This window comes from Sinocyclocheilus anshuiensis, unplaced genomic scaffold (genome assembly GCF_001515605.1).
Source record: "Sinocyclocheilus anshuiensis isolate Anshui unplaced genomic scaffold, SAMN03320099.WGS_v1.1 scaffold1008, whole genome shotgun sequence".
Taxonomy (NCBI): domain Eukaryota; kingdom Metazoa; phylum Chordata; class Actinopteri; order Cypriniformes; family Cyprinidae; genus Sinocyclocheilus; species Sinocyclocheilus anshuiensis.
In genome coordinates this window covers 379,777-443,525 of record NW_015548267.1, presented here as the reverse complement: position 1 = coordinate 443,525, position 63,749 = coordinate 379,777, and the positions used below count along the sequence as shown (strand labels likewise).

The following is a 63,749-nucleotide window of genomic DNA, read 5'->3' as shown; positions in this document are numbered from 1 at the left end:
TATATATATATATATATATATATATATATATATATATAATACAAAGCCAAAACCCGGACATTTTAGGCGATTTAGAAATCGATATATGTCTGGGAAAAAGGGTGTATGGTCACCCTAATGTATCATACTACTGTTTATTATTGCATACTGCATCCTGTTTTAAAATATTATTTCAACACATCAAATGCAGTATACAGTATATAGTTTGCAGTATGCAGCAAGCACTAGTATTCCCTTCTGAACATTGCCAGCATTTCATTACAACACACAAATTATGCTGTACAAGCCTCACTGATGTACCGGTCATGGTTCTTTCTGTTCGTAGGAAATCTGGGAATGTTACATTGGACCTCGTGAACTTAGTATTCAGTGACACCGTTGGACAGCCCTGTGATCTGGTTATGTAACCAGATCTGTGATTGGTTAAATATGACCCTGAGGGAAATTACGGATCTGTCATTGATATGAGTGGCCCCACCCACCTGTTAAGAATTTACTTTGCTCAATACGTGTGTGTGTGTGTGTGTGTGTGTGTGTGTCTGTCTGTCTGTTCCAACATGTCTATGCCGTTGTTGCGAGAATTTTATAATCTTGTCCTGGAATACATGCATGCATCTGACACCCTTTTTTCTCATTCCCCTCTTTGACAGCACTAATATGTTCAGTAGATCACATTACACTTTCTCCCTATACATTTCCTCGTGCCAAACTTCTCTTTCTGCAACCTTTCTTTTTCTTTCTCTGCCGCTTTTTTCCAGTGGGACTCTTTATATCCCTCTCTTTTTCTGTCTCTTATGTATACATATTCTCACAGACATACTTGCGTTTTCTCACGAACACACATGCGCTCCTCTCCAGGCCTCTCAGGTTGCTGCCATTTTCCATTTTTGAGTGCTCAGTAATAATAATAATTGTGTGTTGTGGGTAAGAGGTGTCGGGGCTGCCAGTCTCTTATAAATATGAGCCCTTTTCACTGGCAACCCGAGACCCCAGACCCGCCTTATGCCCGTTTACACAGCTGAATAACATGTGTAAGAAACTCTCTTCTTCTTTCTCTCTGTCTTTATTCTTCCATCTAACCCTCTCCCAGACAGAAACACCTCTCGTCTCACCACACCCAGCATTTCCATTTCCACTCTTTTCTTTGTCTGTTTGTCATTAATTCATTGACTCTTTCTCTTTCTCTCTCTCTCTCTGTCTTAACCTTGTCTTGCTGTCAAATTCTTACTCTCATAAAGAGTATTTCCCCCATTTTCCTCCCCATCCAGTCTTTGGTTCGGTTCCAAATCCCTGAGCTCTACCTACATAGGCAGTATTTTAAGACATCATAGGTGCACTGTAACAAATTTTGTCTTGTTTTCCAGTGCAACATTTCTAAAAATTCTTGATTAAAGATACATGTACATGATACATGTAGGAAGCAAAATGATGTGAAGTCTTGATTTTTGGCGGAAAGAAAAAAAAACATGAAGTGAAGGTTATGCTTAAAACTTAAACAATATGCTTATGCTTAACATATAACAATAGAGTACAAATAGAGTAAGAAAAAAATTTAAATGGAAAAATAGATTATTTTTCTGACCTCACTGAAAGTCATATTTTGCAGTGTGAAGAAGCATTCATACACTGCCTTTTAGAATACCTTATTTCAGTCTATTTCTAATTGATGTTTTATTAACAAGCACGTTCAGGTAATCAATCAATTCAGCACAGGTGGAGCTCGCCTAGATAATCAACTTAAAGGCACAATATGTACGATTTTTTTATTAAAATATCCAAAAACCACTAGAATTCAGCGGCCTCGTTTCGCTTCGACGGCTTTCAGCCTCACCCTGCTTCATATTACAACATTAATAAATCATTAGCTCTTCCATTAACATGATTTCTGTCCGAGTCCCGTCGGATTGCATCGGCTGTGTGGATGAAGACGACAACTCCCATGATTCCACACTCAGTCACTGCGTCATCAAACTACGCCTTTGTCTATTTGTTTATTTTGAATATGCGCCCTCTAGCGGTGAAAATTACATATTGTGCCTTTAACTAGCACAATATATATATATATATATATATATATATATACAGTCAACTCACCTCTGTCCCACAACAGTTTTCCGGCATCCTTCCTCCACCCCAACTCCTCACTCTTACATGTAAGTGCAAACTCGTGAATTTCAATGCATTGCAATGAGCTCAGTGGGAGAAAAAAAGTAGTTCAGTCTAAAAAAAAATGTATTTGTGTGTATGTATTTTTTTTTTTATACTTATTAGAATATCATTAATTTAGCAACATGCTAAAACTACCTGTGTAGCAGTAGAGCGCAAGACAACTAGGTTTTGGAACAGTCTTTCACTTTCCATCTTTGCAATATTTTATAGTCTGTCTCTCTCTCTCTCTCTCTGTCTCTCCCATTTTTCGTTCACATCTGGTGCAGTAATTACAGGTTATCACCCCACAGGGGGTGTTCGCGCACACACACACACACAGGCCGCTTTCTGGTTCATGTACCCGTAGGAAAGAAAAATCACAAATGAGATCTCTTTAATATCTCAGTTGTTTCTTCTAAGCAGAAATTAGATTTAATGGAGACTTTTTCTGCACTCTCCTGCTTATGTTTCTCTTCAGTAAAACTCAAACTGTGCTCAGATTTAACTAGATACTAAAGTCTGCAATCAAAAATCAGAGATCTCAATGGAAACTCAAATATAATCAAAATCTTACTGTATGCCTCTATACTGTTACTTTCAACTAATACGTGTCTGTTTCTCTTTAAGATAAATGTCTTTTTCGTTTAAGGAAAGAAAATTATGCTTAAAATGTACAATTTTCTTCTAGGTTGTGGGAGTTTCAGTAGCTCAAGTTGAAGAGCATAATGTTTGCAACACCAAGGTCAGGTTTGGCTCCCTGAGAATGCATGAACAATCTTGAATATGGTGCAAGTCATTTTGGATAAAAGCATTTATTAATGTTCTTTTACAGAGCTCGGGTCTGTGTGGAATCTGTTTCATTCTCAAAGACCTGCCAAAAAACTGAGAGTGTCAAACACATTAGCTGTCTGAAGACTGATGTGATGTATTTCATATAGGTGTGTGGAAAAACAACTGCAAACAGGAAACTCGGCATCTGTAATAGCAACCTCTATGTGTGCAGGTGATATTCTGTGGTCTTTGCTGCCCTCTTTTGGATAGTGATATATTAACAAGTTAATTATCAACTTTCCTGTCTAGCCTTACAAATACAGTATTAGGTGGTGATACTGTAGTACTATGACATAAAGTGGCCCCAGAAAGTATTTGCATATTTAAATCACACTTTAAAATGCATGAATGGCTTTGCATATGATAACATAATATAAAGTGTTAAATGCTGCACAAGCTTTTCTCTCTTCTCTAAAAGTCTTTAGTGACAAAGTGACAAAATGTAAATGTACCAACGCAAACATTGTAACAGTGTAAAAGACTGTTACAATGTTTACGTTGTTAGGTTTACATTTTACAAAAATATTTATTAAAAAACATTCTATTCATCAAAGAATCCTGAAAAAAGTTACCACAGTTTCCATACCAATATGAAGCAGCACACCTGTTTCAACATAATCAGAAATGTTTCTTGAGCAGCAAATCAGCATATTAGAATGATTTCTGAAGGATTGTGTGACACTGAAGACTGGAGTAATGATGCTGAAAATTCAGCGTTGTGTCACAGGAATAAAAAATGTATTCAAATTGAAAACAGTTATTTAGAATTCTAACAATATTTCAGAATATTTTTTCTACTGATATTTGTAGAATTTCTATACTACTTAGAACTGTCGTTTTGTAAAAAAAAAAAAAAAAACACTGTAAAAACCACATATGTCCATTAGATGGAGCACTAAGACCGTGTAAATCACCCTGTAAGCGTCCATCGTATTGAAACAGAAGTTTTATTAAAACCTTGCTAGGTTTATAATCATCTGAGTTATTACCGTGCGTTTTGATGGGTGTTGTTGTTTTATTGTAATAGGCCCATCGTCTTCAGTTTCGTAGTTTCGCAGTTTCACTTTCTGTTGTTTAAGCGTTGGACTTCCGTGTTTACAGTGATTCTAGTTAAAGGATCTGCTCAGTGCTGTGTATGTTGCGCTGGTGTAGCTCAGTGGTTACTTCTACTCACAAAAAGAAACTCATGGTCGACGGTTCACCGATGGCCGGAGATCTAACCACGGGCTCTGTCCAGCGTTTTGCATTTTTTGGTGCCGTTAAAATCTTAATCATCTGTTCACTGACTTCAAATGTTTTTGACCGCACGGAGAGGTCAATTAAATGCAGTAGGCTATGGACTATGAAACTGCTGGTCACATCTCACATGATTGTTGCTGATGTGCTACGTTATTTGACAGCTTCCCATTGCAGCTGTTACCCGGTATGACATTTTTTTCTGCTGTAAACTTTTCGTGCTGATTTTTGTCTTTTTTCTTTTAAAGGCCGTGTTATGATAATATCGTACTGTAGGTCAGATCGGGGTTGTCCCAATGTCTGTATCTCAGTAACTAGATTTTAAGTAAAAAATCCCGTTACACAAATGTATAGCCTATTTGTATATTTTTAAATGTCAGGGCAGGGCAAGCTAGCTGTCGTTTTTTAAATGTTAAAACTACAAAACTACAAAACTTATTAATTACGATATATGTTGGCTCGATATTTTATGTTTCTTTTAAAATAGCCTAATTCATGAAATAGCAAAGGTGTTACTGATTTAATTGTAGCCCCAGAACCAGAAGTATGTTACATGTAGGTTCCCATTGTGAGCTAACTGCGTTTCAGTCGTTTTGCTCTCGCGTTGGTTTGGCTCAGCGGTGACTTCTGATTGACCAGATCACCATCTCACGTCCGTCGGGAAACCGGAGATCGTACCTCGCGCGCTGTCCAACGTTTATATGTATAATGCCATGAGATCTTGCTCTATTGTCAGTCAATACTTTTTAATAACTCTGCAATAAGGGCACGGTATGATACTTAAATCTCAATAAGTCTTCACTTCTTGCGCAATTACAAAAAAAAAAGACAGGTCTACATTTTTACTTTTTGATTTATAAAATTGACACAGTCCAACGTTTTCATTTTTGATGCCATGAGATCTTGCTCTTTTGTCAGTCAATGATTTGTAATAAATTTGGTAGGCTGGTTCGGTATGAATCTAACGGCACTTCTCATTCATTCCTATGGTATCCGTAAACGGCGATTAAATCTCAGTAGGCTATGTATTCACTTTTTTAAAACGTATGCCTACATTTTTAGTTTTTAAGTTATAAAATCGAGTAAAATTAAGATGTAAGACATAAACGAATATGCCATTTTTATATTTATTTTAAGAAAGCAATACAAATTAGATTGAATTCCCTTTCATTAAAGGGGTCATATGATGCGATTTCATTTATTCCTTTCTCTTTGAAGTGTTACAATACACAAAATAATGCTCTTTTTAGCAGCATCATATGACCCCTTTAAAATGTTTCACTCCTCGTTGTTGTAAGAACCCCTATATGAACAGCAGATGGCGCTCAAAGATAATTTTTGAAACTAAACAACCGAATAGCACGAAGGATGATGATATATTTTTAAAATATCTTACTGGCAGTCTGTTATACCGCTTCGTTTATCCGTTATTTATTTATGATTACATTTGTTATATAAAGTAGACTGAATGGGTGAAATCTCACAACAACAGTATGGATGTGTCTAGATTTGACTTTCTGATGTTTTTGTGTATGTGATTTTCATCCTTTTCAGTCCCTGTGTTTTTTATTCTCTGTAGGCCTATGTAAGGCCATCTCTTACACTCTAGTCACTTATTTTCCTCCATCTCTCTTTCCTTTAAGGAAAAGTATTCAATAGAGACAGGCAGGGGTTTTGCAAGGTTACCGTGAGTGAGTTTAAATGGAGCTTGTGGTGAAAGTAATGGCACTCTCGCGCCCCGTGGACAATAAGCCGGCGGATGAAACGGGGCTTAAGGGCTCGTGTAATGCATGTTAATGTGACGGGCACCGTGAAATGCGCCGGGGATTATTTATCCAAAAACATTTGTATTCTTCTGTTGAAGAACGGCTGATCCCGGATAGCCGAGCACTAATCCGTCTCTCCGTTAATTAAAAAGAAGTCGAGAGCGGAGGAACTCCTGTTTTTTCAAATGTAATCATTTCTTCTGGAGCTTTACCATCTGCTGGAGGTTAAGTCTGACAGCAGATTGGATTCTGCGGTTATTTAAACCTGGGTGGAGGATTTCACCTCCCTGCAGATATAAGGGTCAGAGGGGGCCGAAATGTCAGAACATTTAAGAATGGCTGCTGAAAAAAAGATTTAAGTGGTTTGCTGGTGTCAACAAGTTTATGATGGCCTGGTCAAGGTGGTGTTCACCTGGTCTGACAAACCTGATGGCCATGTAAAACCAGCAAATCACCTTAGGCTGGTTTAAGTTGTTTTTTTCCCCCCTATTTCCCTCAGCAGGGTTCTTCCCTCTTCACTCAAAGGTGTGCCTATAGTAAACTGCAAACTCCAAGAATGTCTGTGTATGTGTGTTTGGGTGTAGGCCTGCTGAGAGAGAGAGAGAGAGAGAGAGACAGAGAGAGAGAGTCGAGAGTCAACTTAATCAACAAGGAAGCATTTATTTATTTGTTTGTTTGTTTGCGTTCAAAATCCACCTGTAAATAACTATAACCCCCTCTGCATGACTCCTCTGAAGAAGGTCGCTGGAGGTCGCTGGTGTATTAGAATTACAAACAAAGGACAGATGCTTTTCAGAAATGGAAAGTTACATTGCCTTATCAGAAATTAAGTATTAAGTCTCGCTTATTTCAGGGTGATTACGCGCGCCCGGTAGTTCGCGAGTTAAACGTATCGGTACAGTGATTATGCTCCGTGCTCTCAAGTCGCCGTCCGCCAATACGATTTCTCCCCAACCCGTTTGTTTCTTGCACTTGCAGGTGGTCATTGAGAACCCTTTGGAACTGTACCGGGTAGAAGTGGAGATCTTGGACGTGAATGATAACGCTCCCAGTTTCCCGTGGAGCGAGTTTAATCTGGAGATCACAGAGTCTGCTGCGCTGGGCTCCCGGTTCCCCCTGGAGAGCGCGCAGGATCTGGATGTGGGCTCGAACTCTCTCCGTTCGTACTTACTGAGCGCCAATCAACACTTCGTGCTGGACATTCAGACACGTAACGACGGCAGCAAGTTTGCAGAACTCGTTCTGCAGTCGCCGTTGGACCGAGAGCAGCAGAAGACGCACGAGATGGTGCTCACGGCCGTGGACGGTGGCTCCCCGTTGCGCTCGGGCACGGCACAGATCACGGTGACTGTGCTGGACGCGAATGACAACGTGCCGGTGTTCGACCGCTCCGTATACCGGGTCAGCTTGGTGGAGAACGCGCCTAGAGGCACGCTCGTGCTCAAACTAAACGTCACGGACCTGGATGAAGGCGCAAACAGCGAGATCACCTATTCGTTCAGCGGGCATGCGCCTCTGAAGGTGCGCGAGCTGTTCAGCGTGGATTCTCACTCGGGTGAGATCCGGGTGAAGGGAGTCGTGGACTACGAGAAGGCCAGCGTGTACGAGCTCTACGTGCAGGCGAAAGACAAGGGTCCCTCAGCCGTGGCCGTGCATTGTAAAGTGCTGGTCGATATTCTGGACGTGAACGACAATGCGCCCGAGGTCATATTAACCTCTGTGTCAACACCTGTTCAGGAGGACGCGCCTCCGGGCACGGTGATAGCCGTGATCAGTGTAATGGACCGCGACTCCGGAGAGAACGGAGCTGTGGCTTGCCAGATCCCCGGAAATGTGCCGTTCCAGTTGCACTCCTTTCCCGTGGAGCGAGTTTAATCTGGAGATCACAGAGTCTGCTGCGCTGGGCTCCCGGTTCCCCCTGGAGAGCGCGCAGGATCTGGATGTGGGCTCGAACTCTCTCCGTTCGTACTTACTGAGCGCCAATCAACACTTCGTGCTGGACATTCAGACACGTAACGACGGCAGCAAGTTTGCAGAACTCGTTCTGCAGTCGCCGTTGGACCGAGAGCAGCAGAAGACGCACGAGATGGTGCTCACGGCCGTGGACGGTGGCTCCCCGTTGCGCTCGGGCACGGCACAGATCACGGTAACTGTGCTGGACGCGAATGACAACGTACCGGTGTTCGACCGCTCCGTATACCGGGTCAGCTTGGTGGAGAACGCGCCTAGAGGCACGCTCGTGCTCAAACTGAACGCCACGGACCTGGATGAAGGCGCAAACGGCGAGATCACCTATTCGTTCAGCGGGCATGCGCCTCTGAAGGTGCGCGAGCTGTTCAGCGTGGATTCTCACTCGGGTGAGATCCGGGTGAAGGGAGTCGTGGACTACGAGAAGGCCAGCGTGTACGAGCTCTACGTGCAGGCGAAAGACAAGGGTCCCTCAGCCGTGGCCGTGCATTGTAAAGTGCTGGTCGATATTCTGGACGTGAACGACAATGCGCCCGAGGTCATATTAACCTCTGTGTCAACACCTGTTCAGGAGGACGCGCCTCCGGGCACGGTGATAGCCGTGATCAGTGTAATGGACCGCGACTCCGGAGAGAACGGAGCCGTGGATTGCCAGATCCCCGGAAATGTGCCGTTCCAGCTGCACTCCTCTTTTAAAAACTATTACACACTCGTGACCAGCGAGTTTCTCGACAGAGAGTCTGTCTCGGAGTATAACATCACCCTCACGGCGCGAGATCTTGGCTCGCCTCCGCTGTCCACCAGGAAAACGATTCTGGTTCAAGTGTCTGACATTAACGACAACCCGCCGCGGTTCATTCAGCCCTCGTACACTGTATATGTGACCGAGAATAACGCCCCGGGGGCTTCCATTTGCTCGCTGACCGCATTCGATCCGGACTCTAATCAGAACGCGTATTTGTCCTACTCCATCCTGGAGGGTCAGATCCAGGGCATGCCGGTGTCCACTTATGTCTCAATCAATTCTGATAACGGCAACATCTACGCGCTGCGCTCTTTCGATTACGAGCAGCTCCGGAACTTTCAGATCCGTGTCCAGGCGCAGGACGCAGGTTTCCCGCCGCTCAGCAGCAACGTGACCGTCAATGTGTTCGTTTTGGATCAGAATGACAACGCGCCGGTCATCCTGTCCCCACTGCCCAGAAACGGCACTGTTGCTACTGAAATGGTGCCCAGGTCGGTTGACGCTGGGTACCTTGTGGCTAAAATCACGGCGCTTGACGCGGACGCGGGGCAAAACTCTCGCCTGTCATATCAGATGCTGCAGGCGACGGATCCCGGGCTGTTCAGCGTGGCTTTATACACCGGGGAGATCAGGACGATCCGCCGCTTTTTCGACAAAGATGCCATCAGGCAAAGACTCGTCATACTTGTCAAGGACAACGGGCAGCCGCCGCTCTCGGCCACCGTGTCCATCATTATGTCAGTGGTGGACAGCGTGCCGGAGTCGCTGTCCGACTTCGGTGACCTCTCGCTCAGCCCCCAGCCCCCGTCTAACCTCGCGCTCTATTTAATCGTGTCACTGAGCACCATCTCGCTCATCTTCCTCGTGGCCATCATCGTCCTGGCGGCCGTGAAGTGTTACAAAGACCGTGACTCCCTCGGCGGTTACGCGCTCTCCTCGCTCGGTACCGCTTGCTGCAGCTTTGAACCGGAGCCGCCCGCCGAGGTATTCAAAAAGTCTAATCTCAACCTGCAGATCGCCACCGGCGCCAAAGTGCCCACGAACTGCGTGGAGGTAAACAGCAATCCTGGAAATCTCTCTCAAGCTTACTGCTACAAAGTGTGTTTGACGCCCGAATCTGCAAAGAGAGACTTTATGTTTCTCAAGCCTTGCAGTCCCGGCACACCGAGAAATAACGCGGCGAGAGGAGCGGATAACCTGGCGCTGAGCTCACAGAGCCGCTGCTCGTCCGTGAACAACGGAGCGACTACACCGAACGAGGTAAAACTGCATTCATCTTCAGTCTTAAACATTAACTTGCTCGTTGAGTTTGTCAGGTGATCTTTATTTTTGAGTCACTTCCGTGAAGGGCATCATTTGTGCACATATGTTGGTGAACGAGATGAATTGGCTATCGATTATAAATGCACAAAAGAAAAACTAGGCGCTAATTATTTGACAAATATTTAATACCTCTGAAGTCAATCAATGACCTTGATTGAGAGTGAACGAGCGTCTCTAGACAGCAGCATCTTCCAGAGAAACAGAGGTCAATGCGCGTCTTTTAGCACTCTATCCAGTTTTTCCTTTGTTTATGTGCTCTCTCTCTTTCTCTCTCTCTCTCTTTCTATATATTTTATAGAATGTTTAAAATGTTTTTTATGCTTCTTTGTTGTTAATGTGGTCAGCTTAAAAATGATCGTGGTCTGTCTCTAACCTTGAACAGGAGAAGCTTTTCAGTTCTCTTCTATTGCATTGAGGCACATTCTTTGTCAACTGTATATCAAGGGCATGCGCACGCACATACACAAGCTAATTATCCAATACACAATGGCACACGGGCGCGGACTGGTTTCTTCCATAATGGGGCTGGGGAAATGAAAGCATTAGGAAGCGAGCTGGAGCCGATGGAGACGTGTCGCGCCTGTAGATTCTGCCACTTTGCCCTCATAGAACGAGAACTGGAGAGCTAGGGATAAACTGTATGTATGTGTGTGTGTGTGTGTGTGTGTGTGTGTGTCCTGTTAATATCCACTAGGTGGAAACGTCAGGCTTTAAAATGTAAACGTGCTCGCTTCCGTTATTATTCATTTGTCAGGGTGAGTTGGAGAGCCAGGTGTGACCTTGCCTTAGGTCAGTGAACTTCTTATAGCTTGTGAAGAATAAACTCGTCCATTGAGGGAACTGCAACCTGCAATGTTAGACTCTGTGGCCTTTAGGTCTCCTATAGAATATTAATGAAAAATTCTGTCCTTAAGGGCATTAAAAAAAAACAAAAAAACTCAAACATGTGTAGAACTCCTGCGTGCAGTCAGAGCTACTTACAGGATTTCTTCTGGGAATATATTAAAGCTGGAAAATTCTGTATAAATTCACCAGAGCTGCAGCGGAGAATGCAAACGCACGGGAGTTTCTAAATTAAAACGAGAAATTAAACTCAATTGAATTCGTCGGACAGTTAAATGCGTTTTCGAAATTAATTTCCTGCCCGCTGCGGTTTCCTTTGAAGATTAAAATCGTATGTCGGTGTTCTAATTATCTACGGAAGGTATTTTGAAGAACGGTTTTAATAATAAGCGTACATGGCGCTCTCCTTATGAAAGTCTCTAAGCGAATTAATAGAGCGTGGAATTCATGCTTTCTCTCTCTCTTTGACATGAAATAAATAACACCCCCATTCTCCTCCTCCTCCTCCACCTCCTCCACCCCCGCTGCATCTCTGAGGATGAAAGAGAAGACCGTGGCACTACAGTCATTGCTCAAGGCACCACAGCTCGGAAAGTAATGACGTGCGATTCACACTTTTGGCCACAAGGAGGCATACAAGATTCCTTTAATGCCTGAGGAATATCTTTCAGAGTGTCTGTGGACATCTGTAGCAATTGTATACACTGAAGAGTTTCGAAAAAGATATATAAACATGTATTCTACATATGTTATAATCAGTTATTTATTTTAAGATCTAATTTTTTTTTTATTGTTCTGTGTGTCGCAGTTGAAACAAGCAAACACTGACTGGGCCCTCACCAAAAATCAAACCCCCTCTCTAAAAAGGTAAAACACAAGTTTACTCGTCTCTGAATGGGCATACACTATAAGCTTGTGTTTTTATTTAATAGTAACACAATAGATTACAAACTGTTGTACTACAGAGAAAATCTAAGTGTTTCTGTAGCTCAAAAAATTGCACATGGTGCTAACAGTGCCCTTGGTCATGTGTTCAATTTCATATGCATAAATGTAAACGCTAGAAGTCAAACTCTTAAAAAATAACTTTTACATTTTAGGGGGAAAAGAAGTATTAAAAACATATTAATTGTATTTTTAAAGAAGACTTCAGAAATGAAGTTTTGTCATTTAGAGCAGGCAGGCAATGATCTTTCATGCATGAAATCTGGAGTATCAAAATATCTCCTTACATCTCAGACTGGCCTAATTTCCCATCATCTGTTTGCAGTTGTAACTCTATAAACATGGATGGCACTCTGATGCGTAAGGCCATGCAGGCAGAACCAGAGAATTATATGGGTCAAATGGCTACCGGACAGTACTGGACCTGGGGGACCCGCTCAAGAGGTACAGCTATACTTGAAATTATCTGACATATTTCATATTTTAAGTGAAACATGATATTCAACAAGGAAAAAGTGATGGAGCGGGAATTACTAAAGACATTGCTGCCATGAAAAAGTAAAAACCAGCACATGGCCATATCTCTTTGCCTTATGTTGGAAGTGTGGTTGTTTTGTGATTGTCATGTTGAATTCATTTTGCAGCCCAAATGAGTAAAATTTCAGACGTTAAAAACCACAGGTGATATTAAGCCCTACTACAGAAAATTTGCAATTTTCAATATATTATTTATGTTCAGATTCAAGGTCCAAACTTTGAATGTATTTTATTTCTGTGCAATAGTGAGGAATCTATTACATTGCCCTCTGGTTAATGAGACATTACTTGAAGAGACTTTCATGATTTGTTTGGCAACATAAATTATTCACATTAGTACTTCCAATGTGATCCAGTTTAGAGTCAAACGTTAGAAATTATTAAGATTTTATATAAATGTTTTTCAAAGTAGACTTTTATGCTCACTAAAGCTACATGTATTTGATAAAAAATACAGTAAAAACAGTAATATTGTGAAATATTATTAAAATTTAAAATAACTATTTTCTATTGTAATATATTTAAAAATGTAATTTATTCCTGTGATGATAAAGCTGCATTTTCAGCATCATTACACCAGTCTTCAATGTCACATAATCCATCAGAAATCATTCTAATATGCTGATTTGCTGCTCAGGAAACATTTCTGATTATTATCAATGTTGAAAACAGTTGTTCTGGTTCACATTTTAGTGGAAACCGTGATACATACCATTCAAAAGTTTGGGGTGAGCATAATAACATTTTTTTTTTTTTTACTTTTATTTGGCAATGACACCTTAGATTAGGCACATCTGTTTTCAACAGTGATAATGAGAATTTTCTTGAGCAGCAAATCAGCATATTAGAATAATTTTTGAAGGATCATGTGACACTGATTACTGGAATAATGATGCTGAAAATTCAACTTTGCAGCACAGGAAAAAACAACATTTTAAAATATATTGCAATACAAAATAGTTATTATAAATTGTAATAACATTTCACAATATTACTGTTTTACTGTATTATGACCAAATAAATGCAGCTTTGGTGAGCAGAAAATACTTTTTTTTTTCAAAAACATTAAAGGATCTTATTTAATTTAAGTAATTTTTTTTAACCCTTTCAGAGTACCGGATGCATTCTCCAGCAGGTAGTGTTTCTCAGAGGGCCTGGACTCCTCACTACACACCCCAACACAACCCCACACACCACCTGCAGCAGCAGCAGCCCACGGCACAGGTCCGCCCGCACCCTCCGCCGGACTACCAGCACAACGTCTACATCCCCGGCACACCGTCCGGCTTCTGCACCCTGCGGCCCAGCTACCGCAGTGAGCTCGACGTTCACAACTCATTCTCCACCTTCGGCAAGAAACATAGGTTCATCTCTCCCAGCAGCTACGACCCGCATGACGACACGGGGGCAGAGGTCATCAACAATGACTTATATAATGAATAAAATAAGACAAAAGGACCTATGTTGTGATGATGAACGAAAAGAGTGACTTATTACCAAAGCATAGCACTCATTATGTAGTCTCAGCCTCAGATGGACAGACACAGTCCATTCTTTGACCATTTGATGCATATTGCACATGCAATGCAACTTCCGTTGATTTGGGGAAGAAAATTGTTTTAAAATAATACAAGGTTGATATTGTTTTTAATGGTTTTGCCATAGTTTGCCTGGATCGTGCTTGAAATCTTTGAAAGTTATTCAGGAGCGGAACTGTTTATCCCACTTTGTTTTCTGTCTGTGAACTTGTTTAGCAGGACAGAAACTCTTATCACAAAATCTAAAAATAAACCTCCCCCGTTTTGCAGAGATTTTTAGAGTGCAACAGTGCCTAAACATTTTCTCAGTGGACTTGATTCCAGAAGTGTTTTTCCCATTCACTTTTTTCCCATAAGGATTTAAAAAAAGAGTCTTCATTAAAAAGTTTTAAGCCATAAACCAACCAAGCAGTTATGAATTTAATCACAACATTACAGACTTTGGTTTGAAGCCAAAAAGTATTTGAAGATTGAACAAAAAGACAAAGTTACTAGATTGAATAAAAATCAAATTAAAAATGATGGAGAAACTATTGATTTAAATATGCTAAATTTATATTTAAAGATTTCTCTGTATAATTATGGGTTTTTCATAGTGCTGTCATATCAATTAATTGCGATTAAGTGCATCCAAAATAAGTTTGTTTACATAATATAGGTGTGTGTACTGTGTATATTTATATATATATATATATACTGTATATATATATAAATACACACACATACATGTATATATTTAAGAAATATTTACACACACACACACACACATAACGTATATTTCTTAAATACATACATGTATGTATTTATATATACATATCAATATACACCGTACACACACATATATTATGTAAACAATATATTTTTACATACAATAAACTTTTAATCGATTTGACAGCACTAGTTTAACATAAAGTTAAACACAAATACTTCAAGTAAAAGTTGAAATAATGCAAACTGACAGCTTCAAGAAAAGCATATACCATCAATTAACAAGCTTGTAACAATAACTGATAAACCTTTAAAAACAGACCTATTGTGAGTTACAAGTCACCTTCCCTGTGGAGATAATAAATGGAGCTTTTACTTCCGGAACCCGACTGTTGCACTCTATTTCAGATAACTCACACCTAAATGGCATGTAAAAAGTGTTTTGTTGCTTTACATGTCAGTCGGGTAGAATGAGCAGCAAACCAACTTTATGCTGCAAGTCTGAGGCTACTTGTCATGTGACCAAAACCTTAATGATGTCACAGTGCCGCTATGCTATGATGGTTCTGTCTGTCAACGCTCTGTGCTCACACTCACTCGAACATGCACTTTTCACGCACATTGTGTGTGTTTGTGGTACATCATTCAGACCTGCTCGTAAGACATTCTGTCTGTCCTGTCATTGGAGCCTATTGTACTTAACTACAGAGGCTCTGTTCCTCAGGATAGGAGAGTCTGTCTGTTTTAAAAGAACTTGAATTAGTTAAAGGGAGAGTCGAGATCTTATGATCCCAATGAAACTTGCTTGTCCTGTTATATGAGGGACTGAATAAAACTTAATCTGTATTATTATTATTATTTGTAATTGCATCTGCTTGGTTAGTTTGACCACACCAGGCCTAAAGGTCAAAGATCATTACCACTTGAGCAGCAGTGAGAAGCCTGAGATTTAATACAATACTGAATATCATTATTATTTTTATATTTTCCTACTGTTGTTACTTTGACAATCATTTCAGCCAAAATGTGATTATTACCCACCTTTTGCACACGGTGTGAGCATATAAATCAATACAGTGGTCATGATGTGGAAGAATTATGGGCCAGGAGAAGGTGGATGCTCACCAAATGAAACTGATTAATTCAATATGATAACTCGTGTAGGAATGACTTTAGACACGCATTACTGCCTCATACAAGTGAACAGGATGTGAAAGTCCATTCATTCCAAATATGTACATAAAAAATATGAGAATTAAATATTTTTTTCTGCAATAAAACTGCGGTGTTGTGATTAATATTTTTATAGGGGATAACTTGAGGGCATGAATCATACAAGATGATTGCTTACTGAATACTGTGCAATATACCCTGTACACTGTTTCAACTGGTGAGTATAGTTTTCCTGTGGCTCAGTGGTAGAGCATAGTGTTAGCAGTGCAAAAGGTCATGGGTTCAATTCCCAGGTAACACACATACTGTTAAAAATAAAAAAACCATGTAGCCTAAATGCACTGTAAGTTGCTTGTAAATGTAAGTATTCATTTTCTGCATTGTTATCACATGAACTTTCATGGGAGTGGCATCCAGATATTCTGGAAATATATTGTTTTTCTGTTTAATTCAGTTTTGCAGCCTGAGTAAAATTACAGATGTTAAAAATCGCAGGTTACTAAAATTTGCTATTTTCAATATATCATCTCTGTTCAGTTTCAAGGTCCAAACTTTGAATCTCTTTTATTTCTGTGCAATAGTAGGAATATATTACTTTTGTGTTCAGCCTTTTTGGTTTGTGGGTAAAAGTAGGTCTGTGGTTAACATTACTTGAAGAGACTTTACTGTTTTATTTTTTAAAGCAACATAAATTATGCACAGTCAAATCTCAGGTGTGAACACAGGAAATTCCCCATGGTTCAAAAATGCCAAATCTCTTCCAGGTTTTAGGACTAGAAACTGAACAATTAATTCTCAGTTCTTTACATAGTTTCTAAGCACAAAGAAAATAAAATGACCCAGGCCACTCTCTCGTGCACTGAGTAAACATCGCAAATGCTAACATATGCTAATGAGCTTCCTTTTTCCTCCCACAGAGAATAGACTTGGTTCATTAACTAAACAAACACAAAACTCCATCGTCTAAATATCATTTTAATTAAAGACAGGGAAACAGACGGGCCCGTGGGGGGAATCAGGCTCTCCCTGAAAATGCCACACCTGGACGCAATCTCTCCCGAGCCCTTTCCATTTTAATTTCCCGGAGACATGAGTTCGGAATGTCAATAGATGTGTATCGCCCAGTTGAGAGGGGCAATTAGGTTTGCCGTGTGTCCTTTCAGATTACAAACGTTAATGAAGAAACGGTCTCCATGGCGCTAACACACTTCTCTAAATCGAAGTTCATCTCTCTGAGGGCCCGTGAACCGGAGGTGAGGAGATGAGCAATTAAGACATGTCCCTCTCTAGACTACAAATCAGGAATTAGAAGAGCTCCGCTTTTGCAGCACAGAGTCACATTCAAACAATGACATCCTTTTGAGAAGTAGGAACAATCTGTGCAAAGAAAACTTTAAAACTTCACTCATGAATATTAATTAGGTGACTAGACAGTAGTCCTAGCTGATTGGCTGAAAGATAGACTGTGCTAAGCATAAAGTATAGTTGCTCATATACTGTAAATGTTTATTTTTTTTATTAATGATTATAATTAATTTGTTATGTGTAGTTTAACTTGAAGGTGAATTTCGCAATTTTCTTGAATGTTAAATAACCGTATGTTGAAGCTGGAGCCAGACGTGATTAAATCTAGAATGTTTAGGGGTCTAATGCTTATATTAGGCAACACAAATTTTATTGGTCATTACTTTGAAGTTCCTTGCCTTAAAGGTTCAAACACAACTGAACTATAAAGATGAAGTGGTAATATTTAATATCTGTATTTGTGATTTACCCGATTTAGGCCTTCACCTTTGACTTCTAGCAAGTAAGTGCTTCTACACTTTGACCTTCGCCTTGTCCTAAACAGAATGTTTTAGCTCTAGCTGTTTCTATGACAACACCAGTCGGAACTCCCTCTCTTTGTTCCATCCTGTTTGGTTCTAAACCAATAGCAGAGCTGCTCTGTCTGATATTATGACGTCATAGTCTGCCATTACACATGTTGTTGTCTTGGAGTTTTAGTGTTGCATAATGAAGTTTAATGGACAGTGATGTGTTTTTACCCCCTTAAACATATGCTTTGTAGATTAGTATTTACTCTTACTTGTCATAAAAACTGATATTTCACTCTCCTACATCTTGACCTGCAGCTGTCCAGTGAAAATATTTGTTTTTTTTGCAAATGAAAATGAATTGATAATGATAATATGAATTGTTATTAAATATCAAATGTGCATATGAATTGCGTGTGTATGTATATATACACATACTGCACACACAATATACAAATACATTTTGGTAAATATAAATACAAACAGAGTGGGGTCAGAAAAGCTGCATTTCCGCAAGTGGTCTCCAACTTTTTTAGAAAATGACTTCAGAAAAAATAAGTTTCAGTATTAGCCATAAATCTGTTTGTTTATTGTTTCTTCAAACATTCCATTTTAAAGAAACGTTATCTAAGAAACAAAAGACTAATGATGACCTGATATCTTCTGCATGAATATGTAGCTGCAGTTTGGGAAATCAGTCTCAGAAAACACCACTAGAGGTCGCCTGCATCACATGTCAACAGGCACAACATTGCAGAGATTACAGTTGCTGGCATATTTCATTAACATGTCAAATAAAATACAAACAAACAAACAAATAAATAAATCCACAACCCATGTAAATTTAAATTTGTGGTGATATTTCTGTGCTTTCTGTCTTTACATAATACTCTGAATGATTAGACAGAGATTTAACCATAACATTTATTTTAGAGTATAACTGAATTGCAATGACAAGTTACAGTGACATTTTACTTTTAAGAGATACACTGACATTTTTTTTACAATGATTTGTAAAATTATTTTTTTACAAAGTTTTTTTTTATTATTATTATTACAATTATTATTATTATTATTTGAAGAGGGAAACTGAAGTGCGAAAGGAAAAAAATATATATTATTACAATAATTTAATTCCTAGATCAGATCTCTGTTCCATGTGTTAAATCTTCAAATCTTCAAGGAAGCATGAATTCATCTGACTGCCATCCATTACTGGAAGAGAAAGAAAAGAGAATGGGTCGAAGTAGCCAAAGTTCACAGAAAGAGAGGTAAGTCAGAAAATGCTGTAAAGATTACAACATGGGATACTGTGGACATGGGCAGCCAGCTGTTATATTCTCACAGTCTTTGTACTTAGCAGAAGTTAATGTAGCAAATGCTAAAGGCACGTGAGATTCTGCAACATAATTATGTTGCTTTCTTTTGCCAAAAAAGTATTTTGTGTAGTTAAATTAATTGGTTACTGCAAGTATGACTGTCTTAGTCACTGTCTGAAGCCAGACTTTCCAATCAGCTATCAAATCCATTACATTTATATTGACATGCACTGATGATGAGAAATAAAATAAAATAAAATAGTATCTCTGTAAAATGATCTAGTCTGTGCAGAGCCTTTGTTGCATGAAATCTGATGTCATTGTCCTCAGAGACAGGGACAGCATCCCTGTCAAAAAATAAATTAAATGTAAAAATTAGAAAATGTCAAATAATAATATAATAAAACGGTAACAAATGCCAAGTATGCAAAGCATTTCATAACATTTTATGAAGTGACACGATAATGAAATAGAGAAACGGAGAATAATGAGTAGCACACATAGCCTACACAGAGAAGTTCATTGATGTACGTTTAATACAGACAAAAAGGCTGAGATCATTTTCACTCATGAACGACATAAAACTATAAAACGATTATCAAGACCATATCTTCAGTTCATTACTTTAATCCGGTAAATATACAGTTTTTGTTTCTGTCTCAGCGCGTCGCTGTTGGCCAGTAAATGACAAACAGGCTTCATTTAAAGGGACGTTGTCATATACCAGAGGCTTGGTGGTCCTGAGAACAGCATCCTTTTTAGCAGCGTTTTTAAATCATTACAGGAATATTTTTACAAGGAAGACTGAACACAAGGGAAATTTCAAGAAGCAACACGACTAGTAACTCCATCTGACTGATCTTTTCTTAGTGTTTTTGTGTCTTCTGCTGGAATTGATGATGAAGCCAGTTGGACGGTGGGTTCCGTTTTTCTTTGTACTGTGGGCAACATGGGAAACAGCTTTGTCTGTGACGCGATATTCCATACCGGAGGAGATGGAGCGCGGGTCCGTTGTTGCAAATCTAGCCGCTGATTTAGGGCTAGATGTTAGTGGACTAGCACAGCGAGAGGTAAAACTTGATATTTTCCATAACAACAAATATCTAGATGTTAATAAAATTACTGGCGAGTTATTTATTGTTGAGAAAATGGATAGGGAAAATCTGTGTCCTACGAAAACCACGACAACCTGTTTTCTAAAATTAGACTTAATAATTGAAAGCCCCTTGCGCATTTTCAATATTGAATTGGGCATCACAGACATTAACGATAATGCTCCTCATTTCCGGCGAGATAAAATTGAATTGGATGTCTCAGAGTCCGCAACACCGGGAGAAAGATTTTCTTTGCCCAATGCTTTTGACCCGGACGTTGGTGCCAATACAGTCAAGACCTATAAATTAAGTGAAAGTGCACATTTTACTGTTGATATACATTCTGGTAGTGATGGAACAAAATATGTCGATTTGGTTCTCATGAAGGCTTTAGACAGGGAAGAGAAGGCTGTTCATAATCTGATACTCACTGCAATTGATGGCGGCGTCCCTGCGCGCTCTGGCACGGCTAGTATTATTGTGCGCGTCCAAGATACAAATGACAACGCCCCTCAGTTTGATCAGGCAGTTTATTCTCTGAATATGAGCGAGAATTCTCCAGCTGGCACTGTTGTTATTAAATTAAAGGCTACTGATGCTGATGAAGGCCCAAACGCAGATCTTACATACTCATTTACGCTTTACACTTCTGAGAAAACACAGGAGATGTTCTCGCTGAATTCAAAAACTGGCGAAATTGCAGTTAAAGGCACCATTGATTATGAAGATATGAAAATATTTGAGATGTTCGTTGAAGCTAAAGACAATGGTCCGGTTCCACTCTCCGGTCAATGCAGAGTGACTGTGTATGTTAAGGATATGAACGATAACTATCCCGAGATAACCATAAAATCTCTTAAGAACACAGTGGATGAAAACGTCCCAGTCGGGTCTGTTATAGCTCTGGTGGGTGTTAGTGACAGAGACACGGGGAATAACGGTAAGGTAAATCTGACAATGAACAAGTCCTTGCCGTTTATTTTAAACAAAACCTCTGACTACCTCTATAAGTTATTGGTGTCGGAACTGTTAGATCGTGAAATTGTCCCAGAATATGAGATCACGTTGGTTGTGACGGATGAAGGAAGTCCTCCCTTATCTGATAACGAAACTATAAGTGTCCATTTGCTAGATGTCAACGATAACGCACCTCAGTTCCCACAGACATTCTACACGATACCTGTTATGGAGAATAACGCACCAGGAGCTTTACTGAGCTCTTTAACTGCTATAGATCCAGATCTTCATGAAAATCAGTATCTAGTCTATTTTATCATAGAGAAGGAAATAGTGAACACCTCCATGTCCATGCTGTTCTCCATTAACCCAGAGAACGGGAATCTTTACGCGCTAAAGACGTTTGACTATGAGATAGAGAAGGAGTTCCTTTTCCACATCGAGGCCAGAGACTCTGGCGTTCCTCCGCTCAGCAGTAACGTGACCGTTCACATTATTATCATGGATCAGAACGACAACACGCCGCTTATAGTGTCTCCATGGCGCGCGCACGGCTCGGTGGTGGAGGAAAAGATCCCGAGATCCACCGATAAAGGGTCTCTGATAGCCAAAGTCATCGCCATAGACTCTGATTCAGTGCACAACTCTCGAATCACGTACCAGTTCCTCCACAACACTGACGCCACATTATTCCGCTTGGATCAATATAACGGAGAGATCCGGACCATGAGAATGTTCAGTTACAGAGACTCGCGCCACCAGCAGCTGGTTGTGATCGCCAAGGACAACGGAGAGCCCGCGCTCTCTGCTACAGTCACCATCAAACTGTCCACGGTGGAGACCGCCCTTAAAACCTATGCTGACATGACTGAGGTGCCTTTGGCATATGACATCTTCTCCGATTTAAACCTGTATCTGGTGATCGGACTGGGCTCTGTTTCATTTCTTTTACTCATCACTATATTGGTCACCATCGTGCTGAAGTGTCAGAAAACGAAGCCCAGCAAAGCGGCTCCTCCGTGCAGGAACAGTGTGATCAGCGAGAGGAACTCGACCATCGCGGATTCCACTCTGGTCTCCAACGATGCCTACTGGTACAGTTTATTTCTAGCAGAAACAAGGAAAGGAAAGCTGGTGGTCAGACAGCCTGTGCCAAAGGGAGCGAGATACATCGTGTCCAGTTTACCGAGGAGCACAGGACTGACCGAGACCAGCGACTCAGCTGCATCTACACTACAGGTAAGACAATCTAAATCAATTATCAAAGAAAGATTTACATAACGTTTCACACACAATTTCCTTTCAGATTGTAAGAGAATAGGTGGTGTGTGCGCCCTACCCTAATATAGCATACTCGGTGTTTCTCAGGTTGAGAAAATATGAGATTTTTTCCTTTCATATTTTAATTAGTTTAATTTATTCTCAATTATTTTTTTCAATATATTTTTAAACAACTTGTGTTTTTGTTCTTTCTACTTGTTATTTTGAGGCTCTTCATCTATTAGCACATATTTCCTTTGCATCGAGTAAAAACAAACAAACACATCAAAAGTAAAAAAAGAAGAACACCTATTCCAAACGAGGCTGTTCTCTTCTTATTGTGTATGTTCAGACTAAACTCACTGAGCGTCGCTGTTCTCTAAAAAACGCTTTTGGTCATAATCACAATCACCATGAGAGATTTCCTATAGGAGGAAAGCGCACAAAGAGCGCGCCATGACAAGAGATTCGCTGTGTGCCCCATTCACTTCTCAACTAATTTCGTGATCTCGAGGAGTACAAATATCTCAAACGTTGCAGAATGGAAGGATACGTGAAGTCACAGTTCTGGAGGTATGTAACGTCCCTCATGTTTTTCTTCGCTATGTTAGACACCTCGTCCTCTGTTACGCACTATTCTATTCCAGAGGAAATGGAGGAAGGCTCTGTTGTTGCTAATTTGGCGTCAGATTTGGGACTGGATGTGAAAACACTGAGCAGACGAAAAATGCGGCTCGACATTATATCTAACAAAAAATATCTGGATGTCAATAAAGAGACAGGAGAGCTCTATATATTAGAAAATATGGATCGAGAATATCTTTGTTCATCTAAAACGGCGACAACATGCTTTATCAAAATGGAAGTGACATTCGAGAACCCTGTGCGCATATTTAACTTTGAAATTGAAATTGTAGACATAAATGATAATGCTCCCCAGTTTCGGAGAGATACCATCCACCTGGATATATCAGAATCTACAGCAGCCGGAGAGAGATTCTCGCTCAGTAATGCGGTGGATCCTGATATTGGCTCGAATTCGATTAAAACGTATTATTTGAGTGAAAGCGAACATTTTGACATTGAAATACAAACAGGAAGGGACGGGTCAAAATTTGCTGATTTAATTCTTAAAATGCCTTTAGACAGAGAAAAACAAGCTTCACATAATCTGATACTCACTGCTGTGGATGGTGGAGTCCCCGCGCGCTCTGGCACTGCTAGCATTATTGTGCGCGTTCTGGACACGAATGACAACGCCCCTCAATTCGACAAAGACAGTTACACTATAAATCTAACAGAAAACGCACCTGTTGGAAGCCTTGTAGTGAAATTAAACGCGACAGATAAAGATGAAGGCTTCAATTCAGATATAATTTACTCCTATAGTTTGTATACCTCAGAGAAAACACAGCAGACATTCAGTCTGAATCCTGACAATGGAGAAATCAGAGTAAAAGAAATGATTAATTACGAGGATTTCAGGATCTACGATACGGAAATTATAGCAACAGATAAAGGAGTTAATAGTCTCTTTGGAAAATGCAAAGTAAAAATTTTAATCACAGATATGAATGACAATCATCCTGAAATTTCCATCAAATCATTCTCAAGTCCAGTTAAAGAGGATGTACCTGTAAAGACAGTACTCCTCCGTGCAGGAACAGTGTGATCAGCGAGAGGAACTCGACCATCGCGGATTCCACTCTGGTCTCCAACGATGCCTACTGGTACAGTTTATTTCTAGCAGAAACAAGGAAAGGAAAGCTGGTGGTCAGACAGCCTGTGCCAAAGGGAGCGAGATACATCGTGTCCAGTTTACCGAGGAGCACAGGACTGACCGAGACCAGCGACTCAGCTGCATCTACACTACAGGTAAGCACTGCCACATAGTGAATTGAAAAAAAAAGAGAGAAAAAAAGGTAAAATATAAGTTATGGATGTTTTTTTCCCAGTAATGTAAAATGCCCATTTAGGTTCAACTTTGCACTTGCGTATTTGCTTTTATTTTGCTAGTTCAGCAGTTAATCTGCTGAAAATGTAGTCAAGAAGATAAGAAATGTGTTGCATCACTTTTACGCAATGCAGTGTAGTTACTTATTTTCAGAGACAATTCAGCTGCTTTCAAGCTCTTAATGTTTCTCAATCAGGAGACTGATACTTGTATTAATTACCTGTTACGTAATGCATTTTTATTGGCACAGTTTTGAAAATCACCTGACTTGCATTTGTCATTTGCTTTTGTTTGCATATAGTATATGAAAAGCTTAATTATAGGTATTATATATTTTTTCACTTTTTTTTTTTGAACATTTTTTATTAATACCTTAACCAACGTAACAATATTTTAAAATAATTTTCTAATTTTACTCTTTATGCTGCACTCCTCGCTCTTGTGCGCACAGAGTCGCTGTCCACCAAGAAAATACTTTTCTAGTCATTCAGCCACCGTCGTTTCTTCATCTGTGGACAACATTGCGGTATTTCTTTCAGGCAGGACCATTCGCTCTTTCATATATTGGTCCAGTTGTATTTTCTTACATTGCGCGAATTATTTTCTTGAACCATGTCCACGGTTCGGAACTCTTTGGACCTGCTTTCTGTGTGCACTTTCAGGAAAATCAAAAAAATGGAACCGAAAACACGACTATGGTTGAGGTACGTCTCGACCTTCGTATTTCTTGCTTCTGTGTTTCAGACAGCAGCTGCTGTTACTCACTACACAATTCCTGAGGAAATGGACGAAGGGTCTGTGGTTGCAAATTTGGTGTCTGATTTGGGATTGGATTTGAAAAGTCTTAGTAAACGTAAAATACGGTTGGATGTGGTCGCTAATAAAAAATATCTTGACGTTAACAAAGATACAGGGGAGCTGTACATTTTAGAAAAGATTGACAGAGAAAATCTGTGCACATCAAAATCAGCTACAACATGCGTTCTTAAAGTGGATGCCACATTAGAGAATCCTATTCGAATGTTTAATATTGAACTTGAAATAATGGATATAAATGATAATGCGCCACGTTTTCGTCGGGATACGATGCATTTAGACATATCAGAGGCAACAGCAATAGGGGAGAGGTTTTCCCTCACAAATGCTGTAGACCCTGATACAGGTTCAAATTCCGTAAAGACATACTATCTCAGTGAAAGCGACCACTTTAGTATTGAGATTCAGACTGGACGAGACGGATCTAAGTTTGCAGACTTAATACTGAAAAAGTCATTAGACAGAGAAAAACAAGCTTCACATAATCTGATGCTCACTGCTGTGGATGGCGGAGGCCCCGCGCGCTCTGGCACTGCTAGCATTATTGTGCGCGTTCTGGACACGAATGACAACGCCCCTCAATTCGACAAAGACAGTTACACTATAAATCTAACAGAAAACGCACCTGTTGGAAGCCTTGTAGTGAAATTAAACGCGACAGATAAAGATGAAGGAACGAATTCCGATATATTTTACTCTTTTAGTCTATATACCTCAGAAAAAACGCAGCAGACATTCAGTCTGAATCCTGACAATGGAGAAATCAGAGTAAAAGAAATTATTAATTACGAGGATTTCAGGATCTACGATATGGAAATTATAGCAACAGATAAAGGGACTAATAGTCTTTCTGGAAAGAGGGAGTGAGATACATCGTGTCCAGTTTACCGAGGAGCACAGGACTGACCGAGAACAGCGACTCAGCTGCATCTACACTACAGGTAAGACAATCTAAATCAATAATCAAAGAGAGATTTACTTGACGTTTTGCGCACAATTTCTAAGCGAAGAATCATTTCGTGCGCCTTTGTATAATAAACAACACAAGTTTTTCCCAGTTTTAGAAAATGGCATTCTACCTCTTAGAGTTGTATTGTTTTAGTGTCTTCATATTTATCCATATTTTTTGCAAGGCCTGTTTATTGTTTGTCTTTACATGTGCTATTTTGAATATTCACATTTAAATCTAATTTTCTCAATTTGAGCGCAGCAACAAGTACTGAATTGCTGGGGTTGGAGCGCTGGACAAAAAAATAAAAAATAATACAAATAATGCGGTAAATAGAAAAAATACCTATTGTAAGTAAGGCTGTTCTCTTCTACTTGTGTATGTTCATGCTGTACTCACTGAGCGTCGCTATCCTCTAAGAAAACGCTTTTGGTCATCGTCTCAGTCGCCATCACAGATTTCCTATAGGAGGAAAGCGCACAAAGGATCGCGCCATGACAAGAGCTTCGCTGAGTGTCCTATTCGTTTCTCTGACCATTTCATGACCGCGAGGAGTACAAATATCTCAAACGCTGCAAAATGGAGGGATGCGTAAAGTCACAGTTTTGGAGGTATGTAACGCTCTTTCTGTTTTTCTCCGCTATTTTGGACAAAGTGTCCTCTGTTACACACTATTCTATTCCAGAGGAAATGGAGGAAGGCTCTGTTGTTGCTAATTTGGCCTCAGATTTGGGACTGGATGTGAAAACACTGAGCAGACGAAAAATGCGGCTCGACATTATATCTAACAAAAAATATCTGGATGTCAATAAAGAGACAGGAGGGAGCTTTACTGAGCTCTTTAACTGCTATAGACCCAGATCTCCATGAAAATCAGTATTTAGTTTATTTTATCATAGAGAAGGAAATAGTGAACACCTCCATGTCCATGCTGTTCTCTATTAACCCAGAGAACGGGAATCTTTACGCGCTAAAGACGTTTGACTATGAGATAGAGAAGGAGTTCCTTTTCCACATCGAGGCCAGAGACTCTGGTGTTCCTCCGCTCAGCAGTAACGTGACCGTTCACATTATTATCATGGATCAGAACGACAACACGCCGCTTATAGTGTCTCCATGGCGCGCGCACGGCTCGGTGGTGGAGGAAAAGATCCCGAGATCCACCGATAAAGGAACTCTGATAGCCAAAGTCATCGCCATAGACTCTGATTCAGTGCACAACTCTCGAATCACGTACCAGTCCCTCCACAACACTGACGCCACATTATTCCTGAGCAGACGAAAAATGCGGCTCGACATTATATCTAACAAAAAATATCTGGATGTCAATAAAGAGACAGGAGAGCTCTATATATTAGAAAAGATGGATCGAGAGTTCCTCTGCAGTGTTAAAACATCAACCTGTTTTATCAAAATGGAAGTGATACTCGAGAACCCTGTGCGCATATTTAACACTGAAATTGAAATTGTTGACATTAACGATAATGCTCCCCAGTTTCGGAGAGATGCGATCCATTTGGATATATCAGAATCTACAGCAGCCGGAGAGAGATTCTCGCTCAGTAATGCGGTGGATCCTGATATTGGCTCGAATTCGATTAAAACTTATTATTTGAGTGAGAATGATCATTTTGACATTGAAATACAAACAGGAAGGGACGGGTCAAAATTTGTTGATTTAATTCTTAAAAATCCTTTAGACAGAGAAAAACAAGCTTCACATAATCTGATACTCACTGCTGTGGATGGTGGAGTCCCCGCGCGCTCTGGCACTGCTAGCATTATTGTGCGCGTTCTGGACACGAATGACAACGCCCCTCAATTCGACAAAGACAGTTACACTATAAATCTAACAGAAAACGCACCTGTTGGAAGCCTTGTAGTGAAATTAAACGCGACAGATAAAGATGAAGGCTTCAATTCAGATATAATTTACTCCTATAGTTTGTATACCTCAGAGAAAACACAGCAGACATTCAGTCTGAATCCTGACAATGGAGAAATCCGAGTAAAAGAAATGATTAATTATGAGGATTTCAGGATCTACGATATGGAAATTATAGCAACAGATAAAGGGTCTAATAGTCTTTCTGGAAAGTGTAAAGTAACAATTTTAATCACAGATATGAATGACAATCATCCTGAAATTTCCATAAAATCATTCTCAAGTCCAGTGAAAGAGGATGTACCTGTGAATACAGTAATTGCAGTTGTTAGTGTGAGTGATAGAGACTCAGGAGAAAACGGGCACTCCTCCGTGCAGGAACAGTGTGATCAGCGAGAGGAACTCGACCATCGCGGATTCCACTCTGGTCTCCAACGATGCCTACTGGTACAGTTTATTTCTAGCAGAAACAAGGAAAGGAAAGCTGGTGGTCAGACAGCCTGTGCCAAAGGGAGCGAGATACATCGTGTCCAGTTTACCAAGGAGCACAGGACTGACCGAGAACAGCGACTCAGCTGCATCTACACTACAGGTAAGAAACGCATCCTTATGAACCTTAATACAAATGATGTATCTTTCTTTATGTTTTTTTTTTTAGTTCAGCGTATTTTGGGCATTCGTAATTTTCTTTCATCTTCGTTTGCAGTCTAATAAAAACAACAATAACAACAAAGCAGTTATCTTAAAATAAGAATTTTGTTGCTGCTAAAAACAAAATCATAAAGGATGTACAAACTTGGCGCCATGTGTCGCTGTTCACCAACAAAAACCCATGTTAAGTGGTACATTTTTCAGCCGCCATGACGCATAATCAGCAGAAGAGTGCGTTTCATTTTAGTCTTGAAGGAGGTGATCCTGTTGTAGTTCGTGCTGTGCGAGAATACGATTCACTTTTGTGGTCAGTTGAGTCTATGGCCTGGAAATAATCAGCCGTTTTATGTAATTGTAGCAGTGTTAACACAACGAGTCACTATGAAGAGATGCGCTGCTGTGATCGCTGATGATAAGAGGTACGTGTTCATCTTCCTTCTGTTCCCTGCGATCTTTGGCATTACGTCTGCCGTCACACATTACTCCATTCCTGAAGAAATGGTAGCTGGATCCGTTGTGGCTAATCTAGCCACAGATTTGGGGTTAGATTTAAAAACTTTAACCAAACGACGAATACGATTAGATGTCATTAGTAACAGAAAATACTTGGACATTAACAAAGAAACCGGAGATCTTTATATAGCGGAGAAAATAGATCGAGAATATCTATGCAACATCAAGACATCGTCGTGTTTTTTAAAGATGGATGTGACAGTCGATAACCCTGAGAGAATATTTAATATTGAGCTTGAAATACTGGATATCAATGACAATGCACCGCACTTCAGGAGGGATACAATGCACCTTGATATTTCTGAATCTACCCCAGTTGGCGAACGATTCTCTCTGAATAACGCTGTAGATCCAGACTTTGGCTCAAATTCAATCAAAACATACTATCTAACTGAAAGCGAGCATTTTGATATTGACATACAATCTGGAAGGGACGGATCGAAATTTACAAATTTAGTCTTAAAAAAGCCATTAGACCGCGAGAAACAGGCAACGCATAATATGATACTCACTGCTGTAGATGGAGGAGTCCCCGCACGTTCTGGAACGGCAAGTATTATTGTGCGCGTGTTAGATGTGAATGACAACGCCCCAAAATTTGATAAAGACAGTTATACTATTAACCTTACAGAAAACTCTCCGATTGGAAGTCTTGTATTGAAATTAAACGCATCAGACTTAGACAAGGGTTCAAATTCAGATATAGTTTATGCATTCAGCCTGTATACCTCTGAAAAAAAACAACAAACATTTAGTTTAAATCCTGAAAATGGTGAAATTAGAGTCAAAGAAATTGTTAGCTATGAGGATTTTAAGATTTATGATATGGAGGTCATTGCTACTGATAAGGGGGGAAATCCCTTATCTGGACAATGTAAACTGACTATATTGATAAATGATATGAACGACAATCATCCTGAAATTTCTATAAAATCATTCTCAAGTCCAGTAAAAGAGGATGTACCTGTAAATACAGTAATCGCAGTTGTTATCGCGGATTCCACTCTGGTCTCCAACGATGCCTACTGGTACAGTTTATTTCTAGCAGAGACCAGGAAAGGAAAGCTGGTGGTCAGACAGCCTGTGCCAAAGGGAGCGAGATACATCGTGTCCAGTTTACCGAGGAGCACAGGACTGACCGACACCAGCGACTCAGCTGCATCTACACTACAGGTAGGCTTACATACCGTCAACAGGTGAACTACTTCTTCAAAGAAGCCAGACTACGGTATACAGTTTGACTTTTCAACCTTTAGCCAAACACTTTATAAGCCCACATTATTCTCTCTGAGATGCTTATTTTCAGCTTCTGCCTTTCAAGTACACATTCACATCATATTTTCCAACTTCCCATATTGTGAAGTTATGCTGAAGTTGAAATGGGAGTGTTTCAGTCGTTCTTAGCACATCTTCTATTGTACTTTAGGGGTTTTTATATGCATTTTTTTTCTTTTTCTCTTTGTAAAATTTCTTTTTGACTCAATCCAGTACTGTTCTTTTTATTTACAATCAGTTAAATTTAATTTTCTTGTCTTAAAAGTTCACATAAACATATTTGTATATTTACCCAAATATTTATGCTTATATTTGTTCAGACAAAATGACAGAAGTGAGCATTGCCTTCTTGCAAATGTTTATGTGTGTTTTTGCTGTTTATTCTGATTCTACAATTCTACAGCCCCATAAATCTTACCTGTTGTACATATACTCTCAGCTTCCTTCTAGCTGAGCTGCTGCCACAGAGAAAAAGAGATTGTCTCTCTGTGTGTGTGTGTGTGTACGAAGTGTAAATTTGTGCAAGTGTATTGTGACCTGTTGCTTCTCTCTCAGAGCTGGTTGACCTACTTTTCTGACCTGCTGTTGCCATTTCAGCTGCAGTTCTGATGTTCACAAATGTTGTGATAAATTTGTGCTTAAATCTCTTTATTATATTATATTATATTATATTATATTATATTATATTATTATATTATATTATATTATATTATATTATATTATATTATATTATATTATATTATATTATATTATATTATATTATATTATATTATATTATATTATATTATATTATATTATATTATATTATATTATATTATATTATGTTTGTCTCTCATGTTCCAAGTTTTTTTTTACACACACGCAAACACACACACACGCACACATGCGCACACATGCGCACACACACACACACACACACAGCAAAGCGGCTCCTCTACACACACAAAAGCAAACTACAGTGGCCCCAATAATATTTAGATAGTTAAATCACACACTGGCTGTTGCTACTTCACTGTAAAAAATGAATCATGGGTTTTGTAATTTTCATTAAAAAAAAATAAGGTAATAATTAAAAATAGTGTGTATATTTTATTAAAGAAATTGTGATTCAGTGTTGTATAGAAAATATTGAGAACTTTTCACTAATAAAACCAAGAGATTATGTTTTTCTAATATTTTTTAAGGAAACTTAAGCAGTTTTGAGGCTTGAATTAAAAAATTTATTAAACTTAAAAAAAAAAATAAGGAAAGAAGGTTATCTATTTATTTTAAGAGAATTAGCTCAATTTTGCAGTTTTATTTTGGCTGTGATTGTTAGTTCCCAGCATGCTTTGCATTTGGCTGGATATGGAGAGTAAATATTGAAATTAAGTGCTACTTTATTTGTTTTTGAGTAAAGGGAAACATCTATTAATGTTTAATATTCAGCTATGTTTGACATTTGAAAGAGTTTCTGTTAAGTTGAAGTTTCTGTTGTTACCATTGTGCAGAAGAGTAGAGCTTATGGTTATGGATAACTGCATGTACTAACACTGTGAGGCATGAGGCTTTGTTCAATCAGCAGTAGCTTTGCTAATGCTACTGCAGTAAAGTTTTTCCTGAGCTATTTGGCTATATACAGTATTTTAATTGTACAAAATAACTCAGAAAGCCAAATACAAACAGGCCTTACTCATCACTAAATCACAGACTTTTGAGAATCTACTTAAAATAAATGAGCACATTTCATTAATAATATTAAAATAATTGTGCCATAGATTAAATAATTTAGGAGATTTTACATGGTTTATTCAGGTAGATTCCATTAAAAAGTCTTAAAAACTACTCAAAAATATTATGTGTAATATTGTTACCATAATTTTTTAAGTAGATAGCTTAAAAAAGGACTTTTGAGAATCAACTTAAAATAAATTAGCACATTTCATTAATAATATTAAAATCATTGTGCCATCGATTAAATAATTTAGGAGATTTTACATGATTTATTCAGGTAGATTCCATTAAAAAGTCTTAAAAAATACTCAAAAATATTATGTGTAATATTGTTACCATAATTTTTTAAGTAGATAGCTCATACCATTTTTGAGTTTTATTGCATAAATAAAGTATTATTTTTTTTTTATATTTAAAAGTGTGGCTTAATTATCCAAAAACTTTTTTTTTTTCTTTACTGAACATGATACATTTGAATTTAAGCACTTGCTATTTTTAAATATGCATCAGGTTTTGTTTATTTGTATGATTATGATATTTTTTTTTTGTAGCATTTCTTTAACTTGTTCTCTTTTGTTAGAGAGTGTTACCTGAAGGACAGGTAAGTTATTTGAAAGACAAAATTAGAACGTTTTTAACTTTCCCTATTATTTTTGTGCAGTCTTTTTTTCATGTAAACAATGTATTTTAATCTGTCTCTCCTCTCATTCTCTCATTCTTAGTGCTTCTTAGTGAATTGCATGATGTAGTTTGTTTTCCTTCATTTGTTATGCTTTAACATTTCTCACATTGTATCTCAGGTTACCTGGAGTCCCCGATAATTCAGACAACAAGGAGAGGACAACAACCTATTTTCTTGATTTGATTTGTTAATGCACCGTAGATCTTTTACACCATGCTTAGACTGATATAGATAAGTTAAAATCAATGTGGATTGAGGTTTTGTTGACAGAAAAGTGTTCAGTGAAATTCATCAAAATGATTGTGCTGAAAGCTAAATATTGAAATGTATGTCTCTGTTTTTGTTTCCGTTTTAAAGTACTCAAAATGAACGAGGTCCCTTCTCCCGCTGGAGGTATGCAGTCCTGACTTCATCATTCTCTCGATTTCTGGAGCGCCTGATCCCAGGACCCACTGACCTTTACTGAAATATATGTGACTCTGTGTGTTTCTCTTTGTGGTTGGTGATTTTTGTCAGTGGAGTTTGCCTTGTCCTGTTGTAGGAGGAGCCAATGAACCTATTTATTCAACTGAAGTCAAATCAGTTTTATTCAGTTTAGATGCAGATAAATGCTTCAACAGGTCAACATCAACACTCAGTTCGACATTTCACTTGGTCTTCTGAGCTTTTTAGATGTACAGGTTTAAACGTTGCAGTATTTATGAACACAACGTGTGTATTTTTTTCCCCACTTGTGGAACTCAAAACTGAAACCCGCAGTTTTTTTTTCTTCACTACAAATTATGTTATGCAGCCTCACAAAACCCAACTTTTATAGACACCTGTGACCAGCAGAAGTGCTAATGATAACTCTGATTCTCTGTGGTTTGATTGACAGTGGCTCGGGGTGAAAATGTTGCTCAAATGCATTCCTTAATCGGTTAAAGAAAGTTCACCCAGAAGTAAAAATGGATAATTTACTCACCCTCATGTCTTTCCAAATTTGAATGATTTTCTTTGTTTCGTGGAAGAATGTTTATGCTGCTCTTTTTCTCTACAATGAAAGTGACAAGGAATGGAAGCTGTAAAGTTCCAAAAAAATATTAAAAACCAACTGATTCTTGACTTTAAATTTTCTTGACACCATCTGTTTTCATTCACTTTCATAGTCTGAAAAAAAGCATCCAGGGCATTTTTTCTTTTTGTGTTCCACAGACGAAAAAGTCAGTTTTGAAATGACAGACGGGTTAGTAAATGGCAGAATTACGTATTTAGGAAGAGTGTTTTTAGCAAATATGGCACTAGTGCATGATGTGGGTTTTAATGATATATGTACTGATTGTTCATCTACTAAACATCATTATGAGCTCCTCAGCCTGTTTGTTGGATGGTTTGTCTACTTGTATGTTTGAATGGATGGTGAATTGACTGGTGGATTCCAATTTCACATACTGGTTCTGTTGAATTTTTCTTCACAAATGAATCAGAATGATGCAAAACGAATTACAACCACCCAGTTTTCAGCTCGCTGCCCTTCCATCACCCCAACCACCCTCACCTGATATCTGAGCATGGTTCTCATTGATCAAACCACCCCTCCGTCACCTGTCAATCAAACCAAGGTTCCACCTTCTGTTTTGCCTGAAGCCTTTAAGTGACAGGCCTTGGTTGCATGAGATGTGTTCAGATTCTGGCCTATCACTAAGTGAATAATGTTTGAAGTTTAGGTTCTTACGTCCAGTTTTTCTTTCTCGTTGACAGGCGTCCACCACCACCAGCAGCAGTTCCAGCTAAGGATCCTCCCAACCGTATTGCCGGAGCAAAGTATGAAAAACGTTCCATCAACCTGCATGTCTGTCCACCTGTATCCATCATATTCACCTGCACCATCCTACAGAGATGAAACCAACCCTGAGTGATGCCTACAGCTTCATGTCAATGTTCGGAGAGTTTGCCCTCACTTTCCCTAACAAGCTCATTGTTGATCTGACCAGAGGAATGACGGAAGATCTTTTGCCTATGATACTAAGAGACACTCTTACACCTGACCGGTCAGGATTGGGCATGGACTGGATCTGTGAGCACACGCACGCACGCACGCACACACACACACACGCACACACACACACACACACACACACACACACACAAATTCATATCTTCAAACAGCACAGCTCATGTCTTTATCAAAGAAACTTTTCTGCAAATCCAGTATGCTTATGTTTGCATGGTTAAAGCGCCATGTTAGATCTTCATTATATTTAGTGACTGGTAAAGACAAAGATAAATTATTAACAGAATATTCTCACATGAACTGACGTGGACACTGGATTGCAAAAAAAAAAAAGAATTCTTAATCAGTGGTTTTGTCTTATTTTCTGGTAAAATTATCTAAAAATGCTTGCAATAAGATTAATTTACAGCATAAGCAAACATTGTGTAAACCTCAACTAAACTAAAATCTGAAAATCAAGTCACTCATTCATGCTCTGAAAAGCACTAATATCTTTGCATTTTATTACTGATGTAAATATATCTGGTTTCAAGCATGTTTAGATATTTTTACTAGAAAATATAGAGATACTAATGACAAATGGACTTTTTTTGCAATGTGGATGATATTAAACAAGCACAAAGAGGATTAAATGATTCTGCCATGTTGAGAGATGGAGTGCGGAGCTTTTGCTAGACTGAATTTGGACATTGAAAGCTTCTCTTTCCCTGCAACAGATGTATAAAGCCTTTCTTATGTGTTTTCTTGGATCTCATAAAGACTTCTATCAGAATAATGCAAGTGTTATCCAGTGTATTCAGAAGAGGTCACAGCAAATTCGATTTGTTGTGCCGTATAGTCTATAGTCTCTTCTCTGTAGTGTTGTATTATGTCTGTGTTACTGTTTGTTTCGGTATTTTTGAGTTTCAGTATGTAAAGAATCAAGTTAAATCTAAGCACTGATCTGACACAGAAAGAGTGGAGTATTGTTGTAGTTATGTGGTGACTGGTGACATTCATGAATGCACAAATGCAGACACAGCACAGTGATGTCATAGTGCGGACATTTGATGGTCACAGTGGTTTCTAAGAGTTTAGGAGATTCATTAAGTAGCCACTTCCTGATGCTCAAGATTTCTGTCTCAGATAAAAAAAACACTGACTTCTAATAGAGACTGTTAAAGAGTGAGTTCCTTCTTGTTGTCCTTTATAAAAACACCACACTATTTCAGAGATAAAGACCATCAAACTTCACTAAATCTTTGAAATAAGGCCAAATATAAAGAGCACTCAAGGTGGTGGGTGACTTTTACTTTAAAACAAGAAAAGATGAGAACTGCTAATGTTTACTTATCAACTGTATAATTATCTGATGTTATGACATGTTTAATATTCATGGAAATGCTTTGAAAAAAAAAGACAGTTAAGCCAAGTGAAAATACACTGCATTGTGCATTGAAATGCACTAGCCAAATATTATTTTTTTTCTTCATTTTTTTTCTGGTGTTAAAATTATGTATTAATATTAATGCATTAATATAAACTTTCATATTGTTGCTTTTTTTGTTGATATTTTGTATTTGCTGGCTATATCAGTTGTGCAATATATGGACATCAATATTTTATTTCAGTGAACAGTATGGTATTGTTGTTTTTCTGATAGTTTCCAGGCTTTCTGAAATGTAATTTATTCCTAGCTTCCTGAGGATATGGCAGTTTTCCCAGGCAGGTCAAGAGGTCAGGGTGTCATGGGGTCAGTTCAATGACTGGAATGCACAGCATGTGTGTCTTGTCAAAGCAATGCACTATTACATAATACATTTGCATTAGATTTTCTGTTTTGGAGGAACAAATGCTGGATATTTACATGTGGTATTTTAAACAGGAAGTAATCATTTCAAGGCTCTAAACTGGCTGTCTCAGAGGATTGGCTAATGTTCAGACATGGACAGTGTTGTAAAATAACATTGAGGCAATCAGAGGGAAAAAAAAGAAAAATTTTTTTTGTAGAATGACAAAATATTAAGGTGTTTTTCTGTGATTTATTGACTGCCAGTGTGAACAGCTATGAGTAGGTCACTCGTCTCTTACTGGCTAGAATTAATTTACCCAAAAGCCTCATTTTGTGGTATAAAAATGGACTACCTATATACAGCACTGCCCTGTCTTATGCCCTGTAGTACCATATGTTTCTTCTTCATTTCCCCTTCTGTCCAATTAAGCTTAATCCAGTTTTGCAAATGTGTTTTTCAAATTCATTTTCTACTGCTTTCCTAAAGCTGTACACATCCATGATCTGCCTCAGAGAAACTCACCAGACCCTCTTTGCTCATGCTTATCTGCTGATATTTTTGTACTGCATATTTACAATAGATAAAAACTTAATGTGATTTCTGTCATTCTCCATGTAATCCAGAAGTACATAAGATGTGATGGGACATTGCATTAGTAATATGTTTTTAGGTTTTAAATGACTTCTCAGTATGTGAGTAGCAATCCGCCTGTAGCCCAACTGAACACATGCACTGGAATAAAACAACAACAAAAAAAAAAAAACATGTTGTTTGTACAGTATACCATTATGATTATCTTATAATCATGGAAGAGAAAAACACAGTGTTTATGATCATAACTTATCTGACTTCTGATAATCAGTGATATAATCAAAGTGACCTATTGTGGAAACTTTGCATGTTTTTGATCTGTATGGGGTGGTGAGTGTGCTTTTGTTTGGGTGGGTAAAGATGAGGTCATCACAGCAGATGATGTAATGCATTGAAAATAATCAGACAAATCACATTTCATATCAGCTTTTTCATTTAGATGGAACCACACTTGGATTATCATCACAAACTCTTTTTTTCCTGTTAATTCTGACAAATGGTACATAGAAATAATAAAGCATTAACCACTGCCCTGACTGGCTTATTGCCTTGTTCTGATTCTGTGATGTGGGTCAGAACAAATAGGAAAAAAAGAGTAACCACTCTTTGCCTCTCTTTTCCTCCTGACCCAGATTTCTCTCTGCCTGCACACAGAGAGAGACTGCAGCAGCATTAAAAACTGCTGCAGCAGACACAGAGAGAGAGAGAGAGAGAGAGAGTCTGGTTCACTATCCTTGTGGGGACTCCCTATAGGTGAATTGGTTTTTATACTATACAAACTGTATTTTCTATCGCCCTACACCTAAACCTACCTCTCACAGAAAACTTTGTGCAGTTTTACAATCTCCAAAAAAAAAAAAACTAATTCTGTATGATTTATAAGCTTCTGTACCCATTGGGGACCTCAATTTAGGTCCCCATGAGTTGGTGTGTATTCAGGTTTAAGTCCCCACCAGTATAGAAAAACATGTACACACACACACGCACACACACAGTTTTCATTTGTCATATACATTTATCCTCAGCATTTTATCATGAAGGTTCACACACACACACAAAGATCGCTATTGCCAGGCCTTCTCTGAACTACAATTCAGCTAACTGTGTCACCATCAAAACAACCATGCTTTCCTGAAAAACTGCAGAGAAAAAAGGCCTCAATCTGAGCAATCCAGCTGACTGCTGGTTTCTAGGCAACGGGAGCCTGTCTCTATAGCGACCGAGTAAAAGATAGATGGTGGAGCATGGGTTAAAGAGGAGAGAATAATTTTACAAGGAATGATAAAAAATGTAAAATATGTAAAAATAATTAATAAAAAAAGCTACAGTGTTGTTACTGAGATTTCTTTCGTGAGCGATGAATTTATTTGATCTTCCTTATGTTCTTCCCAAACCCCTCCCTTCATTCACTCTTTCCTCAGGAGACCGCAATGTTCAGCACCACGGACAGCGACCCGCCTATCCAAATGTCCGTTGCCACGGTAACGGACTGCGGGCGGGGAGGGGTGCATGATGCTGCAGCCTGTAATTTGATGCACAGACGTGAGGCTCAACACGCCAGATCCGGGGATCTCGTATAGCTGTGCAGTCTATGTTAAACAAGCACACTATATAACGCAGAAATGTATAATAATCTATGACTGCCTTTTTATGATATAGGAGAAGTATTGATGAACATGTGTGATTGATATGTATATTTGATCTTCACTTCACAAGAGCATGTGATGTGAATCACTTCGCTCTGCCCTCTGGTGTCTTTTGTCTGATATGTGGTTTGGATTTCACAGACCAGCGCAGATATGGGAACGCTCATACGTAAGCAGCTGCGGTGGGAGGAATCACAGAACAAACGACGCGGGTGGGGCCGAGTTTGTCACGTGATCCGTGTAACTGAACCACAAGGTGTCACTGCTCACCATGCAGTTAGACACTAGAACACTGCATACTTACAAATCCTAGCTCATTTATTCTTTTAAAGCATGATAAAGCATAATTTAAATGCGGATTTCAAGAAAGGAAAAATACAAAAAAGTTTTATTATTTTTTTAATCTAATGAGATATTTCGTTCTCTTTTAGTACATTTGGTGTTGTGATGCCTCAATTTTAAAATTGTAAACTTTATAATATTATTTTAAAATAATAATAATTATTATTATTATTGTTGTTGTTGTTGTTGGTACTCATTAACATCACTAGAAGATGGAAGTTGCAGTTCTGCAAAATCGCTGTGAGTGGCGCTACAATACTAATCATCGCTAACAGTCCTGTTGAGCAGGTTCACTTCGTGGGCTGGCGTGTCAGACATCACTCTGGCTTTGAACTATGAACAACCACGACGATGTTAGATCTGTCTGTTAATTTGTCATTTGGAATAGCATACATGAGTTGACCACATTTGCTTAAAACTATTTTCATTGGTGTTCAGAGGAAGCATGGCAAGCGAAAATAAAATAATATGGATGAGCAAGATTTTTTATCTGATATGTTTGCTGTTCAATTCCGGAAGAAATGCTACCCAGATAAATTATTCCCTTCGAGAAGAATCAAAAACTGGAGTCATTGTGGGAAACATTGCAAAGGATTTAGGGACTGACCCGGCTTTACTGGAAAACAGGAATTTACGTATCGTTGCGGGGACAAAGCAAGAGCTCTTTCGGATAAATCATGAAGACGGCGCTTTGTTTGTGAACCAGAGAATAGACAGAGAAGAGCAGTGCGCTAAAACCAACCCATGTCTTATTCATCTCAAAGCAGTGATAGAAAACCCACTCGAAATGCACCAGATATCAGTTGATATTATCGATGTCAATGATAATCCACCGAGTTTTTTAGACGAAACCCATAAATTGGAAATACTTGAATCTGCAATGACAGGGGCACGATTTCAGTTAGAAACTGCGCACGACCCGGATATAGGCTCAAACGACTTGCAATCATATAAACTGAGCCAAAATCTTTATTTTCGTTTAGAAACGGAAGACATGGGAGAAGAAGGTAAGATTCCTGTTCTCATTTTACAAAAACCTCTTGACAGAGAGAACATCGCAAGACATAACCTAATATTAACTGCGACGGACGGTGGCAAGCTACAGAAATCAACTACTGTAAATATTACTATTGTTGTGTCGGACATCAATGATAATGCCCCAGTTTGTGATAAGCAAAAATACACAGTAACAGTAAAAGAAAATGCCCCTGAAGGTACATTTCTGCTGCGCGTTAATGCTTCAGATTCAGATGAAGGACTGAACGGAGAAATTGAATACTCTTTACGGAACAAGTTCAGGAACGGAGCATCTGAGGTTTTTGATTTGGATAGTTTGACGGGGGAATTAAAGATAAAAGGTGGGCGAAATTTTGAGGAAAGGCAGGTTTATGAGCTAAAGATACTGGCTGCGGATAAGGGGACCGTATCTTTGTCTACACAGTGTAATGTGCTTGTAAATGTTGAGGATGTCAACGACAACCGGCCTGAGATTGAAGTCACTTCAGTGTCCAGCCACATTTCGGAGGATGCGCCTCCTGGGACTGTAGTAGCTTTGATGGGAGTTACAGACCTGGATTCAGGTATGAACGGAAAGATGGTTTTCTCTCTGCCTAAGGATATTCCTTTTGACCTCAAGCCGTCGCCTGATGGGAACTTTTATTCTTTGGTAACTAAAGAATACATTGACAAAGAATCGAAATCGTCTTATGATATCACTATAACAGCCAAAGATTTAGGAACTCCGTCGTTAACATAAACAAGATCCATTCACGTCGATGTCACTGATGTTAACGACAACAGCCCCACATTTGCTCAAAGCCCATATACATTCTACGTGGCTGAAAACAACAAACCAGGAAATGCCGTTTTCTCATTAAGTGTAGTTGATATAGATGAAGGTGAAAACGCACGTGTATCGTATTCAATTGATCGAATGAATTCAGACCAAGGCGTGACATCTTTCCTGAGTATTAATGAGGCGAATGGTACCGTTTACTCACTGAGGAGCTTTGACTTTGAATCTTTAAAAACATTTCAATTCTTTGTTGTGGCTACAGACTCTGGAACTCCGTCTCTGAGCAGTAATGTGACAGTGAACGTGTTTATTCTGGACTACTATAGTCCCGGGCAGTAATGGGAATACTCTAGTGATCCCAGATCGCAGGAGGAGAGATTCTGGAGAGGTAAGATGCATCTTCAATAATACTATTTTGATAAGTGTGTACGCCTTTCGAAGAGCTGTCCTTGGTGCTGAAATTCGAATCCATGCATTCTCACGAACTGCTTCCCTGATAAGGTTTCGTCTCACAATATAACTCTTTTTCTTCTCAAGAACATAAACTGCAATTTTAGCAGTGATGGAAAAAGTACACATTTTTCATAAGTGAAAATACGGATACCACACCAATATATTACTGAATATATTGTAAAATTATATTACTGAATATATTATAAAAGTAAAAGTAACCTATTAAAACATTAAAGTAAAATACCTTTAAAAACGTTATTAACTATCAAAAATAAAAGTGAACGCAAAGTTAAAGTGAAATGCATTATTCTAATAAAAAGCGACCCATTCGGCCACTTCTAAAACCAGAAGGTATTGAAATAAATGACACTGTGACCAGAGTGGTTGAAGACTGAGAATTTTATTTGGAAATAATTTGTGGTTCATGGAACTGAATGTGAATATGAGCTTGGTTACAAATGGACCTGTTCCAGTTTGAAACATGATTTGAAAATGGAAAAACAAATGTAATATTTATCATCTGTTGTATATTTAAGAAAAAGTAAAAAATAAAAATAAAAATAAAAAATCATGGCATAAACCACTGGCATCATTATTTAAAACCACATCAGCAGTAAAACCACATTCACCTGAGCGCAAATACGTTTATCCATTGTTGTGAAAATCTGAACATAAGGCCAAAATGGCTATAATGCAATTTAAGAGTTGCAACACATTGGCTGCAGACAAGCACTTGCACTCTTTTTTTTTTTTCTTTTTTAATTGCTTTATTTAGTGACAATTCACACACAAATTGACAATAAAAGCAAAAATGTCAATAAATTCAAAGACACAATGATTGTAAAAAAAAAATAATGCAACTTAAGGAAGAAGCATAAGAAGCACAGGATTGATATATTGCCTAAAACATCCAAAGTAGTTTGACCAATAACATGCAGGTATTGTATATAATCGACCAATCGTGGCGCGTGAGACGGTGAGATCTACAGAGAACGATCAAAGCGATGCAAACACGCGCAGGTGTTTGTTCGTTGGTTCGACTTGAAGCGTTGCTGCGCACCGATCATTGAATGACACCTAAGTACCGCGAAAGCGATTCGAAAGCATAAGGAGCAGTCTGCTCTGCTCTCTATAGCTCTCGTGAATAGGCTTGTTTGAGATGCGCCTCGCCTTGCCTGAAATGTAGGCGAGAGCAGGCCGCTGCAGTGAGGGGAGGAGTGAAATAAGCGCAGTCAAGACGGACAGTTCTGCCCTCTCGAAGTGGAACAGATACCAACGAGATCAAAGGCAGATATCGAGTTATTCTCACTCACGTGCTGTGTTGCTTATAAACATGATATAATTTCAGTTCTGATACCTTTATATGAAAATAAATATGATGAACAAGACACTTAAAGTGCTTGCTATTTAATTCCATACGAAAGGTGTATTTATCATCCATTTTTACTTTAATACAAACATGTATTTTAGATTTTTATAGAAATATGACAACAATCACATATCTCACACAGAGAATGATACACTGTCATTGTGTTTGGGATTATTCATGCATAATTTAAATACATAATCACATGAAATCAGATTAAAAAAAATATATATTCTAGAAGAGAACCGCAGCATCACAGGTGTCTGAACCAATGAGCATTAATTTGTGTCGTCAGTCAGTCGTTTCCCATCATGCTTTTGATCAGCGCAGTCGGTGGAGAGCAACTGCGCTCGACTGCACAATCCGACACAGCCGCCTCGCCGTCGTGAGAGTTTTTTGCACACGTCTATGAAGGTAAAATGACGTCAATTACCCTGCGTATGCAAATCTTTTTGACGTCATTTTACCTTCATACACGTCAGCATGATATCAGAGCAAGTCGGAGGTAAGTCGGACACTTTTCTAACCGGCATACATCTTGCGGTGATCACCGGTGATCGATTCTACGCAGAATTTGCTCATCTCAAACAAGCCCAATGCCATACAACGATCGATCTGCACAGCCAAAACCTGGATATTTTAGGCAATATAGAAATCCTGGCAAGGACGCGTCCCGTAAAAATGGCCCTAACTCTCAGACACTTGCGCTTCCACAAGTGACGTCACTTGCAATCTTTTTTTATTTTATTTTATTTATTTTTATTGAATCTCTCAGAATTTTACGACAGTAGCTAGGTGGTGAAGACAAGAAAAAAGAAACAAAATTACAATGTCATTTGCAATCGCCACCTGCTACCTACGTCACTTGCAATCGACACAAATGGTGCGTGTTGCCAATGGAGACGAGACGCTGTGCTGGTTAGATGATTAAAACTAAATTAGTACCATAACGTACAGCAGGTAATACCCGCGCTAATTTCAAATAATGTGGCATGAAAATTCAAACGCAGCATCAAAAAGCTACATTAACTTACATCGTGTCTACACCGGACGCGAGCAGCGCGGCGCGTTGCAATAAAATACAAGAACTCGTTATAATCATCAGTGATGCTGTCTTGGATGCTGCGCGACACGTGTCAGTGGCCCTTGGCTTGGTATTGTTGGCAGAATTCGGCCCTCGGCGAAAACTAATTGAGGAACCCTGACGTACAGGGTAGACCTACTGCAAGTCACGTGTAGGAGAAAAAGACAAGACCCGCAAATCCGTGGCGTTTTCCTCCCGTAGAAAATCATAAACACTTAATATGGCTTAATGTAAAAGGTAATGCTATTAAAAGACTCGAAATTCGATATACAGTTAAATAATATAATGTACTACAAGGCAAGCAGATGGCCAGTATATGAACACAACATGCAATTTAACGCATTGCGTTCTGAGCTCGTCTTCTTGCGTGTATGGATTTGGTCCTTTTGATATCACTTTCTTAATGCATTTCTTAATACACGCTCATCTACGAGTGCTCTGGAGTAATCGTAAAGTCCGAAGTGCGTCGTAAGAAGACAGAGTTATGAGGTCACGTGCAGGACAATCGGCAGATTGCACCTTTAACTTTATTCAAGTGCATATAAGATTTTGATTGTACTTCTCTTTATTACTCGTTGATTGTTTAAATGAATTTAAAAATGAAATAATTAAAACGAAAAGGAAAGAAAATGAAAAAAATATATATATACATAAATATGTATACATAGAACAGTGCTGATAAAACATGTCTGCAATACACTTTTTTTGTCTGTACCTGTAGAAACGTATTGGCTAGATCAAGTACAAATATTTGTGCTACTATCACCTTTAATGTATACACTTTATATATTAATAATATCTAAACTTATATGTTTATGTTTGAAAATATATCAACCATTAGTCATTCACTTCAGAAACACTTGGAAGAACTCATACGTATTCTTATAGTATTTCATAGGGTCTTAGGCCTTGGGTGGTTCAACAAACACATGGCCATCAAAAACGTTGAATCAACATGGTTTTATTGATTTGAGTCAATGAGCTGCTGTTGAAAATTGTTGTTCCTCTTATTGGCCTCTTTAAGACATTGTCTAATGTCTTTTTTAAGATATATCTCCAGCTGCACTGACTAGGCTACAGCCACAGACATTCTCAAACTGCTGAGGTGTTGTGGCTGCGGTCTGGACAACTGAAGATGGAGGCTGAGGCCTGAGAGGGTTGTTTGGAGTACTAGGAGATGGTTGGTGCTGGGAGATGGCAGGTGAAACTGATGCTGGTTGTCCTGCAGGTGACCTCATAACATTTGTCTTAAGATGCACTTCGGGCTTTACGATTACTCCAGAGCACTCGTGGATCTGGGATGATTTTCAAGTGCAAATTAAGTTACGATGCTTTTGGGAAACAGACCGTTATACTAAAATTCGGGCTTCGGGCTTTTACGATCTACTTAGGCTTACGATGCTTTTGAGAAACGCAGCCCTGGTTAGTTGTATTATGATTTGCTTTAAAGCGAGTGAAGTCTGATACATGCATTGGCAGGTGGATTCTAATGTTTCCTATCCCTGAATTTCTTTATTATCGGCTATATTCTCAGTTAGCCTCATGGTGTCAGTATTATACAAGGAAACCTTTTTAAATACTGTCCCTCCTCTTCGAGACGTCACACCGTTGTTCCTTTCCACAAAAAGCGCAATTCTGTTGTTGTTGAAACCTTGGATACATTGTTGTCTGCGTGGATTATGGTGAATTGTTTGAAAAAAAATTGACATTTTATAACATCTCCGAGATTTTGCTCATGAAGAAATCACACGAGCAACAATAATTAGTTTTTTGATAAGCGTTTGAATCATGATGGAACACGAAGGACAAAGGAGCAGATGGGAGTGCTGGTGGATCGCTTTGTGTTTCTCTTTTCTGCTGTACTTCGGAGAACATGTTTCAGCTCAGATAAGATACTCTATTCCAGAGGAGGTAAAAGATGGAACCGTCGTTGGAGATATTGCGAAGGATTTGGGCCTAGATGTCGGTGCTTTGGCGGACAGGCGGTTCCGTATTGTATCTGGATCCAATGATGATTTTTTTCAGGTAAATCAGAACGGCGTCTTGCGCGTTCATAAGAAAATCGACCGAGAGGCGCTGTGTGATAGTCATAGCGCATGCTTCATAAATCTGAAGATTGTTGTAGAAAATCCTCTTGAAATACATTATATTGCAGTGGAGGTGACCGATGTAAATGATAATTCGCCCAGTTTTAGTGAACACGAGAAACGATTGGAGATTTCAGAATCGACTGCTCGAGGGATGCGTTTTCAGCTTAAAGCCGCGCGTGACCCGGATGCAGGGGTAAATTCTATTCGTACATACAAATTAACCCAAAATGAACACTTTGATCTGGAAGTCAGAGATCAGGGAGAAGATAAACTGCCATTTTTAATTTTACAAAAATCTCTTGACCGCGAGATCAATGATGAATATCATTTAGTTTTAACAGCAGTTGATGGAGGAAATCCACAAAGATCAGGAACTCTAAATGTTACAGTTGTTGTTCTTGATAACAATGACAACAGACCTGTTTTTAGCCAAGATATATATTCAACAAATTTAAAAGAAAATATACAAGTTGGAACGCTAGTCATACAGGTTCAAGCAAGCGATGCAGATCATGGCTCAAATGGAGAGGTTACCTACGCGTTTGGCAGCGATCAGAACCCAAAGGTGTATGAAATATTTAGTTTGGATAAACTGACTGGTGACATTCGTGTGAAAGGCGATGTGGACTTTGAGGAGAAATCCATTTACAAACTTGATGTTCAAGCATCTGATAATGGCCAGCCCCCTATGAAGACAGATTGTAGAGTTGTCATCAAAATTTTAGACACAAACGATAACACACCCGAGATCGATGTAACGTCACTGTCGAAAATGGTGTCTGAAGACTCCAAGCCTGGTACTGTAATCTCACTCATTAGTGTTACTGACAGAGACACTGGTGTTAATGGAAAAGTTATGTGCTCTCTCTCAGAAAACGTTCCATTTGAATTAAAACAATCAGTTCAAGAAAACATGTACTCGTTAGTGACTAAAGGGAGCCTGGACCGTGAAACTGTATCACATTATGACATTACAATAACAGCGAGCGACTTAGGTCAGCCTCCACTGTCCTCATATAAAACTCTGAGCGTGCAGGTGTCAGATGTTAATGACAACCCGCCTGAATTTAGCCTAAATCCCATCGAATTATATATGATTGAAAACAACGCTGCAGGCGCGCCCATTCTCACGCTGAGTGCTTTTGACAAAGACCTAAATGAAAACTCTGTGATTTCATATCAGATTATTAAAGGAAATGGGACACAAAGTGACATGACATCTTTTCTAAATATTAACTCTGAGACAGGCGCAATTTATGCACTTAAAAGTTTTGATTTTGAGACTGTCAAAACATTTAAATTTTACGCGCTCGCTACAGATTCTGGAACTCCATCTCTGAGCAGTAACGTGACAGTGAACGTGTTTATTCTGGATCAGAACGACAACGTTCCAGTGATCTTATATCCAGTCAGCGCTAACGGTTCTGCTGAGGGTGTGGAAGAGATTCCCCGTAATGTGAACGCAGGTCATTTGGTGACTAAAGTCAGAGCCTATGACGCAGATATAGGATACAACGGCTGGTTATTATTTTCACTGCAGGAAGTTAGTGACCACAGTCTCTTTAGTTTGGACCGCTATACAGGACAGATAAGGACCCTTCGCTCATTCACAGAAACAGACGAGGCCCAGCATAAACTGCTCATACTGGTCAAAGACAATGGGAACGTTTCACTCTCAGCAACAGCGACTGTGATTGTCAAAGTTGTGGAGCCCAAAGAGGCTTTTGCAGCTTCTGATGTGAAAAACGTAGTAAAAGATGAGGAGGAAAACAACGTGACATTTTATTTGATCATCACTTTGGGCTCGGTTTCAGTGCTTTTTGTCATCAGCATCATCGTGTTGATTGTAATGCAGTGCTCTAAATCGACAGACTATTCGTCCAAGTATTTACAGGACACAAATTACGACGGGACTATGTGTCACAGCATCCAGTACAGATCTGGAGACAAACGGTACATGTTAGTTGGACCCAGAATGAGTATCGGCTCTACTATAGTCCCGGGCAGTAATGGAAATACTCTAGTGATCCCAGATCGCAGGAGGAGAGATTCTGGAGAGGTAAGCAAATGGCTTATTCATGATTGTTGCACTGTTTGATTTAAATTTGTCTTTTGTATATGACGTTGTTTGGGCTGTTTTTAAGGTAGATTTGTGACAGGTATTGTCTTTTGCTGTGCGAATCTGCTGTATATTGTCTAATAAAACAATTTTCTCTTCTAATCATTAATGCAATATTAAGAATTATCTTTATTTGTTTCAGTAGGACGCTGTGTCACAGCAAATGGTAGCCTATATGTTAGTTGGACCAAGCATAACTATTGGAACTATTTAGGTGGCGATTTCTTTACATGAATTTGTCTCGGACATCGATGGAAATACTTTAGTGATAGCCTACACTGTAGAGGTGGTGGAGAGCTAATCTGTGTTTTTTAAAAATGATTTTCTATAATGCTTTGTAAGATCTGCCCTGTTTATTTACCATCTCTCTGCGACATTTATGCGTGAGGCTCAAGTGACAAATGGCATGGATTCGCTCTTATAGGAAAAAAATTGCATCACATTATACGGTATTATCATCATTTGCCTAATTTGTTCTTATACAAAAATATAGTTTTTTTTTTCGGCTCACGACTGTGTATTTCGTGAACTAATTTATTTTGTGTCACCATTTTAAATTTTATGGAAGAACGTATCAAAAGTTTTTCTTATAGGTGACAAAATTAATTAGTTCATGAGTTCATAGCAGTATGGAGACGTATAAAAAAATGTAATAAACTGTATTTTTATTTTGAATTAGCAATGATACGACTTGCTTGCTACTTCTCGCGCGGAAATATGTCAGTGGTACTGAAATTTGCTGTGACATTTTGGATTGTAAGGTTTTGCGGTTTATGTTCATCAGGCTATATATGTTGTAGCTAAATGTCAAACAGGCATAGCCTATGTGCTATATATTGATGTTTATTTAAAAAGCCATATCTGTATATGGATCGAATATTTGCTCTCCGTATGCATCATACAAAGATCAAATATATTATAGTTTAAGTGCATAGAATTATATTTAAAGTCTTGACATGCTGTAGTGGACCTCATGATGGATCTAGTTTGCATCACACTAACCCAAGCTAGAGCGCACTGACTGCTTTTTAAGTCGGAGGATATGCATACAAGAGTTAGTTCCGTGATTTTCGAGCAAAATATGTCTTAATGTTCGACCCCGAATCATTTTAAAAAAATTCATGCGGTAACTGTGAGGAGAATCAGTTTACACTTGTTCCTCAGACGACGGTTTTCAGCATGGATGCTGGGAAACAAAGGCGCAGATGGGAGTACTGGTGGATTTCTCTGTGTTTCTTCTTGCTACCGTGTTTCGGACAGCGGGTTTCAGCGCAGATAAGATACACTATTCCAGAGGAGGTAAAAGAAGGATATGTTGTGGGAAATATTGCAAAGGATTTGGGTCTTGATGTCAGTACATTGGTGGACAGACGTTTTCGTATTGTTTCTGGATCAAATGAGGGCCTTTTTCAGGTAAATCAGAACAATGGCATCTTGTATGTGGAACAGCATATCGACAGAGAGGCGCTGTGCGTTGAAAATGTTGCTTGCTTGATAAGTCTGAAAACTGTTGTTGAAAATCCTCTTGAAATTCATTATGTAGAAATGGAAGTTACCGATGTAAATGACCATGCACCCAATTTTGCTTATAAAGACGTCGTGTTAGAAATCGCAGAATCAACCCTACCTGGTGAGGACTTTCAATTGCAGGAAGCAAAGGACCCTGATTCAGGCATAAATTCTGTTCGTTTTTATAAATTGAGCCAAACCGAGTATTTTGAACTTGAGCTTCGCGAAAATGGGGGAGAGAAAAAGGTCCCTGTCTTGAAATTACGTAAATTGCTTGACAGGGAGCATCAGGTCACTCACAGTCTAATACTGACTGCTGTTGATGGTGGGAATCCACCAAGATCAGGGAGTATCATTATTAATGTCACGGTGCTGGATGATAATGATAACAGGCCAAAATTCAGCCAAGAGTTTTATTCTGTCACATTGCAAGAAAATGCTCCTGTTGGTACTCTTGTCATTAAATTGAACGCCACTGATTTAGATGAAGGTCAGAATGGAGAAATAGTTTATGCATTCCTGAAAAATATTGAAAAACATGTTTACGACACCTTTGATTTGGACAAAACAGGTGAGATTAGGGTAAAAGGTGATTTGGATTTTGAGAAAAATAATGTTTATAGAGTCGGTGTTATGGCGTCAGATAAAGGCCAACCACCGAAGACAAGCAACTGTCGAATTATCATTAAAGTGACTGACGAAAATGATAATGGACCAGAGATAGAAGTTACCTCACTGTCTGATGTAGTTCCCGAAGATTCAAAACCAGGAACAGTTATTTCACTTGTTAGTATTACTGATAAAGATTCGGGCGTCAATGGCAAAGTTGTTTGTAAAATATCTGACAATGTGCCTTTTGAACTGAAGTCGTCATTTAAAGAAAATATGTACTCTCTTGTGACGAATGCTAAGTTAGATAGAGAAGCAGTGTCACAATATGATGTCACAATAACAGCCAGAGATACTGGTCAGCCCCCTCTTTCCTCAGTCAAAACATTGAAAGTGCAGATATCAGACGTGAACGATAACGCTCCAGAATTCCTTCACAATCCGTTAGAACTTTACTTGATGGAAAATAACCCACCAGGAGCCTCCATATACTCTGTTAGCGCCTTCGACAAAGACCTGAATGAAAATGCTGCAATAACCTATCAAATAATTAGGGAAGATGGAGCAAAAAGTCATATGTCGTCTTTCCTTAATGTAAATTCAGACAACGGACATATAAATGCGCTTAAAAGCTTCGACTTTGAAACTGTATATCGGCTCTACTATAGTCCCGGGCAGTAATGGAAATACTCTAGTGATCCCAGATCGCAGGAGGAGAGATTCTGGAGAGGTAAGGATAATTTTTAATTTCCTTAGGCTTTCGTAAGTATTTTAGAGGATTTTATTTGGTATTTATGTTGGTATTTATATCAATGTCAATAATTAGTATGGCGGTTTGCACAGCTTTTCACAAATTGGACTTTAAGATGTGCTTTTTCAGACATACTTACTATATTTAAATTATACTATACTAAGTGCATATTAAATGTATTATTTTGAAACAACTTTAAGTATATTAAGCGTATTTCAAGATATGTTTGTTAAAATTTTGATCTATTTGTAATCTATTTAATATATTGAAATTGTGTTAAATTGGAACCGCTTTAAGTATATTTAGTGCAATTTAAGTGTATTTCTTAAAATACATTTAAAATGTCCTTTTAATACTTCATGAACTACAGTTAGAGTATATTTGAAGCATCGTTTTAATGTACTTCAAGTACATTTCAATTGTATTTCAGCTCATTGGAAATGCATTAGCATTACACTACTAGTATATTATAAAGCTGCTTTTTCAGTATATACACACACATACACACTTTGATATCTAGAAAACTTTAATGTATTATATATTGTTGTGTACATTACAAATATCCATAAAGTACACTAAAAAAGGACAGCAGCATATAAACTGGTGAAAAACAAGACATACTATTAATATAAACTGGTGAAAAACAAAACATACTATTAAATGTATTAAAAATGCACTTGAAATACAAGTATGTTTATAGTATATTTTTGTTGCTACAAACATACTCAAGTACATTTTAATACATTATTAAAAAAACATAAATAAAAAAAGACTGAAATGCTATGGCAGAGCTGTCTTTTCCATTTAGAAGTATAACTAAGCATATATTTAATACAAAAGTACTTCTAGTATACTTTTTAGAAATATATTAAAATGCAATTCAATATATTTTTATTGCACTTCAAATAAGCATGTTGGGAATACAAATGTATTATAAACATACTACTTGAATTTCAAGTATATTTTTAATACATTTAATACTAGGTCTTTTTCACCTGGGTACTGTGTACTTTCATTTTTTTTTTGTTTTAAAAAATAAATTATATTTTATAGTTTTTTAAACAAGCCCTGGTGTCAAAATCACACTCTATGTGTTGCATAGTCTGTGTGCATGTTTTTTTTAAATATATATTATTTTATGTTATTCGTCGTTGAGACAAGAGCTGTCTGTTGCAACATGAAACGTGCAAATATATTTTTTGCCGAATAATAAAACGTTTTTTTTTTCCCCCAATTCGAACCATAAAACATATTTTAATAAATGTTAAGGCTTCTGCAAATTGAAAGATACTGTAAACGGTAACGCTGGAGGCGACTTGAAAGGTTCAATGGTCCACTCGGTGTCAGTGTTGCTCTAATTTTTGATTTCAAGTTTCAAGTCCAGCCCAGGATGATTACGCGTAGGCTTGTATTGTCCTCCTTATCCTGGATGGTACGATCCGAAATGGCGTTTAAGTATGCGATCTGTTCTCCGTGTGTTTTCAGTTAAATAGTATTGTATTACGCAGATAAATTGTACATTGCTGTTTGTAATCGCCGAGGATATATTTCTGGCAGTCTCACAGTAATTGTTCTGTCATGGAAGCCGGAGGACAAAGGCGCAAATGGGCGTATTGGTGGATTGCTTTGTGTTTCTCCTTGCTTCTGTGTTTTGGACAGCAAGTTTCAGCGCAGATAAGATATTCTATTCCAGAAGAATTGAAAGAAGGATCCGTCGTAGGACATATTGCTAAGGATCTTGGCCTTGATGTCAGCACTTTAGTAAACAGGAGATTCCGTATTGTGTCTGGATCAAAGGACGCTCTTTTTGAGGTAAATCAAAACAATGGCGTCTTATATGTTCATAAGAAAATTGACAGAGAGGAGCTGTGTGATGGAAATGGCGCATGCTTGATTAATCTGAAAATGGTGGTCGAAGATCCCTTGGAAATTCATTATGTTGGAGTGGAGGTAACTGATGTTAATGATAATTCACCCACCTTCACAGAAGAGGAGGAGCATTTTGAGATTGCGGAACACACACCCACAGGGACGCGTTTCCAAATACAGACAGCACGAGATGCTGATACGACTGTGAATAATGTCCGGTCGTATAAACTGAGTCATAATGAGTATTTCGACGTTGAAACTAAGGACAGACATGACGAAAAAATACCGCTTTTAGTTTTAAAGAAAGCACTTGACCGTGAAAACGCCGCAGAACATAGATTAATACTAACTGCAATCGATGGTGGAAATCCACAACGGTCAGGAAATCTTAACATAATTGTTACTGTCCTTGATGTTAATGATAACCGTCCTGTGTTCAGTCAAGACCCCTATTCTGTAATGGTAAAAGAAAATGCTGCTGTCGGTACGGTTTTGGTAAAACTTAATGCAACTGACTTGGACGAAGGTTTAAATGGTGTTGTAGAATACGCCTTTGGAAGAAACCTGAAGCGTAAAGTGCAAAATCTGTTTATACTCGATAGTGCAACAGGAGAAATTCAGATTAAAGGTGTGCTGGACTTTGAGGAAACAGAATTGTACAAGTTAGACGTACAAGCATCTGATAAAGGCCAACCACCCTTAGCAGCAGAATCCGTCGTTATTATTAAAGTAGCAGATATAAATGATAACGCTCCTGAAATAGACCTCACGTCTCTTTCCAATATAGTTTCCGAGGATTCTAAACCTGGGACTGTAATTTCATTGATTAGCATCAGTGACAAAGACTCCGGTATAAATGGAAAGATAATTCTAAGTGTTTCTGATAATGTTCCCTTTGAGCTGAAACCATCAGTTCAAGAGAATATTTATTCCCTTGTAACTAAAGGAAAATTAGATCGAGAACTTGTGTCCCATTATGACATAACAATAACAGTCACTGATTTAGGAAAACCTTCGTTATCTTCTTTTAAATCTCTGAGCGTTCAGGTCTCAGATGTTAACGATAACAGTCCTGAATTTTCTCAAGATCCGCTTGAATTGTACTTAGTAGAAAATAACGCACCTGGTGCCTCCGTAATGTCTGTGAGCGCATTCGATAAAGATTTAAATGAAAATGCAATGATTACTTATTATATTATTAGAGGGGGCGCTGCACAAAAGGATATGGCCTCTTTCCTGAACATTAACTCTGAAACGGGAGTTGTTTACGCCTTAACCCGCTTTGATTTTGAAGTAATTAGAAAGTTTCAGTTCCAAGTTGTTGCAAAGGTGATCCCAGATCGCAGGAGGAGAGATTCTGGAGAGGTAAGAATGGCGATTTATTTTTCTTTGTATGCAATTACTAACTCGTACAGCTTCACAGACAGACGACAAAATATGTTTCTCATAAAATTGATGAGCTAACTGCAAGTTAAGAATTTCTGACAATTGTTTTGCTTTGCAAAAAAGTACAATGTGCATGCTTTACCAGATGTCTAAATGTTTGCTGTTGTTCCAATTAGCGACAGCGTAGAGGGAGCTGTCCGCTGCGCTGGTGCTGAAATTAGTTGCGGTTTTCTTAAAGGGGTCATATGATGCTGTTAAAAAGAACATTATTTTGTGTATTTGGTGTAATGAAATGTGTTTATGCGGGTTAAAGTTAAAAAAACACATTATTTTCCACATACTGTACATTATTGTTTATCCTCTATGCCCCGCCTTTCTGAAACGCATCGATTTTTCGTCCTTTTATCGTCCTCTTTTGGAAGACCAAACAAAGTAGTTTCGCTTTCACAACGAAGCACACAGCGTCTTCAGGACATGGCTGCAGCGTCAACAAAACTACAGCGAGAATAAAAGTTACGCCTTCTTTCTTTGTGTGAACATTTGGGCGGCGTTATGCAAATCTTCCCAGATCGTGACGTAGGTATGTGGGGGCGTGTTAGAACGGGCCGTTTTAGGTAGGTGTGGCTGACTCTTAACTTTTATAAAGAATATCTCTTTGGGTTTGAGACTTTAGTCTTTGCAACTTTACAGATCTTCTTTATGCACCAAGAGCTTGTAACACTCCAAAGAGAAAGGAAAAATTGAAATCGCATCATATGACCCCTTTAAGAGTCGACTGGATTTCTAGTGAATTAAACGTGGCTTTATTGTGCTGTCACACACGTCTGCACGAGTTTTTTTGGGTGATATCTATGCACTTTATGAAATTATGTAGCACGTAGGTAAGTGGGACACTGAATGCAATTATTTTACGTGGTTTTATACATTATGTGCTTAATGAAAAACTTTTGAGGATTTGTCTTCCTGTAGACCACACGATGTCACTGTTACTCCAGTATTTGTATAGGAGATTAAGTCCAGCCCTTGATGATGATGCGAAACGGGCTGTATTGTTCCTCACATTTGTGAGGAAACATTTGCGAGCTGATGAACAGTATAACGGTAACAGGCTGTGCTAACTGTATTAACAGTGAATTCATTTTGTTTCGCATGATGTATCTAACATTATATTGTGGCATCTAATCATCCAGAATATACTGATCTTTGGAATAACGTTGCGGTGAACGGTCGCAATGGAAGCCAGAGGACAAAGGCGCGGATGGGAGCGCTGGTGGATTTTTCTGTGTTTCTCTTTGCTTGTGTGCTTTGGACAGCAGGTTTCAGTGCAGATTAGATATTCTGTTCCAGAAGAGGTGAAAGTGGGATCTGTCGTCGGAAATTGTGCTAATGATTTGGGTCTTGATGTCAGTACATTGGCGGACAGACGGTTTCGTATTGTGTCTGGATCTAATGACGCTCTTTTCCAGGTAAATCAGAACAATGGCATCTTGTATGTGGATAAGCACATTGATAGAGATGAGGTGTGTGATGGAAATAGCGCCTGCTTGATTAATTTGAAAATAGTTGTCGAAAAACCCCTCGAGGTCCATTATGTGGAGGTTGAAATCACAGATGTAAATGATCACTCTCCTTCTTTCCACGATAAAGACTTCTATCTAGAGATTTGGGAAAACACTGTTACTGGAACACGATGTTTTAGGTAGGTGTGGCTGACTCTTAACTTTTATAAAGAATATCTCTTTGGGTTTGAGACTTTAGTCTTTGCAACTTTACAGATCTTCTTTATGCACCAAGAGCTTGTAACACTCCAAAGAGAAAGGAAAAATTGAAATCGCATCATATGACCCCTTTAAGAGTCGACTGGATTTCTAGTGAATTAAACGTGGCTTTATTGTGCTGTCACACACGTCTGCACGAGTTTTTTTGGGTGATATCTATGCACTTTATGAAATTATGTAGCACGTAGGTAAGTGGGACACTGAATGCAATTATTTTACGTGGTTTTATACATTATGTGCTTAATGAAAAACTTTTGAGGATTTGTCTTCCTGTAGACCACACGATGTCACTGTTACTCCAGTATTTGTATAGGAGATTAAGTCCAGCCCTTGATGATGATGCGAAACGGGCTGTATTGTTCCTCACATTTGTGAGGAAACATTTGCGAGCTGATGAACAGTATAACGGTAACAGGCTGTGCTAACTGTATTAACAGTGAATTCATTTTGTTTCGCATGATGTATCTAACATTATATTGTGGCATCTAATCATCCAGAATATACTGATCTTTGGAATAACGTTGCGGTGAACGGTCGCAATGGAAGCCAGAGGACAAAGGCGCGGATGGGAGCGCTGGTGGATTTTTCTGTGTTTCTCTTTGCTTGTGTGCTTTGGACAGCAGGTTTCAGTGCAGATTAGATATTCTGTTCCAGAAGAGGTGAAAGTGGGATCTGTCGTCGGAAATTGTGCTAATGATTTGGGTCTTGATGTCAGTACATTGGCGGACAGACGGTTTCGTATTGTGTCTGGATCTAATGACGCTCTTTTCCAGGTAAATCAGAACAATGGCATCTTGTATGTGGATAAGCACATTGATAGAGATGAGGTGTGTGATGGAAATAGCGCCTGCTTGATTAATTTGAAAATAGTTGTCGAAAAACCCCTCGAGGTCCATTATGTGGAGGTTGAAATCACAGATGTAAATGATCACTCTCCTTCTTTCCACGATAAAGACTTCTATCTAGAGATTTGGGAAAACACTGTTACTGGAACACGATTTGAACTTCAAACTGCTCGAGATCTGGATATGGGAGTTAATTCAGTTCGACATTACCAGCTGAGTAAGAATGCGCATTTTGATTTGGAAATTAAAGATAGTGTATACGGAGATAAAACACCTTTCTTAATATTACAGAAACCATTAGACAGGGAAATCACTGAAATACACAGGTTGCTACTAACTGCAGTAGATGGCGGAAATCCACCAAAATCGGGCACTCTTAATATCACTGTCTTTGTTCTGGATGTAAATGATAACCGACCCATATGCAATAGCGATACCTTAACGATAACACTGCGTGAAAATGCAATTATTGACACTGTGGTGATATTTATAAATGCAAGTGATGCGGATAGTGGTCTAAATGGTGAAGTAGAATATACATACGGTAGAAACATGAAACCAAAAATACGTGAAATATTTCAATTAGATCGGACGACTGGTGAAATACGAGTTAGAGGCTTAATTGACTTTGAAGAAAATGAAATCTACAGTTTGATAATAAGGGCATCAGACAAAGGGATTCCTCCTACTAACACGGATTGTCAGCTCATCATTAAAGTTGAAGATGTAAATGACAATAAACCAGAAATACAAGTAACATTTCTTTCAAATGTAGTTTCGGAGGACGCAAAAATTGGAACTGTTATTTCTCTCATAAGTGTAAGTGATAAAGATTCTGGGATCAATGGAAAAGTTGTGTGTTGCCTTTCTGACAGTGTGCCATTTGAGTTAAAACCGTCTGTTCAAGATAACATGTATTCCCTTGTAACAAAAGAACGCTTAGACCGAGAGCTAGAGTCTGAATACAATATCAAAATAACAGCAACAGATTTAGGTAACCCTTCTCTGGCAGCGTATAAAACTATATTTTTACAGGTGTCAGATGTAAATGATAATATCCCAGAATTTTCGTCAAATTCTCTAGAGCTTTATTTAACTGAAAATAACCCTCTAGGCGCTTCTATATTTTCTGTCAGTGCATCAGACAGAGATATTAATGAACATGCTGCCATAACTTATCATATCATCAGAGGTGGTCGGACACAGAACGATATGGCATCTGCCATGAATATAAATTCTGAGACTGGTGTTATTCACACGCTAAAGAGCTTTGACTTTGAAACTGTTAAAACCTTCCAGTTCCATGTTCTCGCTACAGATTAACGGTACATGTTAGTTGGACCCAGAATGAGTATCGGCTCTACTATAGTCCCGGGCAGTAATGGAAATACTCTAGTGATCCCAGATCGCAGGAGGAGAGATTCTGGAGAGGTAAGAATAACAGGTTCATACTAATTACAGCTAACATTTTTCTTTGATATTGTTATACATTATAGTTTTAATTTATGGAATATGTTATGTCTTTAATTAGTTATGATTTCACAGCACAAAATATTGTTCAGTAGCCTACTTTGTTTGACAGCTTTTACTGTCTGATCGTATTGCAGGGAGCTGGTCACTTCGTTCGTGCTGAAATTCTTTTTTTTAATTATTTTATGAAAGCATTAAAAATGTAATTGGTTGCAAATTACTGAAAATATACATGTAAACTGAAATCTCATTCTTTCTTTTTTTTTTTTTTTTGCTTTTTTCAGATGTGCATTTTATACTGATTATTTTATCTTATTTTTATGGGCATTCTTACGAAATCACGCATTTTTGTCTTCGCTATATGCGTACTTTAAATTTATTTATGTTCATGATCCGTTTAAATTGCTACATTTTTAGTTATAGTGATATTCAGTTTTATAATGGTATTTTCACTTAAGTGACTCTTGTAATGGGTTCGACAGGGGATGTAACGCTTTACTGTGTGTGCACGATACAGAGTTGCTAAACCCTTCAGAATTATTCATAATATTTAAGAGATTAGTTGTTTGAAATGTTTGGGTCTTGAAGTAAGTAGCTTGGTGGACAGGCAGTTTCGAATCGTTTCTGGATCTAAGGAGGAGCTTTTTCAGATAAATCAGGAAAATGGCGTTTTGTACGTTCATAAGAAACTCGACAGGGAGTCTGTGTGTGCTGGAAGCGGTTTTTGCATGGTCAATTTAAAAACCGTTATTGAAAATCCTCTCGAGATACATTATGTGGAGGTAGAAATATCAGATATGAACGATCATTCTCCTAGTTTTCCTGAAAAAGAGCAGCGCCTGAGAATTTATGAAAATACACTGCCTGGCGCTACTTATCAGTTACAGGCGGCCGGTGATCCAGATTCTGAAACGAATTCGATCCGTTTCTATAAATTAAGTCCTAATGATCATTTTGAAATTCGATTTAGAGAGAGTGATGAGGATAAAATACCATTTTTAGTACTGAAGAAGGCTGTTGATAGGGAGATTACAACTACATACAAGTTGATTTTAACAGCAGTTGACGGAGGGAATCCTCCGAGATCTGGCATTCTTAACATTACAATTACCATTCTAGATATAAATGATAATCACCCTGTATTTAGTCGAGAGACATATTCTGTGACATTACAGGAGAACTGTATTACTGGCACTGTGGTTATCCGTGTAAATGCAACTGATATGGACGAGGGCACAAACAGTGATATTGAATACAGTTTTGCAACGTTAAATACCAAAGTGCATGAGGTTTTTGAGCTTGATCAGGACACAGGTGAAATACGTGTAAAGGGGAAAGTTGATTTTGAAGATGCAGAGGTTTATAAACTCAGTATTCAGGCATCAGATAAGGGACATCCACCAATGTCTGCAAATTGTAGAGTTGTTATTAAGATTATTGATGTGAATGACAACCAGCCAGAGATTGAGATTACATCACTTTATAAGAACATCCCTGAAGATTCCAAGCCTGGAACGGTCATTTATCTCATAAGCGTGACTGATAAAGACGCAGGGATCAATGGTAAAGTGATTTGTCAGATAAACAAAAATATTCCCTTTGAGCTAAAGCCTTCTTTCAAAGACAATATGTACTCTTTAGTGACAAAATATTGGTTAGATAGAGAAACGAGTTCACAGTACGACATTACAATAACAGCATCGGATTTAGGACAGCCGTCTTTGACTGCATCGACCACTCTAAGCGTTCAGATTTCTGATGTGAATGATAATGCTCCGGAATTTTTAATAAATCCTTTACACCTCTACTTAATGGAAAATAATGCAGCCGGTTCGTCCATCATTTCTGTAAGCGCCTTTGATAGAGACACTGCTGAAAATGCCGTCATATTGTATCATATAACTAGAGATGATGGGACACAGAATGATTTGTCATCTTTTTTGAATATAAATTCCGAGACAGGTGTTGTTTATTCGTTAAAGAGATTTGACTTTGAAACTTCTAAAACGTTCCAGTTCCATGTTCTCGCTACAGACTCTGGAACTCCATCTCTGAGCAGTAACGTGACAGTGAACGTGTTTATTCTGGATCAGAACGACAACGTTCCAGTGATCTTATATCCAGTCAGCGCTAACGGTTCTGCTGAGGGTGTGGAAGAGATTCCCCGTAATGTGAACGCAGGTCATTTGGTGACTAAAGTCAGAGCCTATGACGCAGATATAGGATACAACGGCTGGTTATTATTTTCACTGCAGGAAGTTAGTGACCACAGTCTCTTTAGTTTGGACCGCTATACAGGACAGATAAGGACCCTTCGCTCATTCACAGAAACAGACGAGGCCCAGCATAAACTGCTCATACTGGTCAAAGACAATGGGAACGTTTCACTCTCAGCAACAGCGACTGTGATTGTCAAAGTTGTGGAGCCCAAAGAGGCTTTTGCAGCTTCTGATGTGAAAAACGTAGTAAGAGACGAGGAGGAAAACAACGTGACATTTTATTTGATCATCACTTTGGGCTCGGTTTCAGTGCTTTTTGTCATCAGCATCATCGTGTTGATTGCAATGCAGTCCTCTCAATCGACAGACTATTCGTCCAAGTATTTACAAGGTGCAAATTACGACGGGACTCTGTGTCACAGCATCCAGTACAGATCTGGAGACAAACGGTACATGTTAGTTGGACCCAGAATGAGTATCGGCTCTACTATAGTCCCAGGAAGTAATGGAAATACTCTAGTGATCCCAGATCGCAGGAGGAGAGATTCTGGAGAGGTAAGAATAACAGATAAATTGCAATTACAGCTATCATTTTGCTTTGACATTATTATACTGTATATGCAGTATGCAGTTACATAGTAATGACCTCACAGCACAAAATCGTGTTCAGTAGCATACTTTGTTTGACAGCTTTTGTCGTCTGATCGTACATATCCTAAACGTGCAGAAAGTTGTTCACTGCGTCGGCGATTTTTATCTATTTATTTATTTATTTGCATTTCGTAGTTAAGAAATAAAGTTACACTGTCAATGGTCAGAAATGACTGAAAACATGCAATCTTAAATCCCATCATTTCTAGATTTTTTTTTTTCAGATGCAATCACGCATTTTTGTCTTTGCTTTATAAATAATTTTAAAGTATTTATGCCCATGATTCGATTGAACTGCTATTTTTTTCAGCTATGGTACCATTCAATTTTTTAATGGGATTTTCACATTAAGTGACCTTCGTAATGGGTTCAACAGGGGATGATACAGAGTTGCTAAATCCTCCAGAATTGTTCATAATATTTAAGAGATTAGTTGTTTGAAATGAACAGTAGACCGCTCGGTGTCAGTATTGCTCTATGATATGATGGAGAGATTATACCCTGCCCTAGATGGTGACATGCGCATTGCTACATTGTTCTGTACATTTCAGGAGCCACTGTGAGCCGAAGAAAACTATAGTGCTTACGGTGGGCTGACGATGCGACATAAGACATAATTTGAACTATTTCCTGATTTTTGGTACTACACGGTTTATCCTGTTGAGAATAATCACGGATAATACATATCTGGTTCTGGAATGCTCTTGCTGTAATCACTCGCGATGGATAAGGATGGACAAAGGCGCAGATGGGGATACTGCTGGATTGCTTTGTGTTTGATGATGCATTGTGAACAGCCTGTTTCAGCACAGATCAGATATTCTATTCCGGAGGAAGTGAAAGAGGGATCACAAGTGGGAAATATCGCTAAAGATCTCGGTCTTGATATCAGTTCGTTAGAGCACAGACGATTCCGTATTGTTTCTGGATCTAAGGACAGCTTTTTCCAGGTAAATCAGAACAATGGCATCTTGTACGTTCATAAGAAAATCGACAGAGAGGAGATTTGTGATGGCAATGGCGCATGTTTGCTAAACTTAAAGATTGCAGTTGAAAATCCACTCGAAGTTCACTATGTTGAGGTTGAAATAACAGATGTTAATGATCACTTCCCGTCTTTCCCAGAAAAAGACTTGCAGATTAAAATAGCGGAAAACACTTCAACGGGCACTCGCTTTGGTCTTCCAACCGCAAGAGATTTAGATGTTGGGGTTAATTCTGTTCGGTCCTATCGCCTCGGACAAAATGATCATTTTGACATAGAGGTAAGAGACAGTGAATACGGAGATAAAAGTCCTTTTCTGCTTTTGCAAAAACCCTTAGACCGGGAAAGTCAAGAGAAACACGTCTTAACATTTATTGCCATCGATGGTGGAAATCCACCAAAATCAGCCTCTTTAAATATAACTGTCTCGGTCCTCGATGTTAACGACAACCGTCCAGTATGCAACAGAGACACATACACTATTTCTTTAAAAGAAAACGCCTCTCCCGGTTTTACTGTAACATTTGTTAATGCAACTGACCCAGATGAGGGCGATAATGGAGAAGTTGAATATACTTACGGTAGAAACGTGCAGCGAAAAGTACATTATTTTTTTGATTTGGATAAAGTGACAGGCGAAATACGTGTCAAAGGCAAAATCGATTTTGAAGAGAACGAAATTTTTAGTCTGAACATCATGGCATCAGATAAGGGACGCCCTCCAATGGATACCGACTGCAGAGTTGTAATTAAGATTATTGATGTCAACGATAATGAACCTGAGATTGAAGTAACGTCGCTTTCTAATATTGTTTCTGAAGACTCAAAGCCAGGGACAGTCATTTCTCTTATTAGCATAACAGACAAAGATTCAGGGATTAATGGTAAAGTTGTTTGCAGCTTGTCAAAGAATGTACCGTTTGAGCTGAAACCATATGTTCAGCAGAACATGTATTCTCTAGTAACCAAAGAGAGTTTGGACCGGGAGGCTGCGTCCCATTATGACATCACAGTAACAGCTACTGATTTAGGCAACCCAGCTCTTTCAGCTTCAAAATCTCTGAGCATAGAGGTGTCCGATGTCAACGATAATACACCGCAATTCCCCCAAAGCCCACTTGAGATTTACCTGTTTGAAAATAATCCACCTGGACAGTCCATATTTTCTGTGAGCGCCACTGACAAAGACAAAAATGAAAATGCTCATATTATGTATCATATTATAAGAGGCGATCAGACACAAAGCGACATGACCTCATTCGTTAATATAAATTCTGAAACAGGCGTAATTAGTGCTCTCAGAAGTTTTGACTTTGAATTATTAAAAAAGTTTCAGTTCCACATACTTGCAACAGATTCAGGGACTCCACCACTTAGCAGTAACGTGACAGTGAACGTGTTTATTCTGGATCAGAACGACAACGTTCCAGTGATCTTATATCCAGTCAGCGCTAACGGTTCTGCTGAGGGTGTGGAAGAGATTCCCCGTAATGTGAACGCAGGTCATTTGGTGACTAAAGTCAGAGCCTATGACGCAGATATAGGATACAACGGCTGGTTATTATTTTCACTGCAGGAAGTTAGTGACCACAGTCTCTTTAGTTTGGACCGCTATACAGGACAGATAAGGACCCTTCGCTCATTCACAGAAACAGACGAGGCCCAGCATAAACTGCTCATACTGGTCAAAGACAATGGGAACGTTTCACTCTCAGCAACAGCGACTGTGATTGTCAAAGTTGTGGAGCCCAAAGAGGCTTTTGCAGCTTCTGATGTGAAAAAC

The 63,749-nt window shown here is 38.7% G+C and overlaps 7 protein-coding genes across 10 annotated transcripts in view; all 7 read left to right on the top strand.

Moving 5' to 3' along the window:
• Window positions 1-6,887: 6,887 nt before the first annotated feature.
• LOC107655660 (protocadherin alpha-C2-like) lies at window positions 6,888-14,281 on the top strand. The gene is made up of 5 exons (XM_016443222.1): window positions 6,888-7,825; window positions 7,857-9,954; window positions 11,669-11,727; window positions 12,131-12,249; window positions 13,454-14,281. Exons 1-5 carry the CDS (start codon window positions 6,888-6,890, stop codon window positions 13,783-13,785), a joined length of 3,546 nt encoding a protein of 1,181 aa, XP_016298708.1. The 3' UTR covers window positions 13,786-14,281.
• Window positions 14,282-19,641: 5,360 nt separating this feature from the next.
• Window positions 19,642-36,145, top strand: LOC107655671 (protocadherin alpha-C2-like). 4 transcript variants are annotated; one of them, XM_016443237.1, is made up of 4 exons: window positions 19,642-21,970; window positions 23,867-24,080; window positions 33,001-33,036; window positions 34,384-36,145. In XM_016443237.1, exons 1-3 carry the CDS (start codon window positions 19,791-19,793, stop codon window positions 33,010-33,012), a joined length of 2,406 nt encoding a protein of 801 aa, XP_016298723.1. In that variant the 5' UTR covers window positions 19,642-19,790; the 3' UTR covers window positions 33,013-33,036; window positions 34,384-36,145. The 4 variants fall into 4 exon arrangements, with proteins under 4 accessions (XP_016298723.1, XP_016298721.1, XP_016298722.1 ...); XM_016443236.1 differs by lacking the exon at window positions 23,867-24,080 and adding an exon at window positions 29,982-30,146 and having other exon boundaries at window positions 19,643-22,019; XM_016443235.1 differs by lacking the exon at window positions 33,001-33,036.
• Window positions 36,146-45,476: 9,331 nt separating this feature from the next.
• LOC107655659 (protocadherin alpha-7-like) lies at window positions 45,477-47,931 on the top strand. Its single transcript, XM_016443221.1, has 2 exons — window positions 45,477-47,834; window positions 47,920-47,931. The coding sequence occupies exons 1-2, from the start codon at window positions 45,477-45,479 to the stop codon at window positions 47,929-47,931; spliced, it is 2,370 nt and encodes a 789-aa protein (XP_016298707.1).
• Window positions 47,932-48,949: 1,018 nt separating this feature from the next.
• Window positions 48,950-50,693, top strand: LOC107655658 (protocadherin alpha-8-like). Its single transcript, XM_016443220.1, has one exon. The coding sequence runs from the start codon at window positions 49,074-49,076 to the stop codon at window positions 50,691-50,693; it is 1,620 nt and encodes a 539-aa protein (XP_016298706.1). The 5' UTR covers window positions 48,950-49,073.
• A 1,648-nt stretch (window positions 50,694-52,341) lies between these two features.
• On the top strand, window positions 52,342-54,233 carry LOC107655657 (protocadherin alpha-8-like). Its single transcript, XM_016443219.1, has 2 exons — window positions 52,342-53,997; window positions 54,195-54,233. The coding sequence occupies exons 1-2, from the start codon at window positions 52,342-52,344 to the stop codon at window positions 54,231-54,233; spliced, it is 1,695 nt and encodes a 564-aa protein (XP_016298705.1).
• Window positions 54,234-56,335: 2,102 nt separating this feature from the next.
• LOC107655656 (protocadherin alpha-6-like) lies at window positions 56,336-60,969 on the top strand. The gene is made up of 3 exons (XM_016443218.1): window positions 56,336-56,858; window positions 58,667-60,885; window positions 60,955-60,969. Exons 1-3 carry the CDS (start codon window positions 56,336-56,338, stop codon window positions 60,967-60,969), a joined length of 2,757 nt encoding a protein of 918 aa, XP_016298704.1.
• Window positions 60,970-61,550: 581 nt separating this feature from the next.
• Window positions 61,551-63,749, top strand: part of LOC107655655 (protocadherin alpha-13-like) — a 2,410-nt gene continuing 211 nt past the window's right edge. Inside the window, exon 1 of the mRNA XM_016443217.1 lies at window positions 61,551-63,740. Within this exon, the coding sequence (XP_016298703.1) occupies window positions 61,704-63,740 (2,037 nt within the window). The 5' untranslated portion in view covers window positions 61,551-61,703. The remainder of the gene's footprint in view (window positions 63,741-63,749) is intronic.

Coding starts and splice junctions, on each gene's coding strand:
- LOC107655659 (XM_016443221.1), top strand. CDS start 45,477: ATGGAACACGAAGGACAAAGGAGCAGATGGGAGTGCTGGTGGATCGCT.
- LOC107655660 (XM_016443222.1), top strand. CDS start 6,888: ATGCTCCGTGCTCTCAAGTCGCCGTCCGCCAATACGATTTCTCCCCAA. Junction 9,955..11,668: donor GAGCGACTACACCGAACGAG/GTAAAACTGCAT, acceptor TGTGTGTCGCAG/TTGAAACAAGCAAACACTGA. Junction 12,250..13,453: donor CTGGGGGACCCGCTCAAGAG/GTACAGCTATAC, acceptor TAACCCTTTCAG/AGTACCGGATGCATTCTCCA.
- LOC107655671 (XM_016443235.1), top strand. CDS start 19,791: ATGATGAAGCCAGTTGGACGGTGGGTTCCGTTTTTCTTTGTACTGTGG. Junction 21,971..23,866: donor AAAGCGGCTCCTCCGTGCAG/GAACAGTGTGAT, acceptor TCCTCCGTGCAG/GAACAGTGTGATCAGCGAGA. Junction 24,081..34,383: donor CAGCTGCATCTACACTACAG/GTAAGCACTGCC, acceptor TCTCGTTGACAG/GCGTCCACCACCACCAGCAG.
- LOC107655657 (XM_016443219.1), top strand. CDS start 52,342: ATGGAAGCCGGAGGACAAAGGCGCAAATGGGCGTATTGGTGGATTGCT. Junction 53,998..54,194: donor GGAGGAGAGATTCTGGAGAG/GTAAGAATGGCG, acceptor TGTTCCAATTAG/CGACAGCGTAGAGGGAGCTG.
- LOC107655658 (XM_016443220.1), top strand. CDS start 49,074: ATGGATGCTGGGAAACAAAGGCGCAGATGGGAGTACTGGTGGATTTCT.
- LOC107655656 (XM_016443218.1), top strand. CDS start 56,336: ATGGAAGCCAGAGGACAAAGGCGCGGATGGGAGCGCTGGTGGATTTTT. Junction 56,859..58,666: donor AGTTCGACATTACCAGCTGA/GTAAGAATGCGC, acceptor ATAATATTTAAG/AGATTAGTTGTTTGAAATGT.